Source organism: Nerophis lumbriciformis, linkage group LG39, assembly GCF_033978685.3.
Source record: "Nerophis lumbriciformis linkage group LG39, RoL_Nlum_v2.1, whole genome shotgun sequence".
Classification (NCBI taxonomy): domain Eukaryota; kingdom Metazoa; phylum Chordata; class Actinopteri; order Syngnathiformes; family Syngnathidae; genus Nerophis; species Nerophis lumbriciformis.
Window position 1 is genome coordinate 23602501 of NC_084586.2, and position 65000 is coordinate 23667500.

The 65000-nt window shown below is 41.0% G+C and overlaps 1 protein-coding gene across 2 annotated transcripts; it reads left to right on the top strand.

The window, feature by feature from the left end:
• The first annotated feature begins 17900 nt into the window (after positions 1–17900).
• On the top strand, positions 17901–53295 carry dusp3a (dual specificity phosphatase 3a). 2 transcript variants are annotated; one of them, XR_009811792.2, is made up of 4 exons: positions 17901–18187; positions 37395–37627; positions 43982–44492; positions 52719–53295. XR_009811792.2 is itself a non-coding variant. In XM_061932143.2 (4 exons), the coding sequence occupies exons 1-4, from the start codon at positions 18012–18014 to the stop codon at positions 52725–52727; spliced, it is 624 nt and encodes a 207-aa protein (XP_061788127.1). In that variant the 5' UTR covers positions 17901–18011; the 3' UTR covers positions 52728–53295. The 2 variants fall into 2 exon arrangements, 1 of the variants encoding a protein (XP_061788127.1); XM_061932143.2 differs by having other exon boundaries at positions 43982–44187.
• The last annotated feature ends 11705 nt before the right edge of the window (positions 53296–65000 follow it).

Genomic DNA, 65000 nt, shown 5'->3' on the forward strand with positions numbered 1-65000 from the left:
CAGACAGGAAGTATATTTTATTTTCATGATTTTAAAAAAAATTTTTTTTAGTTTTAACATATATATATATATATATATATATATATATATATATATATATATATATATATATATATATATATATATATATATATATATATATATATATATATATAAATAGTTACCTTAGCCGAGCAGCAATATTTCCTCACTGTCAGTGAATGGGTGAGGTGAGGTGAGACGGTTGTTCAGTAAGAAAAGTGAAAAAGGAACACAAGAGTCAGTTGCCTGGCAGTCGACGCTCGGGGCAAACTTGACAACAAGAAGTCCCCTGATGACTGGAGACTGCAGTGCAGCAGGCGAGCAGCAATAAGCAGCAGCACCGCCAGTGGGGGGGGGGGCAGGGTTGAAGTGGGCGGGATTGGGGGGGGCGGGGTTTGGTGGTAGCGGGGGGTGTATATTGTAGCCCGGAAGAGTTAGTGCTGCAAGGGGTTCTGGGTATTTGTTCTGTTGTGTTTATGTTGTGTTACGGTGTGGATGTTCTCCCAAAATGTGTTTGTCATTCTTGTTTGGTGTGGATTCACAGCGTGGCGCATATTTGTAACAGTGTTAAACTTGTTTATACGGCCACCCTCAGTGTGACCTGTATCAGAATCAGAATCAGAATCAGATCCAGCTTTATTGTCATTACGCAAGGTAACGAGATTGAGGCCATTCCATAGAGTGCGATGTGTGCATGCTAGAAAAACAATGTGCAAATATATAAAAATATAAAAAATGTAGAAGTGCAATGAATATGGTGTGAAATGAATATATACATGAAAAAAACAAAAACAAAAACAGGGTGGTTGGTGGAATGGGTTATTGCACCGAAGAGAAGGCAGTTATGAGGGACAATGGGGCAGTCCGTTCAGGATGGTTATGGCCCTGGGGAAGAAGCTGTTCTTTAGCCTGTTTGTTTTGGTTTTAATGCACCTGTAGCGCTTCCCAGAGGGCAGCAGGTGGAACAGGTCAGAGCCAGGGTGGGTGCTGTCCTTGATGATGGCACTGGCTCTGTTGAGGCAGCGGGAGGTGTAGATGTCCGTCAGAGAGGGGAGAGGGCGGCCGATGATCTTCTGAGCCGTCTTGACCACTCTTTGCAGCCTCTCCCTGTCTGCTGCAGTGCAGCTGCCGTACCATACCGTAATACAGTAGGTCAGCAGGCTCTCGATGGACGAGCGGTAGAAGGTCAGCAGCAGGTCAGGCTTCAGGTTGTACTTCCCGAGGACTCTCAGGAAGTGTAGCCGCTGCTGAGCCTTCTTGACGATTGATGTGGTGTTGACTGTCCAGGAGAAGTCATTAGAGATGTGGACTCCAAGGTACCTGAAGGTGTGGACCCTCTCTACACGCTCGTATGGCTGTTGACCAAGTATGCCTTGCATTCACTTTTGTGTGTCTGCAGAAGTTTCATACAACATGTGACTGGGCCGGCACGCTGTTCGTATGGTGGAACAGCGGACGCGTCGACAGGTTGTAGACGACGCTAAAGGCGGTGCCTTCACGGCACGCCCTCAATATTGTTGTCCGGGGGAAAATCGGGAGAAATTCGGGAGAATGGTTGCCCGGGAGATTTTCGGGAGGGGCACTGAAATTCGGGAGTCTCCCGGAAAAAACGGGATCGTTGGCAAATATGCTGTCACTTCATTTAATGTGGTCCGTCACCTCATTAATGTGGCTCGCTATATCATCCAAATGGTCTGCCACTTCATTTAAGGTGGTGGGCCACCTCATTTAAAGTGGTCCGTCACCTCATTAAAGTGGCCAGCCATGTCATTCAATGAGGTGTGACACCTTCGAGGTGGATGGTCAAGAGGCCAGAGTAAGTGATGTCAATCTGTGGTTGTTTTCACATCAAATACTTTCACAAAGGCGGGGATCCCATTATTAAGTTTGCCCAAGTTGATGTTTGACGTGAGTGGCATTTGAAGTTTGGCTTGAAAGATGTTCCTAGATGCAGTTATGTCCCGCTGGTGTTAGAGCGGCCTGGCACGTGTCCTCCAGTGGGCAATGAGGGCACAGCAGGAGTCACAACACACATCAGCCTGCTGCTTTTCACCCCAGAAGTAGGTTGCCTCCTCTAATCTGCCCGGTAACAGCCCGTTCTCTTCCACTCGTGCACTAGCATTTGTGCACGTTTGCATGTGCACGTTTGCACGTGCACGTTTGCATGTGCACGACAGAGAGTGGGCAGAGGAGGAGGCGGAGGCGGAGGCGGAGGCGGAAGCCGGCGCTAAAAGCTTGGACAAAAGCTAAAGATAGCCCAGCGCTCGCAGGCTCTTCTTGTCAAGGTTGCACAAACTCAACACTAGCAGGTCCTGACAAGATGGAGGATGTATTCCATGCTCCTCAAAGCATCTTTCCTCTTCTTGCCCTTTTCTAGCAACACTTCTAGCTCCGCCCCTTTTGCTAGTTCCACTGTAGAAAGTTGCTGCAGGTCAGCTTCATTTTTCTACCTGTTCAACATCAATTAATCAATAGTTCCACATCTCATTTCTAACATTTCCTGAAAGTTTCCTCAAAGTGTGCCTTTAACATCTTTAGCTATCTATGGCAGAATGAATGACATGGAGTGAACCCTCTGGTCAGTCATCCTTAATAAGTTCTTCTACATCTAACTTCAAACATTTCCTGAAAGTTTCCTCAAAATGTGCCTTTAACTTCTTGAGCCATCTATAGCGGAATGAAATACATGGAGTGAACCCTCTTGTCAGTCGTCCTTAATCAGTTGTTTCACATCACATTCTGGACATTTCCTGAAAGTTTCCTCAAGGTGTGTCTTTAACGCTTTGAGCTATCTATAGCAGAATGAAATACATGGAGTGAACCCTCTTGTCAGTCATCGTCCTCAATCAGTTGTTTCATATCACAGTTCGAACATTTCCTGAAAGTTTCCTCTAAATGTGCCTTAAACTTTTTTAGCTATCTGTGGCAGAATGAAATACATGGAGTGAACCCTCTTGTCAGTCATCATCCTTAATCAGTTGTTTCATATCACATTTTGGACACATCCTGAAAGTTTCCTCAAAATATGCCTTTAACTTTTTGAGCTAGGTGTAGCAGAATGAAATAAACAGAGTGAACCCTCTTGTCAGTCATTCTCAATCTGTAGTTCCACATCCCATTTCGGCCATTTCTTGAAAGTTTCCTCAAAGTGTGCCTTTAACATCTTTAACTATCTATGGCAGAATGAAATACATGGAGTGAACCCTCTTGTCAGTCATCCTTAATAAGTTGTTCTACATCTAACTTCAAACATTTCCTGAAAGTTTCCTCAAAATGTGCCTTTAACTTCTTGAGCCATCTATAGCGGAATGGAATACATGGAGTGAACCCTCTTGTCAGTCATCATCCTTAATCAGTTGTTTCATATCACATTCTGGACATTTCCTGAAAGTTTCCTCAAGGTGTGTCTTTAACGCTTTGAGCTATCTATAGCAGAATGAAATACATGGAGTGAACCCTCTTGTCAGTCATCGTCCTCAATCAGTTGTTTCAAATCACAGTTCGAACATTTCCTGAAAGTTTCCTCAAAATGTGCCTTAAACTTTTTTAGCTATCTGTGGCAGAATGAAATACATGGAGTGAACCCTCTTGTCAGTCATCATCCTTAATCAGTTGTTTCATATCACATTTTGGACATATCCTGAAAGTTTCCTCAAAATATGCCTTTAACGTTTTGAGCTAGGTGTAGCAGAATGAAATAAACAGAGTGAACCCTCTTGTCAGTCATTCTCAATCTGTAGTTCCACATCCCATTTCGGACATTTCTTGAAAGTTTCCTCAAAGTGTGCCTTTAACTTCCTAAGCCATCTATAGCAGAATGAAATAAATGGAGTGAACCCTCTTGACAGTCATCCTAAATCAGGTGTTCAACATCCCCTTTTCAGACATTTCCTGAACGTTTCCTCAAAGTGTGCCTTTAACTTTTTGAGCTATGTATGGCAAAATGAAATGAATAGAGTGAACCCTCTTGTCAGTCATCATCCTCAATCAGTTGTTCAACATCCCATTTTCAAACATTTCCTGAAAGCCTCCTCAAAATGGGCCTTTAACTTTTTGAACTATGTATGGCGGAATGAAATGAATGGAGTGAACCCTCTTGTCAGTCTCATTCTCAATATGTAGTTCCACATCCCATTTTGGACATTTCTTGAAAGTTTCTTCAAAAATGTGCCTTTAACTTCTCAGAATCAGAATAGTTTTTATTGCCATCGTTTGAGAACGGGTTCACAAACTAGGAACTTGACTCGGTGCACGATATGTAATGAAATGAAAGAAGTGAACCCTCTTGTCAGCGATCCTAAATCAGTTGTTCCACATCCAATTTTGAACATTTCTTGAAAGTTTTCTCAAAGTGTACCTTTACCTTTTTGAGCTACCTGAATGAAACACATGGAGTGAACCCTCTTGTCAGTCATCCTTAATCAGTTGTTCAACATCCCATTTTCAAACATTTCCTGAGAGAATCCTCAAAATGTGTCTTTACCTTTTTGAACTATGTACAAACCCCGTTTCCATATGAGTTGGGAAATTGTGTTAGATGCTCATCAAACACTTATTTGGAACATCCCACAGGTGTGCAGGCTAATTGGGAACAGGTGGGTGCCATGATTGGGTATAAAAGTAGATTCCATGAAATGCTCAGTCATTCACAAACAAGGATGGGGCGAGGGTCACCACTTTGTCAACAAATGCCTGAGCAAATTGTTGAACAGTTTAAGAACAACCTTTCTCAACCAGCTATTGCAAGGAATTTAGGGATTTCACCATCTACGGTCTGTAATATCATCAAAGGGTTCAGAGAATGTGGAGAAATCACTGCACGTAAGCAGCTAAGCCCGTGACCTTCCATCCCTCAGGCTGTACTGCATGAAAAAGCCACATCAGTGTGTAAAGGATATCACCACATGGGCTCAGGAACACTTCAGAAACCCACTGTCACTAAATACAGTTGGTCGCTACATCTGTAAGTGCAAGTTAAAGCTCTACTGTGCAAAGCCAAAGCCATTTATCAACAACACCCAGAAACGCCTCCGGCTTCTCTGGGCCCGAGATCATCTAAGATGGACTCATGCAAAGTGGAAAAGTGTTCTGTGGTCTGACGAGTCCACATTTCAAATTGTTTTTGGAAATATTCGACATCGCAAAGTGTAAAAGTCAGCATGTGTGATGGTATGGGGGTGTATTAGTGCCCAAGACATGGGTAACTTACACATCTGTGAAGGCACCATTAATGCTGAAAGGTACATACAGCTTTTGGAGCAACATATGTTGCCATCCAAGCAACGTTATCGTGGACGCCCCTGCTTATTTCAGCAAGACAATGCCAAGCCACATTCAGCACGTGTTACAACAGCGTGGCTTCAGAAAAAAAAAGAGTGGAGGTACTTTCCTGGCCCGCCTGCAGTCCAGACCTGTCTCCCATCGAAAATGTGTGGCGCATTATGAAGCGTAAAATACGACAGCGGAGACCCCGGACTGTTGAACGACTGAAGCTCTACATAAAACAAGAATGGGAAAGAATTCCACTTTCAGAGCTTCAACAATTAGTTTCCTCAGTTCCCAATCGTTTACTGAGTGTTGTTAAAAGGAAAGGCCATGTAACACAGTGGTGAACATGCCCTTTCCCCATACTTGCCAACCCTCCCGAATTTTCCGGGAGATTCCCGAAATTCAGCGCCTCTCCCGAAAACCTCCCGGGACAAATATTCTCCTGAAAATCTCCCGATTTTCAGCCGGAGCTGGAGGCCACGCCCCCTCCAGCTCCATGCGGACCTGAGTGAGGACAGCCTTTTTTCATGACGGGAGGACAACAGGGTGACAAGAACTAAATCATCCAGACTGGAGATAAATTGTATTATTATGTTTATCTTACCTAAAAATAAATATATATATTAATTAAAAAAAACAAAAAAACATTTTTACTATATTTTGCTAAAAACATCAAAATTAATTGTATTTTTATTTTTATTTTTTCTGACTCCTTATTACATCCAGCCATATAATTATACATTAAAATAAACATATTTGAAATAATTAATTTTAAATGATCATAATAATTAATTTAAAATGACCATATTTAATTATTAAAATAATTGCTTGTTTATCAACAACTTTAGCATTTTATTCATTACATTTTGAAGCTCAAGAAGCCAAGTTATGTTATATTCCTTAAGATTTATTTATGCAAGTTTGAAGTATCAATTATCTAAACACAGTTTTCTTTGCATATTTTCAGGATGTAGATATATATATATATATATATATATATATATATATATATATATATATATATATATATATATATGAAATACTTGACTTGGTGAATTCAGTCAATATACTCCTCCCCTCTTAACCACGCCCCTCCCCCCAACCTCCCGTCTCAAGGTTGGCAAGTATGCCTTTCCCAACTTCTTTGTCACGTGTTGCAGCCATGAAATTCTAAGTTAATTATTATTTGCAAAAAAAAATAAAGTTTATGAGTTTGAACATCAAATATGTTGTCTTTGTAGCATATTCAACTGAATATGGCTTGAAAAGGATTTGCAAATCATTGTATTCCGTTTATATTTACATCTAACACAATTTCCCAACTCATATGGAAACAGGGTGTCATGTCTGTGTAATCATGTTTTGTTTGAAGTCATGTTTTGTTTAGTTTCTGGCTTTTCACTCCCTTGTCTTGTTTGCATGATTACCCATTAGTTTCACCTGTTCCACGTTTGGACTCATTGTGCACTCTTGATTGTCACCATAGCAACCCATTAGTTTTCACCTGTCACGTCACGCACCTGTTTCACGTCTTGAGTCACGCACCTGTTTTCGTTAATCATGTCTGTAGTATTTAAGTTCATTGTTTTTCAGTTTGTCTTTCTGACGACCTCACCACATTTATGCTCTGTCCATTCCTCTAAGATCCTGCTTCATGTCCCTTGTCAAAGTAAGTTTTTGTTCCATGTTTATAGTCTTTTTGTTTTTCATAGTTTGTTCTCCGCCACTGTGCGTGCTTTTCATTTGTATTTTTTGCTATAGTCTTTTGTGTTTATAGTCAAGTTTTGTACTTCCGCCCTTGTGCGCGCTTTTCGTTTATGCCTTTTTTTGATAGTTTAAATAAATCATGTACCTTCATTCCCGTCTCGCCCGTGCCAACTTTCCGCTGCATCCCGGAAAAGCAAACACCCAAGATCAAGTCCTGACACAGGGTTTGTATAACGGAATGAAATGACCGGAGTGAACCCCCTGTCATTTCTGCACTTGAGGACGGCGAGTGGCCCGTTCGACGCTGCTTGCAGCTTGAATTTGATTTGTCCTTACAGGTCACGTGATAAGTCTGCTCAAACACCTGAGGGGGGTCCACGTCCTCTCTGAACTGCAGGGTGAATGTGAGCGACCACCCAAGAAGACACAATCAAGACAAACTCTCAACAACGCCTGAACACAAACATTAGCATTAGCATTAGCACACAGCTCATTGTCACCTTAATTAATGAAGAATCTTTGACTTCCCTCAATGTGAGGCGTCACACAGATGGTTGTATCCATCACCTTGTGGAGAAAAGTCCATTGTTGCAGACCTTGGCACCGGAGACAAATCACTCGTGCTTACAAAAGCTGAAGATGGAGCGTGCTGCGCATGAAAGGAGTGCAGATTGATTGAGACTTTCTGTTGTTATAACAAAAAAATGGAGGGCTGAAAGGCGCCTCGTGCACACTGTGTTGTTGTGCACCAGGCGCTCAGTCACAGCACATGCAGAGACCATCTGGAGAAGTCCAAAAGTGCTGAGGGGGATAAATCTGTGGAGGAAAACGGCAAAGAGAAGTTTTAATCCTAAAACAAATAAAGGTTAGTGAGTGCAGAATCTGCATGACAAAGCCTTGGAGCTGCAATATCTGTCTTATGTTCATGTGGTCTTGCTGTCATTCATGCCTTGGAGCTGCCATATCTGTCTTATGTTCATGTGGTCTTGCTGTCATTCATGCCTTGGAGCTGCCATATCTGTCGTATGTTCATGTGGTCTTGCTGTCATTCATGTCTTGGAGCTTAACAAGTGGCTGGCTAGCTTCTGTAGACAACAGGGACTAACGTTTATTGATAATTGGCCCTCTTTCTGGGGCAAACCAGGCTTGCTGATGAGAGACGGCCTTCACCCTAACCAGGAAGGCGCCATCATCCTGTCTAAAAACATAGACTACTGTTTAAGTCACACTTGACTAACTACACTAGAGCAAGCCCGGTCACAGGAAATTACAGAGCCTGCTAGTCCGGGTGAGGAGTCAGTTAAGCTAGAACTAGCCAGCACCAGGCTGGATAATTCCTGTACGCATAGCAATTTTCTTAGAATAACACACAACTCACATAATGTGTTTTCTGTTGTGACTGTGCCAGAGGTAGATATGCATTCTACTGAGGTGGCAAATCATGATGCGTTCAGTCGATCGCAGCATCAAGCAAACAATCTGAAAATTCCCGTCGTATCAATTCCTAGATATGGTCGAAACTATTTAAAGTGCACTACGTATAATAAACGCAACATTATTAATATTTCTACTACGGATAATTTAAACAAAAACTCGTCAAAACAGCCCAATACTTATAATATGGGCTTTTTAAACATAAGATCATTGTCTCCCAAAACGTTATTAGTTAATGAGGTCATTAGAGACAACAATCTTAACGTCATTGGTCTTAGCGAAACCTGGCTCAAACCAGACCATTTTTTTGCGCTAAATGAGGCATCTCCTCCTAACTATACGAATGCGCATATTGCCCGTCCCCTTAAAAGGGGTGGGGGGGTCGCACTAATATACAATGAAAACTTTAACCTTACCCCTAACCTAAATAATAAATACAAATCGTTTGAGGTGCTTACTATGAGGTCTGTCGCACCGCTGCCTCTCTACTTGGCTGTTATCTACCGCCCCCCAGGGCCCTACTCGGACTTTATCAGTGAATTCTCAGAGTTCGTTGCTGATCTAGTGACGCACGCAGACAATATAATCATAACGGGGGACTTTAATATTATGTTGGATCCACTATGGACTGGACTCTCACAATATCATGTCAGACCCACTCGACATCCATTGCTTTCGGTCTCCCCTAGGGGGGGGGGGGGGGGGGGGGGGGGGTTACCCACATATGCGGTCCTCTCCAAGGTTTCTCATAGTCATTCACATCGACGTCCCACTGGGGTGAGTTTTTCCTTGCCCTTATGTGGGCTTTGTACCGAGGATGTGGTTGTGGCTTGTGCAGCCCTTTGAGACACTTGTGATTTAGGGCTATATAAATAAACATTGATTGATTGATTGATTGAGCTGTGATATCTGTCTTATGTTCATGTGGTCTTGCTGTCATTCATGCCTTGGAGCTGCCATATCTGTCTTATGTTCATGTGGTCTTGCTGTCATGAATATGGTCTTGCTGTCATTCATGCCTTGGAGCTGCGATATCTGTCTTATGTTCATGTGGTCTTGCTGTCATTCATGCCTTGGAGCTGCAATATCTGTCTTATGTTCATGTGGTCTTGCTGTCATGAATATGGTCTTGGTGTCATGAATATGGTCTTGGTGTCATGAATGCAGCTTTGGACGGACAATGGCTGCAAGACATGAATGCTTGTTAGATAAATGGACGGCATCCTTTCACGGCGCCATAAAAGCATCTTTCCAGCCTCTGGGAAGAACTTCTCTGGCTTTTAAAGGATGACGTTGGACAAAAAGGGTCCGGGACCAAGCATAAATCCAAGGTCTTCTCTGAAAAGCCTGGGCTAATAAAGCTAATCAAATTGTCTTTCAATTAAAGTGAGGCAGTTTGAGATAAGGCCAGACGGCCCCAGACTCCACGTGGGTGTTTCCCCAATTAAGAGCAGATCAGATACCGAGGCCATCACATTGGGGTGAAGTCCCCCGCCTGTCAGTGCAAGCTGATTTGCAGGCGGACTCAGGTGGTCCCGGTCCAATTAGGTGGTCCTGCATGCGGGCTGTCAATAGAAAGGCCATTAAATGGATGCTAAGTCCTCTCCTGAGCCAGATGGGACGTGGGATGTCACACACTTTGCTTGATCACTGTTGCATTTTATCTTGCACATTTAGTGGAACTGATTGAGTTGATTGTGATGCTAAAAAGCTGGCAGCTGCCGCGGCTTCTTCTAATCTCTCTCATTTGACTGATGGCTCAGTCCGCTGTCACGTGAGATCTGCTGTTGCCATGGTGTCGCATCTCCTCATATTTCCATGGAGACACAACAAAAAAATGATGACATGGCGAACTACAAACTGGTCAAACTACATTAGTTGGGATGGCTTTAGTGAGAGAAACCATGGCGACACAACTTTATGCACATCTTCAGCATGAACATGCGTTGAATTAGCGTCATTCTTCAATGATTGTTTCCCTCCAGGATATCAATGACTAAATGTGCCACCTTATTGTAATGTCCCTTTACTAGTTAGGGTTACATTGCTGGAATAATCAGGAATAATGCTTATTTCATGACACGCGTCACTGCTGTGAATCACTGGACACGTGGCGCCCTCTTGTGGTTGGCTTTATGTAAGACATGGGAACACTAGCATTACGTTTGATTGATTGATTGATTGCAACTTTTATTAGTAGATTGCACAGTACAGTACATATTCCCTACAATTGACCACTAAATGGTAACACCCCAATAAGTTTTTACACTTCTTTAAGTCCACGTTAATCAATTCATGATACAAATATATACTATCATCATAATACAGTCATCACACAAGTTCATCATCAGGGTATATACATTGAATTATTTACATTATTTACAATCCGGGGAGGTGGGATGTGGTGGGGGGAGGGTGTTAGTCAAGGATTGAAGTTGCCTGGAGGTGTTGTTTTAGTGCGGTTTTGAAGGAGGATAGAGATGCCCTTTCTTTTATACCTGTTGGGAGTGCATTCCATATTGAGTTAAGACATACTTGCCAACCCTCCCGAATTTTCCCGGGAGACTCCCGGAATTCAGCGCCTCACCGGACTAATATTCTCCCGAAAATCTCCCGATTTTCAGCCGGAGCTGAAGGCCACGCCCCCTCCAGCTCCATGCGGACCTGAGTGAGGACAGCCTTTTTTCACTACGGGAGGACAACAGGGTGACAAGAACTAAATCATCCAGACTAGACATAAATTGTATTATTATGTTTATCTTACCTAAAAATAAATATATTTATTAATTAAAAAAAAAAAAAAAAAACGAAATAAATTTGTACTATATTTTGCTAAAAACATCACAATTAATTGTATTTTTAATTGTATTTTTTCTGACTCCTTATTACATCCAGCCATAGAATTATACATTGAAATAAACATATTTGAAATCATTAATTTTAAATTATCATAACAATTCATTTAAAATGACCATATTTAATTATTAAAATAATTGCTTGTTTATCAACAACTTTACCATTTTATTCATTACAATTTGAAGCTCTCAGAAGCCAAGTTATCTTATATTCATGTTATATTTATGCAAGTTTGAAGTATCAATTATCTAAACACAGATTTGTTTGCATATTTTCAGGATGTATATATATATATATATATATATATATATATATATATATATATATATATATATATATATATATATATATATATATATATATATATATATATATATATATATATACATATATATGTCTTAATAAGGTTATCCAAAAAATAGTGCTCGATACCGTAGTAGAGCGCAATATATGTATGTGTGGGAAAAAAAATCACAAGACTATTTCATCTCTACAGGCCTGTTTCATGAGGGGTTCCCTCAATCATCAGGAGATTTTATTTTTTTTATTTTTTTATTTTTATTTTTTCTCTCCTGATGATTGAGGGAACCCCTCATGAAACAGGCCTGTAGAGATGAAGTAGTCTTGTGATTTTTTTCCCACACATACACACACATATATATATATATATATATATATATATATATATATATATATATATATATATATATATATATATATATATATATATTTCCCACACATACATATATATATATATATATATATATATATATATATATATATATATATATATATATATATATATATATATATATATAAATAAATAAATAAATGGGTTGTACTTGTATAGCGCTTTTCTACCTTCAAGGTACTCAAAGCGCTTTGACACTACTTCCACATTTACCCATTCACACACACATTCACACACTGATGGAGGGAGCTGCCATGCAAGGCGCTAACCAGCAGCCATCAGGAGCAAGGGTGAAGTGTCTTGCTCAGGACACAACATATATATATATATATATATATACATATATATATATATATATTTCCCACACATACATATATATATATATATATATATATATATATATATATATATATATATATATATATATATATATATATATATATATACATATATATATGTATGTGTGGGAAAAAAATCACAAGACTACTTCATCTCTACAGGCCTGTTTCATGAGGGGTTCCCTCAATCATCAGGAGAGAAAAAATAAAAATTAAAAAATTAAAAAAAATAAAAATTAAAAAAATAAAATCTCCTGATGATTGAGGGAACCCCTCTATATATATATATATATACATATATATATATATATATATATATATATATATATATATATATATATATATATATATATATATATATACATACATATATATATATATATATATATATATATATACATACATATATATATATATATATATATATATATATATATATATATATATATATATATATATATATATATATATATATATATATATATATATGTATATATGTATGTATGAAATACTTGGTGAATTCTAGCTGTCAATATACTCCTCCCCTCTTAACCAGGCCCCCAACCACGCCCCGCCCCAACAACCCCGACCACGCCCCCACTCCCCACCCCCCCACCTCCCGATATCAGAGGTCTCAAGGTTGGCAAGTATGAGTTAAGACCTTTGTTAGATGGGAATCTGGGTTTAACGTGGTTAGTGGAGCTCCCCCTGGTGTTGTTGTCATTTACGTTAAGGAAGTAGTTTGACACGTACTTCGGTATCAGGGAGGTGTAGCGGATTTTATAGACCAGGCTCAGTGCAAGTTGTTTGACTCTGTCCTCCACCCTGAGCCAGCCCACTTTGGAGAAGTGAGTAGGAGTGAGGTGTGATCTGGTGTGGTTGGTATAGAAGTAATCTGACTAGCTTGTTCTGGGATGTTTGGAGTTTAGATTTGAGGGTTTTGGAGGTGCTAGGGTACCAGTAATCCTCACTCGGAAGGTGACAAGATTGTGAAGGTACAAATAAATGTGTCAGGTTTTGTTTCTGTTACTTACAGAACACCATTCCTACCGTCAAGCATGGTGGTGGTAGTATTATGCTCTGGGCCTGCTTTGGTTAACCAAAAGCACCTTATTGCAGGTAAACTTGCCAAGGGACATGTAAGCAAATATTAACATTGCTGTATGTATACTTTTCACCCTCACATTTTCAGTAGAGCCATAATAAATTCATAAAAGAAGCAAACTTCATGAATGTTTTTTGTGACCAACAAACTTCTTCATGTGAGCAACAAGTATGTGCTCCAATCACTACATCACCATGACCATGAATTGATTAACGTGGACTCTGACTTAATCAAGTTGACAAACTTATTGGGGTGTTACCATTTAGTGGTCAATTGTAGGGAATATGTACTGTACTGTGCAATCTACTAATAAAAGTCTCAATCAATCAATCACAAAAAAATAAGAGTTGTAGAAATGATTGTAAACTCAAGACAGCCATGACATGATGTTCTTTACAAGTGTATGTACACTTTTGACCAGGACTGTAACAGTAAATAATTAACATATGTTACACCATACTTGCCAACCCTCCCGGATTTTCCGGGAGACTCCCGAAATTCAGCGCCTCTCCCGAAAACCTCCCGGGACAAATTTTCTCCCGAAAATCTCCCGAAATTCAGGCGGAGCTGGAGGCCACGCCCCCTCCAGCTCCATGCGGACCTGAGTGACGTGTTGACAGCCTGTTCTCACGTCCGCTTTCCCACCATATAAACAGCTAATGATGGAGGGCGAGTTCTTGGTTTCTTATGTGTGTTTATTGTTAGGCAGTTTCATTAACGTCCTCCCAGCGCGGTAACAACACACAACAACAGCAGTCAAGTTTTCGTCTACCGTAAAGCAGTTGGTCTGCCGTAAACAGCAATGTTGTGACACTTTTAAACAGGACAATACTGCCATCTACTGTACATGCATATGTGACCCACCCATAATGTGTCACATTTTTGTGTTGATTTATTTATTTTATTTTGTGGTTTGAATTCGTTTTTGGAGCTGTCATTCCACATTTATCAGTATTCACATTGGTCAGTAGGGGGCAGTAGGGCGTTTCTTCCCAATTGAATGCTATCACCTGCAGACCGGAAGTGTCTTGTCATTCTGATGAGCGCGACCAGTCTGTCGCGCTCATCACTATTATGTTAGATCCACTACGGACTGGACTCTCACTTTTATGTTAGATCCACTACGGACTGGAATCTCACTATAATGTTAGATCCACTATGGACTGGACTCTCACTATTATGTTAGATCCCCTATGGACTGGACTCTCACTATTATGTTAGATCCACTATGGACTGGACTCTCACTATTATGTTAGATCCACTATGGACTGGACTCTCACACTATAATGTTAGATCCACTATGGACTGGACTCTCACTATTATGTTAGATCCACTATGGACTGGACTCTCACACTATTATGTTAAATCCACTATGGACTGGACTCTCACACTATTATGTTAGATCCACTATGGACTGGACTCTCACTATTATGTTAGATCCACTATGGACTGGACTCTCACACTATAATGTTAGATCCACTATGGACTGGACTCTCACTATTATGTTAGATCCACTATGGACTGGACTCTCACTATTATGTTAGATCCACTATGGACTGGACTCTCACACTATTATGTTAGATCCACTATGGACTGGAATCTCACTATTATGTTAGATCCACTATGGACTGGAATCTCATTATTATGTTAGATCCACTATGGATTGGACTCTCACACTATTATGTTAGATCCACTATGGACTGGACTCTCACACTATTATGTTAGATCCACTATGGACTGGACTCTCACTATTATGTTAGATCCACTATGTACTGGACTCTCACACTATTATGTTAGATCCACTATGGACTGGACTCTCACACTATTAACTAAATCCACTATAGACTGGAGTCTCACTATTATGTTAGATCCACTATGGACTGGACTCTCACACTATTATGTTAGATCCACTATGGACTGGACTCTCACTATTATGTTAGATCCACTATGGACTGGACTCTCACACTATTATGTTAGATCCACTATGGACTGGACTCTCACACTATTAACTAAATCCACTATGGACTGGAATCTCACTATTATGTTGGATCCACTATGGACTGGACTCTCACTATTATATTAGATCCACTATGGACTGGATTCTCACATTATTATGTTAGATCCACTATGGATTGGACTCTCACACTATTATGTTAGATTTACAATGGACTGGACTCTCACTATTATGTTAGATCCACTATGGACTGGACTCTCACTATTATGTTAGACCCACTATGGACTGGACTCTCACTATTATGTTAGATCCACTATGGACTGGAATCTCACTATTATGTTGGATCCACTATGGACTGGACTCTCACTATTATGTTAGATCCACTATGGACTGGAATCTCACTATTATGTTGGATCCACTATGGACTGGACTTTCACAATATTATGTCAGACCCACTCGATGTCCATTGCATTCAGTCTCTCCTAGAGGGGGGGGGGTCACCCACATTTGCGGTCCTCTCCAAGGTTTCTCATAGTCATTCACATCGACGTCCCATTGGCGTTGTGAGTTTTTCCTTGCCCTTATGTCATACTTGCCAACCTTGAGACCTCCGATTCCGGGGGGTGGGGTGGGGCGTGGTCGGGGGTGTGGTTGGGGCAGGGGGCGTGGTTGGGGGCGTGGTTAAGAGGGGAGGAGTATACTTACAGCTAGATTTCACCAACTCTAGTATTTCATATATATTTCATATATATACAGTGTTGGGACTAACGCGTTACAAAGTAACACCGTTAGTTTCGGTGGTAACTAGTAATCTAACGCGTTATTTTTTATATTCAGTAACTCAGTTATTGTTACTACATGATGCGTTACTGCGCTATTTCATGTTATTTTTTATGTAGTATCGGCTAGAAACAGAAGATCTGAGTGTGTTTTATTGCAGCGCTGCGTGGAAAAGAAGAGGCGTGCTTTGTGTGGGTGGGGACGCAGGGGCTCCCATAAAGTAACTAGTAACTGTAACTAGTTACTGGTTTTCAGTAACTATATATATATATATATATATATATATATATATATATATATATATATATATATATATATATATATATATATATATATATATATATATATATATATATATATATATATATATATATATATATATATATATATATATATATATGTATGTTTGAAATACTTGACTTTCAGTGAATTCTAGCTATATATATATATATATATATATATATATATATATATATATATATATATATATATATATATATATATATATATATTTATTTTATTATACATATAAATAAAAGAAATACTTGAATTTCAGTGTTCCGGAGGCTATCCAGTAGATGGCAGTATTGTCCTGTTTAAGAGTGTCACAACATTGCTGTTTACGGCAGACGAACTGCTTTACGGTAGACGAAAACGTGACTGCTGTTGTTGTGTGTTGTTACCGCGCTGGGAGGACGTTAATGAAACTGCCTAACAATAAACCCACATAAGAAACCAAGAACTCGCCCTCGATCATTCTACAGTTATAACGTGATTGGGCAGGCACGCTGTTTATATCGTGGGAAAGCGGACATGAAAACAGGCTGTCCCCACTCAGGTCCGCATGGAGCTGGAGGGGGCGTGGCCTCCAGCTCCGGCTGAATTCCGGGAGATTTTCGGGAGAAAATTTCTTCCGGGAGGTTTTCGGGAGAGGCGCTGAATTCCGGGAGTCTCCCGGAAAATCCGGGAGGGTTGGCAAGTATGCCTTATGTGGGCTCTGTACCGAGGATGTCGTTGTGGCTTGTGCAGCCCTTTGAGACACTTGTGATTTAGGGCTATATAAATAAACATTGATTGATTGATGATTGAATTAATGAATTTGACTATGAATTTAAATATTCTAAATTTTTTTTAACGTAAAGACTTAAAATCATCATTTTCCCCAGGCCATTTAAGGCGAAACTAAAAGTGACGTCATCTCACCCCGCTCACAGCATAGGGGGGGGGGGGAAATGGCGACACCCAGAGGAGGAGGGAGTTACTACATGTATTCGTGTTCGCAAGGAGGAGTTGACGTATCCCCCTACATTCACTAAATACGTCGACTTCCTGTTGCTTCAATAGTTTATTATGTAGGTTTTCATCACTCCCGTAGACCTTACCAGGCAGGGACAAGAACCAAGACCAGGATCTGGGCTTTTGTGTTCGCCGGTGGGGCGTGTCACTCACTGTCTGCTGGGAGCAACACTCAGCTAAGCTAGCGGCTGCAATCACGTAAAAAGAGGAAGTTTAATGTCAAAATAAATGCAATGAATAGCTGTTTTAAGGGATTTCAAACGCTCTGCCCTGGTAATAAAAAAAGTTTAGTGTTATAAATTGTTGTGTATTTTATTCAACGCTTTAGTTACACTGCACACGGTTTATCTGTATTCAATCAATTCTCGCTAGGCTTTTATTTTGAAGGTTTCACGAGGAAACCAGCCGCGCGATTTCATGTAACTTGATGTAATTCGCCAGACACCTTTGTAGACCAAGACAGCGGAGCGCTCACGACTCACGTGCGCGGACAAGTATGGTCGTCAAGAGAAGTGTTAGCTCCTGACCAACATCACTCCGACGTCCATCATCACACCGACCATGAAGAAGCACCACAGTCCCACCAAGCGGCAGAAAGACGCGCCAGCGGCGGCGTGTGTGGGCGGCGAGGTGAGCGTCCAGCAACTCAACGAGCTGCTGTCCAACGGCAGCGGCTTCTACAGCCTCCCCACGCAGCACTTCAACCACGTCTTCCCCAACATCTACATCGGCAACGCGTGAGTCTTACATTTATATCTATTATTATTATTATTATTATTATTATTATTATTATTACTACTTGTGACGCTGACAGGTAGTCGGACATGTCCCACTTCCGCCCTCCTCTACTTCCGGCTCGCGCCATTTTTGTTGTTGTTGTTGTTGTTGTTTAAAGCAGTGGTCTCCACAGAACTTTCCTCCACAAGGTCTTATCTTTGTCCATGTGATGTCACATGAAACAACTTATCTTTGTCCATGTGATGTCACATGAAACAAAAATGGCGCTGTTTGGCCACAATACCCTTAACGTTAAAGGCCTACTGAAATGCGATTTTCTTATTTAAACGGGGATAGCAGGTCCATTCTGTGTGTCATACTCAGAGGTGGGTAGTAACGCGCTACATTTACTCCGTTACATCTACTTGAGTAACTTTTGGGATAAATTGTACTTCTAAGAGTAGTTTTAATGCAACATACTTTTACTTTTACTTGAGTATATTTATAGAGAAGAAACGCTACTTTTACTCCGCTACTTTTATCTACATTCAGCTCGCTACTCGCTACTAATTTGTATCGATCTGTTAATGCACGCTTTGTTTGTTTTGGTCTGTCAGACAGACCTTCATAGTGCCTGCGTTTCAACAAATACAGTCACTGGTGACGTTCACTCCGTTCCACCAATCAGATGCAGTCACTGGTGACGTTGGACCAATCAAACAGAGCCAGGAATCACATGACCTGACTTAAACAAGTTGAAAAACTTATTGGGGTGTTACCATTTAGTGGTCAATTGTACGGAATATGTACTGTACTGTGCAATCTACTAATAAAAGTTCCAATCAATCAATCAAAAGTGTGAAGGAAAAAAGACACTTTTTTTTATTTCAAACGTACATCCCGTCACAAGCCTAAAGACTGACTGCACAGTTCCTGTCTTCACAATAAAAGTGCCGCTCCATCGCGCCTGCGCTTTCAAAATAAGAGTCTCCGAAAGCCTGCGCAAACAAGCTAGCAAGCTACGGAGTTTGCCGCCAATGTATTTCTTGTAAAGTGTATAAAAACGAATATGGAAGCTGGACATATAAGATGCCAAAAACCAACCACTTTCATGTGGTATTAGACAGAAAGGAGGAACTTTTTTTCTCCTCCATTTGAAAACGTGGACGTTTGTCATCACTACTGTCTGATTACAATCAATGCAAGTCATCAGAATCAGGTAATACACCAACTTATATTCTTGCCTTCATGAAAGAAAGGAATCTATATGTGTTAAACATGCTTGTATATTCATTAAAACACTATTAACATGTAAACAAAAACGACAAAAAAAATAAATATAAATTATATACTGTATATATCAATGTATGTATATATATATGTGTGTGTATATATATATATATATATATATATATATATGTGTATATATGTGTGTGTGTATATATATATATATATATATATATATATATATATATATATATATATATATATATATATATATATATATATATGATATGTGTGTGTATGTTACTCATCAGTTACTCAGTACTTGAGTAGTTTTTTTACAACATACTTTTTACTTTTACTCAAGTAAATATTTGGGTGACTACTCCTTACTTTTACTTGAGTAATAAATCTCTAAAGTAACAGTACTCTTACTTGAGTACAATTTCTGGCTACTCTACCCACCTCTGGTCATACTTGATCATTTCGCGATATTGCCATATTTTTGCTGAAAGGATTTAGTAGAGAACATCGACGATAAAGTTCGCAACTTTTGGTCGCTGATAAAAAAAGCCTTGCCTGTAGCGGAAGTAGCAGACGAGTAGCGTGACGCAGGCCCGGCCCTAACCAATCTGGCGCCCTAGGCAAGATTTTAGGTGGCGCCCCCCCACATCGGCAGTGAAGTGTATATACTCACAAGAACCCGAATAGCTTTGTCTTTGACCTTTTTTTTTTTTTTTTTTACTTACAACTATACCTAATATATAAAGGGGTGGAAAAGTGACGATTACCTGCAGGGCAAACATTAGCTAACCAGAAGGCAATAACAATGTAAACAAAAAACACCTGCTTAAAAGATCTAATACAAACATTTCTATGCACGTACAACACTTAGAACTTTTAGCATATCAGTATGTGGAATTAAATGATGGAATGGATTAAGTAAAGAAGTTAAAAATTGTACTGATATGATCCAGTTTAAGAGGTTGTTCAAAATAATAGTGCTTACAGAGTACAAAGAAGAAGAATTATGAGAAATACATTCAACCTTATTGAAAACAAGATATTCTTCATCTCAGTATGTTAGTAATGACTGAATTAATTAATTCATTACATATTACAAAACTGTTGTATACTAATTCATAGATGTTATTTTATTATATAAAAAGGTCAGTAAATGATTCTATATATTTGTAAACGCTTTGAAGTGGGAAAGGGGTAGGATTAAATAAGCTTTGCTTCTTCCTACTCCTTTTCGGGCATGATGTCAAATGAAATGATATGAAATTGTGTGATGTATTATGATGTAAGTGTGTTCATGTTCCAAATAAACTAAAGAAAGAAAGAAATGTCCCTGAGGAATGTAAGGTGGGAGTACTGTAATTACCTAACGTTACATTATTATTTTCCATAACAATTTAGCCCCCTCCACAATATTAACCCAACGTTAAAACAGAACTAGCTATTTATTGATTAGCAATTGCCGAATCATGTAACATTAGCTTAATGCTAAAAAGCCAGGTTACTATCACATTCTGTAACAGACAAATAATTTCATGTAGGCTAACGTTACCTACCTGCTACCTCTGTCTTTTTCTCGTTTGTCCTCCTCTTCTTTTCTCTTTTTTCTTCCCTGGGCACCTGACAGTTTTGGCATCTTGTGTTGATTTTTTGATGTGGTGACGTCCAAAAAGAGTCATGATACGGGAAGGGAGGGGGCGCACCGTGCGGGGGGAGGAGGGGGGGGGTAATGTTGTAACAAATAATAATTCTATTAAATAGGCTTTACTTTGCATTTTAATTAACGTGGGATTATTTTTTGTATTTAGAAATAATAGTAACAACTTTTTTTTTTTTTTTTTCTTTTTTTTTTTTTTTCTCCAACATTTGGCACTGGCGCCCCCTGATGGACGGCGCCCTTAGCATTTGCCTATACGGCCTATGCCACGGGCCGGCCCTGGCGTGACGTCACAGGTTGTGGAGCTCCTCACATCCGCACATTGTTTACAATCATGGCCACCAGCAGCGAGAGCGATTCGGACCGAGAAAGCGACGATTACCCCATTAATTTGAGCGAGGATGAAAGATTTGTGGATGAGGAAAGTGAGAGTGACGGACTAGAGCAGTGTTTTTCAACCTTTTTTGAGCCAAGGCACATTTTTTGCGTTGAAAGAATGCGGAGGCACACCACCAGCAGAAATCATCAAAAAACAAAAGTCAGTTGACAGTAAAAAGTCGTTGTCGCAAATGTTGGATATGACTTTAAAGCATAACCAAGCATGCATCACTATAGCTCTTGTCTCAAAGTAGGTGTACTGTCACCACCTGTCACATCACACCCTGACTTATTTTGACTTTTTGGCTGTTTTCCTGTGTGTAGTGTTTTACTTCTTGTCTTGCGCTCCTATTTTGGTGGCTTTTTCTCTTATTTTGGTATTTTCCTGTAGCAGTTTCATGTAGGGATGTCCGATAATGGCTTTTTGCCGATATCCGATATTCCGATATTGTCCAACTCTTAATTACCGATACCGATATCAACCGATACCGATATCAACCGATACTGATATATACACTCATGGAATTAACACATTATTATGCCTAATTTGGACAACCAGGTATGGTGAAGATAGGGTCATTTAAAAAAAAATAAAAAAATTAAATAAGATAAATAAATTAAAAACATTTTCTTGAATAAAAAACAAAGTAAAACAATATAAAAACAGTTACATAGAAACTAGTAATGAATGAAAATGAGTCAAATTAACTGTTAAAGGTTAGTACTATTAGCATACCTGCCAACTACTCCGGTTTTCCCGTAATTAGTACGGTTTTCATCAACCTATTCCGGGTTACGGTTGCAGTGATAAAAAATACGGTTTTTCATTAATTAAAAAAACTTTTTTTTTTAAAAGTTTTGTTCACGAAATCAACAATGACAATCGACACTGCTTCCCGTAACTTCCTATCGAGCCATTCCGAATGCCATGCGCGAGGCTATTTATAGCACCGCTGCCAAGCACGAGGCACCAGTTGCCATTGTTTCCAAACGAGCGAACGATCATGGAATCAGCCGGAGAAAAATCGCAAATGAGTCTTAAACCGAAAAGAAAACTGCAGTCATTCCGTGAAGAATATTCAAAAGCCTATCCGGGAATAATTATCTGTTCCAAAAAGGGTGAAAACTACGCGAATTGCACCTTGTGCAGACAAGATTTTTCGATCGGACACGGAGGAATTAGCGATGTAAAAGACCACGTTGGGACAAAAAAACACAAGTCTAATGCCGTTGCTAGCGATACAAGTGGAAAACTTTCAACGTTTTTCGTGTTTATACTATTTATGCTTTCAAGTCCAAGTTGAAGAAATCTTGTTAAATGTTGACAGCATAACTACCAAAATACAGAAGTATGTCCTTAATATTTTTGCAGTGCTATTTCTGTTGAAAAGTTCAAATGATTACATTAGAGATGTGATGTGCCACTTTTCAAGTGTCTGATGGCTTAAATTAATTTTCATAAATTTTTCATATTTTGAATTCTTTTGAAAGGCTTACAAAAAAACTACATTTGAATTGTAATTCCATGCTATTGACAGGACTATTAATTTTAATGAAGTTAGCTTACCATGTTTACAGTATGATAATTGTGATAGAAATGTGAATTTTAGGCACAGAATATTTTTTACAATTGAACAATGCAGTAGATTATACAAGCTTGGACAGAAAGTTAATAATGACACCAATTTTTTATTTTATGGAATTGTTTAGTACTGTTTTACCATTTGTTTACTGAGAAAAGTGTTTATACTTTCAATGAACAAATTGAAGTCTTGTGAAAGGTTGACAGGATAACTGGCATTAACTGTCAAAATAATTTCAAACTATTGAAGTTAGCTTACAGAATAAACATGTCAATCAACCCATATGATTTTTGCTGTAATATTTTTGTTTTGAAAAGTCACTGTGACTGATAGAAAAGTGATGGTTTTAGCAACATTTTAACCTGTCTGAATGCAATCAATCATTTTGCGGCCCCTGGACCCTGGCTACTAGGTTTTTCTGATTTCAAAAGTTGGCAGGTATGCAAAGTCATTGGGGTTCAACATTTGAGGTGTGACCCATTTGTTTATATTCACCCGATGTTAGCAAGTTTGGTATTGTTGGAAAGCTGAGCATGCTAACCGTTAATGTGTGTCAAGTGCCAAAATATATGACTCCAAAGTTGTTCAACTGTGAAATTGGTTAAAAAAAGTTGGCATGCTTATGTTACCATGTAAGATTGTTAATGTTAGCATCGTAACAGTTAGCATCTGCCAAGTACCAACTTATATGTGTTTTTGGCTGTAAAGTTGGCTAAAAAGGTTAGCATGCTAGAAGTTAACTTTAGCATGCTAACACTTAGCACGTGTGAAGTCTTAAGTCATATGACTCTGAGCTGCCAGGCTGCAAAATTGGCCAAAAAAAGGGTTAGGGTTAGGGTTAACCCTAACCCTAACAGTATGAGTCAAGTACCAAATGATATGACTCTAACGTTCAGCTGCAAAATTGGCTAAAAAAAAAAAAAAAAGTTAGCATGCTAATGTTTGTAATGCTGCCTGAGGCTGAGCCAATCAGTGGCCACGATACTGAACAGCACAGTCTGATTGTTGTGGCCTGGTCTAGTGGCCAGTACTACTGTAGTACTACTGTAGTACTTGTCATTTTACTTCATTTTTGTGCTTGAAAATGCTCCATTTAGGGAAAAACTAATCATATAGAATGTTTTGTTACTGGTAACATAAAGCTAGTGTTGTGTTCAAATAGTTTAGCACGGGGTTGTCCAAGGGCCGCATAACGAAAGGTATTGCATGCGGGGGGGCCAATTTGATATTTGCTATATAAAGTCAGTGTGTCTCAACGTTTGAGGTGTGACCCATTTGTTTATATTTACCCGATATTAAACAGTTTGGTATTGTTGGAAAGCTTGTTGAAAACGGTGTCTGGCAGTAAAACGGATGATCAAACAAAACAGAAGTCATGGTCATGGACCCACTAGCTGCGCAAGCTAGATCTCCAATCAGCTAAACCAGGGATGTCGAAAGTGCGGCCCGGGGGCCATTTGCGGCCCGCAGGTAATTTTTTAACGGCCCCACGGCACATTCTAAAAATACGATAAAAAAAACAAACAAACATAAAAAGTAGTATAAAAGAGTAAACAGGTGACAATAAAATGTTGCTATGTTGACTCTAATAACACTAAGATGTCATGCAGGCTGTTTCTTTCTTTAAAACATAATAATGAATCAAAAACAATGTTATTATGAATTATTGACCTATTCAAGGCTCCAATTAGGTCACATTAAATATTCCACTTTGAGATATTTTTGGGGGAAAATGTTGCATATTTTGTGTTTGCCATATAAAAAACTATGTTTTTTTTTTTATTTTTTAAAGAAGGGCCTAAAATGAACAAACAAGGAACATAATAAACAACAATACAAGTTATAATTGACGGATAGATCTGAAGTTGATCTTGAGACTATTGTGTTAACAGTTTAAAAAAAAAATTACGATTTATTTTTTAACACTTTACTGAGCAGGACCCTTTTGGATCCCCAATAATTTTAGTGGGACTTTTTTTTTTTAAGTGTCATTGCTCAAAAAATAATAATACATTAAAATCAATGTTGTTATGAGTTATGTTATGAGCTCCAATTATTATATAATCTGAAATGTTCCACTTTAAAATTTTATTGGGGGAAAATATTTCATATTTTGTGTTTTTTCCATAAAAAAATGGGTTTTCTTTGACAAAAAGGGCATACAACTTAAATCTAAAAAAACCCAAAAACGTTATATTGACAGATATACCTAATATTGATCTAGATATTTAAACTTTGAATAATAATAATAATAATGATAATAAATAATGGCATTTTTTTATTTTTTTGAACCTAAACCCTTTGGAGTCCCTGGTATAAAGCCTGAGTGGAGGCCTAAATGTATATTTTATATATATATATTGTATTGGTTTTTAAAATGTAAAATATCAAAATGGCCCCCGCTTGCTTTGATTTTTCAGTGTGCGGCCCGCAGTGGAAAAAGTTTGGACACTCCTGAGCTAAACAGACTCAATAACTCCACGGTGACGTTTTGGTGAATTTACTGCGGATTTTGTGAAAGTGAAACAATACAAAAAGAATGTCATTGTAAGCTAATAAAACTAACACAGACACTTGTAATGTGTTAGCATATTAGCTAATGCTAACAACGCTCGCTTGATTACATTCCGATAGCACGTACAAATATGCATGAAAACACTCCTACACAGACCGTTCAGTAAGTAAGAATTGCTTTAGTTATATTGTAAAACTTACAGACATTGCTTGGAGTGATGATTGAAGAATGCTTACTAGTAAAAACGCTATGGACGGCGAGAAGACGGTTTGAAAGCACTAAATGGAAGGACACTGCAGCACTCGTCCAAAAGATAGCGCCATAGCACAAACAACAAAACACCTTTTCAGTTTATTTGCTTGTTTTAACAAAAAAATTATATATATATATTTGCAATATGACTATCAGCAAAGAAAAATCTACAAACTAGACACACCGTTTTATAAGACACAAGGTTCAAAGTGCAGGAAAAAAAATATCAGCTTATAGTCCAGCGATGTGTACTACATCTGTGTTTAGAAGGTTGTGTGGCTATGTTGGTACAGCATAAGTGCAGCAAGAGCCAGAGCCAGAGCATCAATCTGTCTGGCACCTTCCCATCAATGTGTCCACTCTCAAGGCATTGACTTCTCAGACTTCCCCATCAATGTGTCCACTCTGAAGGCATTGACATCTCAGACTTCCCCATCACTCAACCCTGGGCTAGGTTCTAAGAAGCGCCTGCTTTACGAGTCCTTGGCTGCTTCCTCTCCTTCTAATTTACTTGTCAGATCCCAAGCAGAACATGAAACATGGTGTAGACCAGGAGTGTCCAAAGTCACAAATTCTGAAGACAAAATCCAAACAATCCGGGTCAGAACCTCGCACAAAAGAACTTTAACATGCAATTTTTTGGGAGAAATGGAATGTGAATGCGGAAATCTGCAAGTGGAATTTAAACGCTAACATTGGAATGCTAGCAGTTAGAATGTGTCAAGTATCAAGTCATATGACTATGAAGCATATGCATGTACAATTAGCTAAAAAAGTTAGCATGCTATCAGCTAACGTGTGTCAAGTACCAAGATGTATGACTCATAAGGTGTTCGGCTGTAAAATTGGCTAAAACACTTAGCATGCTAATGTTACCATGTAAGATTGTTAATGTTAGCATCGTAACAGTTAGCATCTGTCAAGTACCAAGTTATATGACTAAGAGGTTGGCTAAAAAGGTTAGCATGTTAACTTTAGCATGCTAACACTTAGCACGTGTGAAGTCTTAAGTCATATGACTGAGCTGCCCATTTGATCTTTTTTATTTTGTAAAAAAAATAGTGAAAAGAGACATTATTTGGAAAGGCAACACTTAGTGTCAGCTTTGTGTTGTAATATTAGTTAGTAGACAGGTGTCCAAAGTGTTGTAATATTAGTTAGTAAGGAGGTGTCCAAAGTGTTGTAATATTAGTTAGTTAGCAGAGAGGTGTCCAAAATGGGGCCAGGGGGACATTTTTTTTTTAGACCAAAGCTCCAGTTTTGTTGTTGGGAAAAAACAACAGTAAAAATGCAAGAATAAAAATAGCGAAAAGGCATAATATAATGGGAACAAAGTGACATTTTGATACTACTAATAATAATTAAATGTGTCACTTATAACTAGGGATGATGTTCGAAACCGTTTCTCCCGGTTGTTCGATAAGAAAAGAACCGATTCCATGGACTCGAATCCCTTTTTGAGAACCGGTTCCCGTTATCGAGGCCACTATAGTAAAGAAAAAGAGTTGGCTCTTTATTCGAATCCCTGGGAACGAATCCCGTCCCACAGGAAATGCCCTGTGGCACGTCTCAGGAAATGACGTAGCTCAGTCATTAGGCGGCAGATACAGAAAGCAGCAACAACAATTGACCGGAAAAAACGCCTCAAAGCATGGCTTCATTTTACAAAACAATACGACGAGTAAACAGCTATCTGCAATTATTGCCAGGCTTCGCTGTCATGTAAGGGAGGAAGTACAACAAGCATGTTGAAACATGTTCAGGCTGCTCATAACCTGAAGGTTAGAGAAAGGTGTCGTGGAGAAGCAGCGACGAAGCACGCCTCTCTTCAACCTGCAGCGCCAATACCAGTGAGTAACTAACGTTAACTGTTGCCGGTTAATTTCCATATCTGCTCACTCGTAGCCTTTAGGCTAAAATAAGGTTACTTCTTATGTCAATCCAGGATTGCAGTAATGTTAGCTAGACTAACGTTACCTAAGCATAGTCAGTGGCTAACGGTAACATTAACGTTAGCCTTTTTGTATGTGTCTGATAACGTTAACGTTATCTTGTAGCCTACACCAGTGGTCCCCAACCACCGGGCCGCGGCCCGGTACCGGTCCGTGGATCGATTGGTACCGGGCCGCACAAGAAATACATTTTTTATTTTTTTTATTTTTTATTTTTATTTTTTTTATTAAATCAACATAACAACACAAGATACACTTACAATTAAAGCTGCAAGCAGCGTTGGTCGGGCCCGCATATTTGGCAGGTGCTAGTCCTAAGTGTCCCAATACTTTTGTCCAGTTTTAGTCCGAAGTGTCCCAATACTTTTGTCAAGTTGTAGTCCTAAGTGTCCCAATACTTTTGTTCAGAGGAGATAATGTTTGAAGAAAGGTGACCGTTTAAAAAAAAAAAATTGTTTTGAAGGGGGAATTGCAAACTTCCTGTGGATTTTTGCTGAAGGATGTCAATGAATGAAATGTAGGTCTAAGTGAGACCTACATAGAGGTTTTTGTTTCATGTCTCTCCGACCTTCCCAGTGGGAGTTACAGGCAGTTGTGTCATTTTTTTCTTCAGAGGAGCAGTTTTTTCTGCGTTTTATTCCAAAATTGCGGTAGAGCGCAATTTTGAGATTTGGGGTTAGGTTCTTTTATTAGATCGCAATTTTTGCCAGTCCTGATGTGTGTGTTCAGTTTGGTGAGTTTTGAAGCATGTTAAGGGGGTCAAATTACAGCTCAAAGAGGCAAAAGTGACTGTTTTTAGTACATTTTTGTCTTAAAGGGGGAATGGCCAACTTCCTGTTGATTTTTGCCCGGGGATGTACCATTATGAAATCTAGGTCTAAGTCAGACCTACACAGAGGTTTTTGTTTCATGTCTCTCCGACCTTCTTAGTGGGAGTTACAGGCAGTCTAGTTTTTTTTTCCCCTAGGGGGCGCTAGAGCGCAATTGTGAGTTTTGTGGTTCGTTTTTTTTTATTAAAAGGCAATTTTCGCAGGTCCTGATGTGTGGGTCAAATATGGTGAGTTTTGAAGCATGTTAAGTGGGTCAAATTGCAGCTCAAAGTGGCGGCGGAAGAAAAAAGAATAATAATAATAATAATAAAACGTTACAAATTCAATAGGTCCTTATGTCCCATTGCAAAAGGACTCCCGTTGGGATTCCTTTTACAATGGGCCATGCGGGCCCTAATTAGTGCACCAACACCAAAAACTTCCCTCCCCCATTTACACTCATTCACACAAAAGGGTTGTTTCTTTCTGGTTCCTACATTATATATCAATATATATCAATACAGTCTGCAGGGATACAGTCCATAAGCACACATGATTGTATTTTTTTATGACCAAAAAAAAAAAAAAAAATAGCATACCATGGGTAACAACAGTCAATATTTATTTATTTTATTTTATTTTTTTTAGGGGGGTAACAACAGTCAATATTTATTTATTTTTTTTGATTTTATTTTTTTCTTATAAAATAAAAGTGAGCTTTTGTTAAACCAAATATTGTGTTTTTGTTCCATATACAACAACCTATCTGGATTTGATAAGAGAATCGATAAGGAATCGGTTCGATAAGAGGATTCGATAATAGGCTCGAACTCGATAATTTCTTATCAAACATCATCCCTACTTAAAACACAAAGTTGACACCAAGTTTTGATGTTGTTTTTCAAAATAAAATATAACATACTTGGACTTTTACATTTTGTAATACATTTTCAATAGGGATGTAAAAAAAAAAGCGATTTTTGAATGGTTTGCGATTCTTATTTATAAAGATTCTTAATCAATTAAAACAATTCTAACATTTTTTTTTTGATATGTCCTGTCCAGCCAAATGATATAGTTGATGTAGATCAGGGGTGCTCATTACGTCGATCGCGATCTACCGGTCGATCTCGGAGGGTGTGTCAGTCGATCACCAGCCAGGCATTAAAAAAATAGTCCTAAAAATGAGCGATCATAAATCTTCACTATGACGTCACTTTCGTCACTTGATTGACATTCACGGCACCCGAGGGTTTTCTGAGATGACGCTGGCTGCTGCCAGCTCATTAAAATTACCGACAGGAAGGCGAGAAACACTTTATTTCAACAGACTCTGGCGTCAAAACTCCAAAGACCGACTGCACAGTTGCACAATAAAAGCTCTGCTTCATCCTGCCTGCGCTACCAAAATAAGAGTCTCAGAAAGCTGGCGTGCACAAGCTAGCAAGCTACGGAGTTTGCCGACAATGTATTTCTTGTAAAGTGTATACAAAGGAGTACGGAAGCTGGACAAATAAGATGCCAAAAACCAACCACTTTCATGTGGTATTGGACAGAAAGGAGGACTTTTTTTCTCCTCCATTCGAAAATGCGGACGTTATCAGCAACACTGTCTGATTCCAATCAATGCAAGTCATCAGAATCAGGTAATACACCAACTTATATTCTTGTCTTCATGAGGGACGGCGTGGCGCAGTGGTAGAGTGGCCGTGCGCGACCCGAGGGTCCCAGGTTCAATCCCCACCTAGTACCAACCTCGTCATGTCCGTTGTGTCCTGAGCAAGACACTTCACCCTTGCTCCTGATGGGTGCTGGCTAGCGCCTTGCATGGCAGCTCCCTCCATCAGTGTGTGAATGTGTGTGTGAATGGGTAAATGTGGAAGTAGTGTCAAAGCGCTTTGAGTACCTTGAAGGTAGAAAAGCGCTATACAAGTACAACCCATTTATCATTTAAAGAAAGGAATCTATATGTGTTAAACATGCTTGTATTATCTTTAAACACCTTTAACTTGTTAACAATATTAACTATATGTGTTAAACATGCTTGTATTATCTTTAACCACCTTTAAGTTGTTAACAATATTAACTACCGTATTTTCCGCACTATAAGGCGCACCTAAAAACCACAAATTTTCTCAAAAGCTGACAGTGCGCCTTATTACCCGGTGCGCTTTATATATGGATTAATATTAAGATTCATTTTCATAAAGTTTAGGTCTCGCAACTACGGTAAACAGCCGCCATCTTTTTTCCCCGTAGAAGCGGAAGCGCTTCTTCTTCTACGCAAGCAACCGCCAAGGTAAGCACCCGCCCCCATAGAAGAGGAAGCGCTTCTTCTTCTACTGTAAGCAACCACCCGCTCCCGTAGAAGAAGAAGAAGCGCGCGGATATTACGTTTCATTTCCTTTGTGTGTTTACATCTGTAAAGACCACAAAATGGCTCCTACTAAGCGACAGGTTTCCGGTTCATGAAAAGACGCAATCTCTCCATCCGCACACGGACTACTATTTCACAGCAACTGCCTAAAGACTTTCAAGAAAAGCTGGCTACTTTCCGTGCATATTGTAAAAACAAGATAGCTGAAAAAAAGATCCGGCCAGAGAACATTATCAACATGGACGAGGTTCCACTGACTTTTGATATTCCCGTGAACCGCACTGTGGATACAACGGGAGCACGTACGGTGAATATTCGCACCACAGGGAATGAGAAGTCATCCTTCACTGTGGTTCTAGCTTGCCATGCTAATGGCCAGAAACTTCCACCCATGGTGATATTCAAAAGGAAGACCTTGCCAAAAGAGACCTTTCCAGCCGGCGTCATCATAAAAGCTAACTCGAAGGGATAGATGGATGAAGAAAAGATGAGCGAGTGGTTAAGGGAAGTTTACGCGAAGAGGCCGGGTGGCTTTTTTCACGCAGCTCCGTCCATGTTGATATACGACTCCATGCGCGCCCACATCACGCTGGTTTTTAATATATTATTAAAGTTTGACTGACCTATCTGACTGTTTTTTTGACATTCCCTTTAGCGCAGTTAGATGCGGCTTATAACACGGGGCGGCTTATAGGTGGACAAAGTTTTGAAATATGCCGTTCATTGAAGGCGCGGCTTATAACCCAGGGCGGCTTATGGTGCGGAAAATACGGTATATGTGTTAAACATGCTTGTATTATCTTTAACCACCTTTAAGTTGTTAACAATATTAACTATATGTGTTAAAAATGCTTGTATTATCTTTAACCACCTTTAAGTTAACAATATTAACTATATGTGTTAAAAATGCTTGTACTATCTTTAACCACCTTTAAGTTGTTAACAATATTAACTATATGTGTTAAACATGCTTGTTTTATCTTTAACCACCTTTAAGTTGTTACAATATTAACTATATGTATTAAACATGCTTGTATTATTTTTAACCACCTTTAACTTGTTAACAATATTAACTATATGTGTTAAGTTAAACACCTTTAACTTGTTAACAATATTAACTATATGTGTTAAACATGCTTGTATTATCTTTAAACACCTTTAACTTGTTAACAATATTAACTATATGTGTTAAGTTAAACACCTTTAACTTGTTAACAATATTAACTATATGTGTTAAACATGCTTGTATTATCATTAAACACCTTTAACTTGTTAACAATATTAACTATATGTATTAAACATACTTGTATTATCATTAAACACCTTTAATGTATTAACAATATTAACTATATGTGTTAAACATGCTTGCATTATCATTAAACACCTTTAACTTGTTAACAAAAACATATATTTCATAAATAAGTAAATATAAATGATATATATGAATGAGGTAGATCCCCACGACTTGATCAATTGAAAAGTAGCTCGCCTGCAGAAAAAGTGTGAGCACCCCTGATGTAGATGATCTATATCTGCTGTACACTGTAAGTGTGTGGCACTTCACTTCTTGCCTTATTTCTATTTGACTATTTATTTATATTTATGTTTGGGTAGTATTTTATTCAACAAAACCAGTTTTCTTTTAAGTAATATAGACATGTATCTTTCTTTATGGAGGAATGTAGTCGATCAGAAAATTGATTCTGAATCGATTCGTTACCCCACCAATCAAATCGAATCAAAGATTCACAGCTTTAATTTTCAACTTTTTTCTGTTTACATTACGTCTTTTGTCTCTTGTTTTATTACGTTTTTACTGTTTTTTCCTTACATGCCGCAGGCTACATAAACTTGAGAATTGTTGTTATGTACTTGAACCTCGCTGGGAGGAGTTTGCTGCAGGTGAGAGGTAAGCAGGTAGCATGACCTTCACCATGTCATCAGTCTGCAGTTGGAGTAGAGGAGGCTTAGCTCCATCTTTTGGCTGCGGTGGCTGGGAGGGATGCCATGCGTGCACTTTAGCACTCTGGCCGCTACAACACAAAGAAGTGTGTAAACAGCACTCATTAACGCTGGGCGTGTGGCAGGAAGGTGGTGTTCTGTGTTGCCCTGACAGCGCCAGGTGTTATTGATCGCCTGCCACCACCTCCTTGTGCTTACTGCCGCCTGACTGCTGCCCTAATTGGATGCAAGCAGATGTAGTGTGTGCTGGCCTCTCATACAGAGGACCTGCGCCAAGGTGCTGCAGTCCTTCAACAATTCTCCCAGGAATGAAACCTTCTCATTTGTATACCGAGTAGGGATGAACATTTCTTATCATGGTTATCGTTATTATGGCGGTCATTTTAAATGTGCTTAAAACTACTTATACTGAAATCTTTTAACCAAATTGTATTTTTTTTTAAAAACCCAACACAAATTGTATACATGTACCTTGAGTAGAAAGTTGAATGTGCATATGAAAGCAATATAAACAAAGTAATATCAAATAAGAACATAAATAAAATTAAAGCTGCAAGCAGCATTGGTCGGGCCCGCGTATTTGGCAGGTGCTAGTCCTAAATGTCCCAATACTTTTGTCCAGTGATAGTCATAAGTGTCCCAATACTTTTGTCTACTTTTAGTCTGAAGTGTCCCAAGACTTTTGTCTAGTGTACCTACCTTGTCTGCATTGTGTGGGCACGTTGGTGCTTCCTGCTTTTAAGCAGCCATCTTAAAAAAACAGCAGCGCAGCAGCATCAGCGCAGCGGGTCTTTGAAGGGTCATAAAATCAAAACCGGAGCAGTTAGAAAAAAAAGCGCTTCTGTCATTGTAATCACAAGGGTTCAATCTCTCTCCTGTGTTAGTTTGAAGGCGAAACGACAAACGCGCTCAGAGGAGTTCGTTTTTGAAGGAAGGTGACCGGTGTTTACAAAAAATTTGTTTTGAAGGGGGAATAGCAAACTTCCTGTTGATTTTTGCTGGGGGTTGTCAATTTATGAAATGTAGGTCTAAGTGAGACCTACATAGAGGTTTTTGTTTCATGTCTCTCCGACCTTCCCAGTGGGAGTTACAGGCAGTTTTGTCAATTTTTTCTTCCGAGGAGCAGTTTTTTGTGAGTTTTATTAAAAAATTGCGGTAGAGCGCATTTTTGAGATTTGGGGTTAGGTTTTTTTATTAGATCGCAATTTCTGCCAGTCCTGATGTGTGCGTTCAGTTTGGTGAGTTTTGAAGCATGTTAAGGGGGTCAAATTACAGCTCAAAGAGGCAAAAGTGACTGTTTTTAGTACTTTTTTGTCTTGAAGGGGGAATTGCCAACTTCCTGTTGATTTTAGCCCGAGAATATACTATTATGAAATCTAGGTCTAAGTCAGACCTACATAGAGGTTTTGTTTCATGTCTCTCCGACCTTCCTAGTGGGAGTTACAGGCAGTCTAGTTTTTCTTTTTCCTAGGGGGCGCTAGAGCGCAATTTTGAGTTTTGGGGTTCGGTTTTTTTATCAAAAGGCAATTTTCGCAGGTCCTGATGTGTGGGTCAAATATGGTGAGTTTTGAAGCATGTTAAGTGGGTCAAATTACATTTTAATGTGGCGGCGGAAGAATAAAGAATAAAACCTTACAAATTCAATAGGTCCTTATGTCCCATTGCATAAGGACTCCCTGTGGGAGTCCTTATGCAATGGGCCATGCGGGCCCTAAAAATAAAAAAGTGAACAATTTGCCAGATGGCACCCTATGGACTGCACTTTGTCCATATAGATACAAATAGTGTTCATGTATGAGGTCTAGTCTTACACATAGGACTGCAGCATTATGGGCAAAATAATCATTAAGATAATTTTTATCAATATTGAAATCAGGATTATTAATCATGATTATTCATTATGTTTGGTAAAACTGTTTGGGTTTGAACGCAACACCATCATGTCATTTGTATATATATATATATATATATATTAGGGATGTCCCGATCCAGGTTTTTGCACTTCCGATCCGATACCGATACTGACCGATACCGATACTGACCGATAATGGTCCGAGCATGTATTAAAGTTTAAAGTTATTTAGCCTACTTAGTTGTCAGAATCATGTTGAAAAGGCTTTTAGTACTCTTGATAACAACTAGCCAGCTGAATTAGGGGAGTCTGAATAATACACAATGGTTGGTAACAAGAAACTGACCTGTTTATTCAAGGATAAACACAAAATAGACTAAATTATACATGACAAACAGAAATGGCATCATTGAACTAGGGCTGGGCGATATGGCCTTTTTTTAATATTGCGATATTTTAAGGCCATATTGCGATACACGATATATATCTCCATATTTTGCCTTAGCCTTGAATGAACACTTGATGCATATAATCACAGCAGTATGATGATTCTATGTGTTTTGATTGATTGATTGAGACTTTTATTAGTAGGTTGCACAGTGAAGTACATATTCCGTACAATTGACCACTAAATGGTAACACCCCAATAAGTTTTTCCAGGGGTCCACTTAAATTGATTCATGATACAGATATATACTATCAGATATATACTATCATCATAATACAGTCATCACACAAGATAATCACATTGAATTATTGACATTATTTATAATCCAGGGTGTGGAGGGGGGCGCCGGATGTAAGTGTCAAAAAGACAACTAAAAGAGTTTGATATGAGAATAAATCTAAAGTTAAAATATAGGGTAGAAATGCACCCATTTGCAGGAAATGTAGTCTTGATTTTCAAAATTTTCTTTCAAGGCTTGCATGTCTACATTAAAACATTCTTCTTCATACTGCTTTAATATATGCTACTTTTAAACTTTCATGCAGAGAAGGAAATCGCAACTAAAAAAAAAACACTATTTTTTTTCATACGGTGTTGATGTGGAAATGTTTGCCTCGGCATTTTGATGGTGTGGACGTGTGGCACCGAATGGAGATAAGCGTCTCGACAGACGTCACAATATTTGAACAATGATGACGAAAACTGTTTTCTCTGTCGTGTCCGTGTGTCGAAAATTGTAATGCCCTTATTTTTTTATTTGATTTTGTACGTGGCATAGATTTGCCGTGCGCAGAGGACGCTTCAGCAGGCGCGCACCTTAGCGGCTGCGCTAGCATCACAGCTAAAGTTAGCCATGCTGCTACCTCGCTCTCTGCTGGGAGAGGACATATACGTATGTGATGTATGACGTGACAGTATGTGATGTGTGTATGAAGGTGTGCTTGCTGTCTGTGAGAGGGAGACACAGGAAAGAGTGAGAAGAGCCTGTCGTGTAATGCCAGCAGCTAAAAGCAACTGCGTTAGAATCCACAGACCTGTGGATGTGTTGAAGGTGTGCTGGAAAATGCGGAACGGAGCTTAGGGAACAGCAGAAAAGTGGAATGTATTATTTAAATCGGTGCGTTGGAAAACACGGACCGGAGTTTTTTTTAAACTGGATCTGGATTGGCATTTTCCCATGCCTTGCCGATACGCATTTTTTTGCGAATATCGGCGGCCGATCTGATCCAAATATCGGATCGGGACATCCCCAATATATATACAGTATATATATATATATATATATATATATATATATATATATATATATATAATATCTCATAAAAATACGTATATGCGCACTAATTGACCGAAAGAGCACGCACTTGGCGCGATGATGTCATGTTATCATGGAAAAATGCATCTTTAGACAATATGATTTGCCTGAGCGGCTAGGAGACCCCGAGAGTAACAAGCGCTTGCCTTGTTGTCTTTCCATTAAGAACAATTAACTAGTTTTTAGTATAAGTTTGCTGCTTTCAAGAAATGTAATGCATATCATTATGTCAAGATAATGGCACTAGCACTCCATCAGAGTGTGAATGTGTGTGTGAATGGGTAAATGTGGAAGTAGTGTCAAAGCGCTTTGAGTACCTTGAAGGTAGAAAAGCGCTATACAAGTACAACCCATTTACTTCATTTAAGAATATTTTTCAACATATTGAGCAAAAAAGGTCTCATTTTTTTGTTCTACCAAGAAAAGTGCACTTGTTATTAGTGAGAATATACTTATTTGAAGCTATTTTTGGGTTCATTGAGGTTAGCTCATTTGACTTGTTTTGGAAAATCTTGACAAGCCAAATGTTCTTGTTCTATTGGCAGATCATTTTGCTTAGTTCAAATAAAATACCCCTCATTTTTGTTTCTTGTTTTTGAACACTGACTTTTTGCAGTGCAAATGATTAATGATGGATGGATGGATGAAGAAGTTCTATGGCCTAGTTGCCAAAGTATAAAAGGAAGACAACAGCAGATATTGTTCCACAGTCAGGCAGCAGAATGTTATGAAAGATGCAGCACATATATCACTTTCACATAACTTGTGCTGACTCTCTCTTTTTATCACTGCAGCTTCTTCTCTCCATCAATCAGCCCCTCCTGGGCTCTTCCACATGCCTTCCAAAGCACTTGTCTGCTAACGTGTGCCCCCCCCCTGCAGGTTCGTGGCCCAGAATGCAATGCGTCTGCAGAAACTGGGCGTGACCCACGTGCTCAACACGGCCGAGGGCACCTCCTTCATGCACGTCAACACCAGCGCCGACTTCTACGCCGGCACGGGCATCACCTACCACGGCATCAAGGCCAACGACACGGAGCACTTTGACCTCAGTGCCTTCTTTGAGGAGGGGGCCGACTTCATCGACAAGGCGCTCGCACACAACAACGGCAAAGGTGAGCACACGTGACACCCAATCCATACCTATAACAAATGCCTTGGTGGGAAGAAAGGTGATGTACGGAAGCAAGGTTGGTTGCATGAACAAAACACTCGCTCTCTGGTAAGCAGGAAGTGATAACTGATCAGTGGGAGGGACACGCTGACAACCAATCAGCTGACAGTATCAACTATAAAGTTTGGTTGAGTCTTTGCATGGCGTGAGAAGAGAAAGTCAAAATGAAGGAATTGTGGTTAAAAGAGGAAAAGTCACCTGGACAGTAGGGCTGCAACTAATGATTAGTCAACCATTATATTTAATGATTAGTCAACCATTGTATTAATGATTAGTCAACCATTATATTAAGGATTAGTCGATTAAAGTGTACACATATTTAATGGCTATTATTTTTCCAATCCACTTCTAAATGCAGCTTAAGTTATTTTAGGCGTGTGCTTATGTCAGGTTCAAACACCGAACTATCTATTAAACAGGACAAGAAGCAAGGAATCAAACAGAGACAGGATTCAATTTAGCTCACGAGAAGAGCGTGTGGACCTGCGCCCTCGTACAGTGTCACCCCACGCATTTATTTGGGCATTCCCTGATTACATAGCTGCAGCTGCTTCTAATGGGAGGGGTCTCATTATGCAGAAGCTGCACTGGGTCATAAACAGTTGCAACAAAAGGTGCTTGGAGCGGTGTCAGGTTTGCCCCCTCTCTGATCCTAGGTTTCGGGTCCTGATAAGGCCCTTCCCGAGGCTGTCCAGATCTGAGAAACCGACACCTCTACGGCGCATTCCACCGCACACAGTGGAGATTTACAAGCTGTCCGCCTTTTGCTTGATAAGATCAAAGACAGCTTGGTGAGCACAAATGGATAGTAACCACAGGCCGCAGGGCAACCAAGTTGTGTGATAAATTATATACATTTATTCTGACAGCTTACTAGCAACAGAGATGACTAATTCAATTCATAAAAAATTTATTTATACTGTAACTGTGCTGCACATTCAACTGTTACAATAATTCAAATGACTCATAAAATGTTGTCCATTTAAAAGAAAGGAAAGGCAAAGTGCTAAAAAAACCAAACAATTAACCTTGTTTATGTATTAAAAAAAACAGTTAAAATAGCAGCAAAGAAAACAAACAAAACACAAAATCTAATTTCCTCTAAAATAAAAACATTTTGCGATGTTTAAAAATCTGCACACTGATATATTGATGAACTCTTGGCAGTTTTAGCACTCTAATAGACTCAATGTGTAGAATGATATCTTTTATTCATTCTTAAATTGTTGGCTATTTAATAGCTTGTATGTTTCATCTTATGATACCTCCGCATTGGAGGCATCCCGCCAACTCCCGCCGGGACGTAAAATCCAACGATGCCAGATGCCATGTAACGATACCTTAGTTGTGCTCGACGTCACGCCCGGTTGCCGACTCCAGCGTCACTCCAGCGGCACTGAGAGCAGAGTAAGCTTAACTAACTCTAGTTAATGTTACAATTTTCAATGCCAACTAAGAAATTGACTCAAAAAACGCTCCAACGTAAGTAAAGTAAGGCTCCACTTTTCCAAAAATGCGCTAGCTTGATGCTAATATACTTTGGCTTTACTATTGACATGCTACTCATTAGTATTAGCAGTTTTACATGGCGATTTCAACACCTCCAAAATTGTTCATGAAAACGGCAAGTAAGATGCACGTTACAATTTAACAGCTTGTGTGTAATAACTACAATATTTTACAATAGCAATACTTTTAGGGCGTAACAAAAACATAAAAACTTACCTTAGACTATACATTACCGCCATCTAACGTCAGCTGTAATTGAACCCAATGTCATGGTTGATAATACAAACCCCGTTTCCATATGAGTTGGGAAATTGTGTTGGATGTAAATATAAACGGAATACAATGATTTGCAAATCCTTTTCAAGCCATATTCAGTTGAATATGCTACAAAGACAACATATTTGATGTTCAAACTGATAAACATTTGTTTTTTTTTTGCAAATAATCATTAGCTTTAGAATTTGATGCCAGCAACACGTGACAAAGAAGTTGGGAAAGGTGGCAATAAATACTGATAAAGTTGAGGAATGCTCATCAAACACTTATTTGGAACATCCCACAGGTGTGCAGGCTAATTGGGAACAGGTGGGTGCCATGATTGGGTATAAAAGTAGATTCCATGAAATGCTCAGTCATTCACAAACAAGGACGGGGCGAGAGTCACCACTTTGTCAACAAATGCGTGAGCAAATTGTTGAACAGTTTAAGAAAAACCTTTCTCAACCGGCTATTGCAAGGAATTTAGGGATTTCACCATCTACGCTCCGTAATATCATCAAAGGGTTCAGAGAATGTGGAGAAATCACTGCACGTAAGCAGCTAAGCCCGTGACCTTCCATCCCTCAGGCTGTACTGCATCAACAAGCGACATAAGTGTGTAAAGGATATCACCACATGGACTCAGGAACACTTCAGAAACCCACTGTCAGTAACTACAGTTGGTCACTACATCTGTAAGTGCAAGTTAAAACTCTCCTATGCAAGGCGAAAACCGTTTATCAACAACACCCAGAAACGCCGTCGGCTTCGCTGGGTCTGAGCTCATCTAAGATGGGCTGATACAAAGTGGAAAAGTGTTCTCTGGTCTGACGAGTCCACATTTCAATTTATTTTTGGAAACTGTGGACGTTGTGTCCTCCGGACCAAAGAGGAAAAGAACCATGTGGATTGTTATAGGTGCAAAGTGTAAAAGGCAGCATGTGTGATGGTATGGGGGTGTATTAGTGGCCAAGACATGGGTAACTTACACATCTGTGAAGGCACCATTAATGCTGAAAGGTACATACAGCTTTTGGAGCAACATATGTTGCCATCCAAGCAACGTTACCATGGACGCCCCTGCTTATTTCAGCAAGACAATGCCAAGCCACGTGTTACATCAATGTGGCTTCATAGTAAAAGAGTGTGGGTACTAGACTGGCCTGCCTGTAGTCCAGACCTGTCTCCCATTGAAAATGTGTGGCGCATTATGAAGCCTAAAATAGCACAAGGGAGACCCCCGGACTGTTGAACAACTTAAGCTGTACATCAAGCAAGAATGGGAAAGAATTCCACCTGAGAAGCTTCAAAAATGTGTCTCCTCAGTTCCCAAACGTTTACTGAGTGTTGTTAAAAGGAAAGGCCATGTAACACAGTGGTGAACATGCCCTTTCCCAACTACTTTGGCACGTGTTGCAGCCATGAAATTCTAAGTTAATAATAAAGTTTATGGGTTTGAACATCAAATATGTTGTCTTTGTAGCATATTCAACTGAATATGGCTTGAAAATGTTTTGCAAATCATTGTATTGTGTTTATATTTACATCTAACACAATTTCCCAACTCATATGGAAACAGGGTTTGTAATAATATGATAAAACAACTGGACAGCAATTATCATAAATGTTTCCAAAAATGGAGAATTTATGATCAAAAACAAAGAATATTAAGACATACAAAAGTACAACAAAAGTGGTCCTTGTTAACGTATTGGTTAATATGTGAAGGACACCATCCCTAATTTCAGTGTTTCATAAAAAGTTAGTTTTTCTTTTAATAAAAAAGGCTAATTGTGATGTTTTGGTGGCCAAGCTCCGATGAAGTTGACTTGAATTGATTTCCACGAGGGTGTTGGCTCCTACCTCCAGTTGAGTTGGTAAGTTGCGGCATGGAAGTGAGTGTATCAACGTCACTGACCAGACGTTGCTTTAACCCGGATGACAATCTAATTCTGACTCTCCCCAGAGTCCTGCTCCATATTCCGCTGTGGGACCGCACACACGGCTGCACTTGTAGCTTCCTTAAACAACTTTTGTACCACGTATGACATCCAGGCTGTAAGATCCACATAAAGGCCAGGTTACCATGACATCAGGAGCCAAGCAGTGTGCTGCCGCAGTGGCAGCTTTTGCATTATTGGCACATTTTGTGGCCGTCGTTTGCAAGCAAAAGGTTGGAGGTCAAGGATTTTAATGAGGAGCTGCAGTGGAGATGCTAGAAGCTCCTCTTTTACACACACACATATCCCACAGAGTAGATGCCGCACTGCGAAAGACGCATTTTCCCAACTGCACAGGGTGGCAGGTCCAACTTGTGTACTCTCATTGAAGCCGCTGTGAGGAAAGATTGGTGAAACTTGCGATAAAGAAGATTAGGATACACTCCTGGTAACCTGGGAAGCCATATTGGTGCTCAACGCTACCGATTGTCGGTACTTTTGTGTGTGTCAATAAATATTACCCTATTTTCCCGACCATAGAGCGTCACACACACAATTTTAGATTATTAGTTGCACCGGGCTATAAATTGCAGATATATACGTTGTGAAAGATTCTGCAAATGACAACGACACACCTTTTCAGTGTCTGTTGTAAAAGACTTGTTGAATACAAAACATTACGGTTGTACAGTTTTATAAGCAGCAGGGTTCAAAGCGTAGGAAAAAAGTAGTGGCTTATAGAGCGGAATTTACGGTAATTCATGTATTTATTATATTTACAGAAAGGCATTAAAACAGGAAGTAGATTTTCAAACCGCAACACCCGCAGTGAGGGAATTCTCCCACTTGGCGCCATAGCACTAACACTAACAATATCCTGCCTTTTCCGTGTCTCTGCTTAGGTTGAATGAAAACTATCCAACACATTGAAGACAAATCCATAAATTAGCCTCACTGTTTTATAATCCGCAGGGTTCAAATATATAGTCAGGAATAGTTGTTTTTGATGATCAGATCTCATTAAAATGATCTGATCAAATCAAATCAAATCAACTTTATTTATAAAGCACATTTAAAATTTACCACAGGGGTAGCCAAAGTGCTGTACAATGAACAGGTTAAAAGATAAAACGAGTACCGAGCAAACACAACACAACACAAACAGAACACGATAAAAAATAAATAATTAGAATAGAATAAATAAAAACATAAAAACAGGTTCACAGCAGGTGTATTATGGGGCGCCATTGCAGGATGGATATCACTCAGTGTTAAAAGCCATGGAATAAAAGTATGTTTTTAAGAGAGATTTAAAAACAGGAAGAGAGGAGGCTTGTCTAACACTCAGGGGTAGGTCGTTCCAGAGCTTGGGAGCAGCAACGGCGAAAGCTCTGTCACCTCTAAGCTTCAGCCTTGTGTCAGGGACCGTCAACAGCAGCTGATCGGCTGATCTTAAGGATCGGGTGGGGCAGTAAGGCTGAAGGAGGTCGGAGAGATAGGTTGGCGCGAGGTTGTTTAGACATTTAAAAACAAATAAAAGGAGTTTAAAATTGATTCGGTAACGCACAGGGAGCCAGTGAAGGGACGCTAAAATAGGGGTGATAACTGCTGTCCAATTGTTTCTTTATCACATTTCTAACTAAGTCTCAAGCGTAACAATAAGTTGCAAGTCCAGGACGTCAGATGGCAGTAGTGTATAGTTTATGCTGCCTTGGCTTGTCAGTTCAGTCTGTTGCGCCCCAAAAAGTGTCAATACTGTACGTGTTGTAGCTTTTACGCACCAGCTGTTTGATTGTAACGTGCATCTTAGTTGTAGTTTTTATGAAGACATTTGGAGGTTCAAACACGATGACATCTATTAAACAGACAAGAAGCAAGGAATTAAACAGAGACAGGATTCAATTTAGCTCCATGAGGAGAGCGCGTACACCTGTACTCTTGTACAGTGTCGTCCCACGCGCTGACGAAAGGATCGCACCCCTCGTCTTTTATTTGGACTTTCCCTGATTACATGGCAACAGCTATTTCTAGGGGCACGGGGGTTGTAAACAGCCGTTGCGCACGGTCACAAAACAGTTCAAAGAAATGATGCCTGTAGCTTGCGTCAGGTCCTGCTTCCTCTCCGCTTTGTAGATCTCGGGTCAAGACAAGATCTTCCTGTGGCTCACAATAGATCGAAGAAACCGACACCTTCGTGTCGCTTCCCATCGTACACAGTGGAGTTTTACAAGCCTTTTGCTTGATAAGATCAAGGGCAGCTTTTGTCTGCTCGCTGAGAACTTATGGGAACAGGACGTTTCGTGATAACTTACATACAATTATTCTGACATTGTAAAACTGCTAATGCTAATCACTAGCATGTCAATAGCAAAGCCAATGTGTATTTACTTCAAGCTGGCTGTTTTTTGGAAAAGCAGAGCCTTACTTTTCATAAGAGCGGAGAGTTGGGGCGTGACGCCACCTGCAACCCAGGTACTGTAACACGGCACCCTTGGATTTGACGTGATTGGGTCGCTGCCAAAGAAGTACTAGATCTGAGGAAGGTGCAGACCCAGAAGGGTGTGTGTGTGTGTGTGTGTGTCCTGCAGGCAAGGTGTACGTCCACTGCAGAGAAGGCTACAGCCGCTCGCCCACCATGGTGGTGGCTTACCTCATGCTGCGCCACAAGATGGACGCCCGGCAAGCGGTGGCCACCGTGCGACTGAAGCGGGAGATCGGCCCCAACGACGGCTTCCTCCGCCTGCTGTGCCAACTCAACCAGAAGCTGGCCAAGGAGGGCCGGCTGGACGGCGAGGTGGGCAAACTAAAGACCAAATAAAAAGCTCCCATCATGTCCGCAGACCAGCACCCCGGCTTTTCTCATCGCACGCCCTCTGATGCCATCAGTCCTCCCACAGAGCCAAACTACTTCTAGCATTCCGTCTAGTTGACAAGTTCACTTTCCCAACTGAAAAGACGACAGCACAATCATTCCCAGAGATTCCACTGCCGCCACGCCACCACAGTCAGCTCCACGCCACAAGTCCAAATCTACTTTTGTTGGCTCGCTCGCACACTTCAGGAGATCCACAAGGTCAACTTTACACATCTCCAGTACAGGTCAGGGGTGTCCAAACTTTTTACACTGAAAAATTAAATCATTTTGGGCCATTTTGTTATTTTCATTTTCAAACCCCATGTAATATATTGATTTTATAACTCCCCTCAAGTTCATGGAAATGTTAAAAATGAGTCATTATTTATATATTTATTATTATTTAATGCTTACATTTCTAGATCAACTTTAACTTTACCTGTAACTTTGTTAAAAAACATAGTCATATGGTTTGTGCCCTTTTTGTCAATGTAGACTAGAGATGCGCGGATAGGCAATTATTTCATCCGCAACCGCATCAGAAAGTCGTCAACCATCCGCCATCCACCCGATCTAACATTTAATCAGAACCGCACCCGCCCGTTGTTATATATCTAATATAGACGATGCAAGGCATTAGTGAGGTTATAAAGCTTTTGCCTGTTAAAGAAAGGAGACTGATCCAATGCAGAACAGACATTCGCGTGCCACGCTGTCACGGCCCAGACGCACACCAGTGCGCAATCATATGGGAGCCGCGCTGAGCGCATCTCCAAGCGCGTCTCGCTGCCGGCGACGGCCGGGTATATGGGCCCGACGCTCCAGCGCCATCCATTTTCAGGGCTAGTTGATTCGGCAGGTGGGTTGTTACACACTCCTTAGCGGGTTCCGACTTCCATGGCCACCGTCCTGCTGTCTATATCAACCAGGGTGAGCCCCACCACTTTCGTGAGCGCACTGCGCGCGGAGTGACCCCTGTTACGCGCCCCCGGCAACAGGGGTGGCGGGCAGGTAAGCTGCGCGGGCGGAGCGCGCGGAGTGACCCCTGTTACGAGCCCCCGGCCACGGGGGTGGCGGGCAGGTAAGCTGCTTACCTGCTGCGCGTAACGCGGCGAAGGCGGACGAGGCGGGGTGTCGGTGCGGTGGGCGCGGTGGTGACCCTGGACGTGCGTCGGGCCCTTCTCGCGGATCGCCTCAGCTACGGCTCCCGGTGGGGCCCTCTCGGGGGAAGGGGCCTCGGTCCCGGACCCCGGCGAGGTGTCCCTCCTCTGCTCCGTAAAAGTGTCCATCTCTTTTCTTTTTTTTTCTTCTGTTGTGGCATATGCTGCAGGTGCCTGCTCGTTTTTCGTATGTGGGTAACAACATTTAACTATGTATATATATTTACCAATTGGTTTAACTGCCACCCGCCTGAATCTATTTAAAATCTATTTTTTTTTTATTTCAACCGCCCGACCCCGACCTGCGGATAAAATCTAATTTTTTTTAAATTTCATCCGCCCGATCCGCGGATAATCCGCGGACTCCGCGGTTGTGCCCGCAAACCGCGCATCTCTAATGTAGACCCAGTTTTGTTATAGCAAAAACTAGGGGTGTAACGGTACACAAACATTTCGCTTCGGTACGTACCTCGGTTTAGAGGTCACGGTTCGGTTCATTTTCGGTACAGTAAGAAAACAACAAAATATACATTTTTGGGTTATTTACCAAATTTGCAAAATCTTCCACCAAAAATATTTTTCTTAGTGTAATATTTGATGTGAAGTAATGGGAACCTTGGATAGGTCAATAATTCATAATAACATTGATTTTGATTCAATATTATGTTTTGAGCAATGACAGTTTGAAAGAAAAAAAAACAGCTTTGTTTTATTAGTCAACATTACAACGTTTTCTAAATGACATTTAACCTTTAAGCTTTTTTATTTCACTTTTGTTATGCTTTTGTTTATTTGAATAGTATTTTTAGAATGCGCCGTGGGCCTTTAAAACATTAGCTGTGGGCCACAAATGGCCTCCGGGGCACACTTTTGACACCCCTGCTATAGATAATAAAAAATTAAATGTGATAAATCTATGGATAAAAAGCAGATGCGCGTTTATCATAACTCTCTCTCTCTCTCTCTGTCTCTGCCCCTCCCTCACCAATGCTGCTGTTTGTTTTGTTTTTAACCCCTTCTTAGCCCTGAACGTACATTGAAAATACACGCAACCCTAACTCAAAATGCCGGACATTTGAGGCATTTAAGAAACTCCGCAAAAGAGGACATGTCCGGTGAAAAGAGGACGTATGGTCAGTCTATCCTAGCCCGTTAGCTGCTAGCATGCCGTGTGTTGTGCCTCGGTGTGCATTGTTTACACAACGTACGTTACGCTACTTAATATGTCCGTGTGGAAACTCGTTTGGTACACTTCCGAACTGAACCCCCGTACCGAAACGGTTCACTACAAATACACTTACCGTTACACCCCTAGCAAAAACACAAAATGTGCAATATTTTCTCCCAAAAAGTGGAATATTTGATGTGAACTAATTGCCGCCTTAAACAGGTCAATCATTCATAACAACATTGATCTAAATAAAAACAACAAAAAAAGGATCCCTAGTCATAACAGTGTAAAAAAAAAAAAAAGTAATGCGTTTTTTTTCTTTCAGCTCTTAAAGCTCCACTTTACAACTTTCACTTTTGGTTGATTTGCCAGAAGAAGACCACATTTCCCATGATGCCTAGCGCATATAGAGCCACACTGACAGGATGTAGTATTCTGCCTCCAGTGGCTGATATTAAAAAGCAGACATTGGATTGTTCTACAAACAAGAATGTACCGGGGCAGATGCAGGTCCCAAGCAAAGAAAGACCGGCGGGAGAGTTTTTTTTCTAAGGAAGTAGTAGTGAAACTATCACGCTGGTGCCTGTTTATTGCTACCACGCACATTTCCGATTGCTAACATTAACATCATTTTGATTTGAGGATGGAAAGTCACTTACTAGTCCAGCAGGATCATCAGCATCGCTGTGAAATTCCTGCTCTCTCAGCTCAGGCCTGCCAGTGAAAGCCGGGGCAATGTTGATCCTGACTGTAAGCTCCGTTTTTCTTTTTGGTGTCCTCAGACAAAACTTTTCCTTTCTTTGGTTGTTTTGGAGTTTCGGCCATGAGAGCAGTAATTCCACGTAGGCGTTCTTCCTTAGGCCATGACACAACCAGTTGTGTCATCTCAAAAGTTATAAAAATATGTTGAAAAAAGTCACTTAGTGCAGCTTTAAGTCTCTAATTCAGCTTCAGAGTTATCCATCGATTTTTAAAATTGATTTAAATATTTCATTTAAAAAACAACTTTATATTCTATATTGGAATGTTTGATGTGAAGTAATTGGAGCCTTGACTATTTTCAATAATTCATAACAACATTGATTTTGATTTGTTATTATTTTTTGAGCAATGACAGTTTTAAAGAAAAAAAAAAAGCTTTATCATCAGAGTCAACATGGCAACTTTTTCTCGTTACATTTCACCTTTTTTGCTTTTTCATTCCACTTTTTCATGTTTTATTTAAACATTTTTAGAATGTGTGGCGGGCCGGTAAAAACTAGCTGCCCCTGGTGCACACTTTACCTTCAACACTAGATCCACTTCACATATATCTGTCCATTAGAACCAGTTATTCAGATATACTGTATTTGTCCAATAGAACCAGTTATTCAGATATATATATTAGAACCAGTTATTCAGATATATCTGTCCATTAGAACCAGTTATTCACATATATCTGTCCATTAGAACCAGTTATTCACATATATCTGTCCATTAGAACCAGTTATTCAGATATATGTGTCCATTAGAACCAGTTATTCAGATATATCTGTCCATTAGAACCAGTTATTCAGATATATCTGTCCATTAGAACCAGTTATTCACATATATCTGTCCATTAGAACCAGTTATTCAGATATATCTGTCCATTAGAACCAGTTATTCAGATATATCTGTCCATTAGAACCAGTTATTCAGATATATCTGTCCATTAGAACCAGTTATTCAGATACATCTGTCCATTAGAACCAGTTATTCAGATATATCTGTCCATTAGAACCAGTTATTCAGATATATCTGTCCATTAGAACCAGTTATTCAGATATATTTGTCCATTAGAACCAGTATACAGTATTCACATACATCTGTCCATTAGAACCGGTTATTCAGATATATCTGTCCATTAGAACCAGTATTCAGTATTCACATACATCTGTCCATTAGAAGTTGTTATTCTTCAGGCCCGAGCAGCAGAGCTGCTTATTTATTATTGTTATTATTATTTAGATGCCTTTTTGAAGCCCTTAACGTCTATGAAAACTCTTATCAGGGTCGGTGAAAATGTTTATAATTTGCGGGTGCCGAAAATGACATTTCAAAATTGGCACTCTAATATTTTTCTTTGTTTTATGCTCTTTTTGTTTTTTTCAATGAACATTTTTTTATATGGCAAACACACAAAATATGCACTATTTTCCTAATGAATGAATTGGAGCCATGAATAGGCCAACAGTATTTGTAGAAAACTTTGGACGCCCCTGCAAAGATGAACTAGTTGACCTGTAGTGACGTGTAAAACCTCAACCAGAAGGGATTACCCAGTCAGTAAGTCCACTGCCAGGTGTCTCCATCCAGTACCAGTACCAGTACCAGTACCAGTACCAGTACCAGAACCTCCTTGTGTGTGTGCAGTGAAACATTGCAATATACTCCACCATATATAGTCACTATTTATTCTCTCTATATATGAATATATACATATTTACTGTTGACATATGAATGTATGAGCAAGGTGTCTGTAACGTGTCGTCCGTGTGTCTTATATTCTCCAACCATCACATGACTTATATGACTACATGTGATGTGCATGTCACTAAACCATATTTGTGCGTTGACGTTCAGGCACAGGTGGCAGTCTGGCTTGTTGTCAGCAGGGTGCCCCACTAGGGGGCGCTCTCACATCCGTCCAAATCGCTCGGCTTGTTTGGTAGACGGCCAGCTAAATGTGTTGCAGCAGTTCAGACCCGACTAATGGCTGCCAGATGCCTTGGCTGAGGTGTAGCCATGCGTGGGGAGGTCAAGTGGAGCTGCAGGGAGAATACTACCATGTTGGGGTGGGGCGCACCGTGTCCTTTGGCCAACCCCCGTTGTTTGTTGGAACACACTCATGGTGACCCAGAGACCACACAAAGTTAGATGGACTAACACAGTGGTACCTCGCTTCGTCTTAGCCTTTTCTTCCAACAGCTCCGAAAAACCTTAGAAACAATGTATTCATCACTTCCAAAAACCCCCACATTTGATTTAGACCAAACATTTCCACTACAGTTGCACTCAAATACTAACACTGAATTAGTCATCTACCACATTCATTCATTGTGTCCAACCTCCTTACAGTTTAGAATAGAATGGACTTTATTGTCATTATATTTGCATATAACGAGATTAAGGACTCCAACTTATGGTGCGGTAGTGGGAACAAATATGGGGTAAAAATAAATTAAATTATAGGTAATAAAGAAAAAACTAACAATTGAAATAAACAGACTACTAATTAATAAAAATAATAAGCAATCCTGTACAATATACAAAACACTATAGAAACACAAAATACTGTACAATATACAGAACAAGACAAGAGTACCGGAGTAAATAACAATCAGTGTCGGACGTATGGCACTCGAAGGGTAATATTGCACAGTAGGGTATTAGGGTAGGATATTGGGAAAGAAGCTGTCTCTGAGTCTGTTTGTTCTGGCTCTGATGCATCTATAGCGCCTGCCCCATGGTAGCAGGTGGAACAGGTGGAAGCCAGGGTGTGTGCTGTCCTTGGTGATGCTTTTTGCTCTGTTGAGGCAGCGGGAGTTGTATAAAAAATCCTTCAGGGAGGGGAGGGGGCAGCCGATGATTTTTTGTGCAGACTTTATGACCCTCTGAATCGCCTGTTTGTCTGCTTCAGTGCAGCTGGCGTACCACACTGTTATGCAGTACGTCAGCGGGCTCTCGACAGCCGAGCGATGGAAGGTCACCATCAGAGTAAGTTCATCTTAAAGATGATTTTGTTATCTAACACACAAACCTCAGGCGTAGGTCAGGCTGATTTCAATAATGCATACTAGTCAAATTTCTGCAAAAGAGGAGACTGATAAAAACTGATGGAGAATAGATTTACATGCTAAAATTGATGAATTCTAACTAATTAGTCATCAATAATAATGATGTATTTCTTCAGTAAAGTGTCGATAAAATTAAAGTGCAAAATAAAGTACAGCATCACCACTTTAGTCATCATTTCTGCGCTTAAAAACATCTCTGACTTTAGCGCCAGACTTCTTCTGTTTGTTTTGATATTCTCATTACTGCCACAAGTGGTGGGAAAGTGTATTACAACCGCTGAGAAACACATTTTCAGCTGGTTAAGAAACATTTCATTTATAGAATATCATTAGTTTTACATGCAGAAAACAATATACTGTACATGTGTCATGTATACATGAAAGACTCTAGTTGGCGAAGAGGGGAAGGAAGAGCCTCATTTTTGTATTTTGACATGACTTTTTCTATTAGTGTTTCTCACTATCTTTATCAAAGTGCTGGCACTCGCAACATTATTTGGCCCTATGGTGGATTATTTTGCAGTGGAAAATAGAATCCTACAAAAACGAGGTTCCACTGTACCCCAAATTGAAAACAGTCTTAATGCAAAAGAGGAGCAGGATACATTTTAATCTCTTTAAGGAGCTGTTTGCAACCTTTACTTGGATGTCTACAGCTACGGTAATCATAGCTATTTGGCTAGTTTTAGCTACAAAGGTTATGTATGGCAACAAAGTGCCATCCAGTGAGTAGGGCTGGGCCATATCCTTGAAAACTCTATCAGCATATACCTGCTTTAATTTGCTCAATATCCATAAATATTGGTATTTTGGGTTAGGGTTGTCCCAATACCAGTATTTAGATACTTTTCAAAAATAAAGGGGATCAAATGCATTTTTGACTTAATTTTTACTAAAAATCTTACAACACATTAAACATATTCTTCTAAGCCTTCTTTTCAGTGCGTCGGGGGAGTGACATGTTCTCAAATGATTGGCCTCACGTGGGCCGGACATGGACGCACAAAGGGCCGGATGTGGCCCGCGGGCTGTTGAATGCCCAGGTCTGATCTAGGATAAAGTTAGAATAGCTAAAAAAGATTTACTGATATTGCATTAAATGCTTCATCATTTATGTTTGCCACTCTTGGTCTGTGCTTTAAGACAAATAAAATCATCAGTAAACACTCAAATCAATACCATAGCTAAAAAGTACACAAATTGTAGCAAGTTGTTAGAGAGTTCAGTCATTGGACTTGTATGAGTCTGCGCTACGTGGGCGGTTTGGACCGTGCTAACGTTTGCCGTCAAGCTGTGGCTACACAGCAGGGGAGCTAACTACATAAGCTTTAAACCCACTGTGCAGGTCTCCATCATTGTTATTCAAATGTTTAGCTCAGTTTGAATTAAAGTGTCAGATTCAAACACTGATGACATCTATTAAACAAGACAAAAAGCAAAGAATCAAACAGAGACAGAATTAAATTTGCACTCAATTTTGAGGAGAGACGCGGCCACTGTACTCTCTGCACAGTCTTGCACCGCGTTCTGCCAAAAGATTGCACTCCTTCTTTATTTGAATTTCTCCCCCCACCTGACCACAGCTGCTTCCAGAGGGAAGTGGGTCGTAAACAGCGTTGCCTTTGGTTACCGAACAGTTCAAAAGAAGAGGTCGTAAAATAGTTCAAAAAGTGTTCGTAAATTACTTCGAAAAGAGTTTGTCTGGAAATTGGGCAGATCCTGCCATCGGTCCGCTTTGAAGTCACAGTGGAGTTTTACGAGCCTTCCTCCTGGTAGGCCCCGAAGACAGTTCCCGTCCGCCTGCCAGGAACTCAATGTAATACAAAGCTTTAGAAACAATTATTACATAAAGATTGTACTACTTTAATCATACCACTTTGGCCAGGTACCGTTGTCAATTCATTAGTACTGCCATACTTTATTAGTAGCGCTTCTAGTCGGTATGTATATACATATATACCTACGTATAAAATGCAAATGTTGTGTTCCAGCACTATTGGCAACATAAGCTAGTGTTGTTGTTGTATTTCTGGGTCACTTTGAGCAAGTTCCACACTTCATTCATGTCCTGTTATGTGTTTATTTTCTCCCACTCACAAGTCAACACTGCCACCTGCTGTCTGCTCAATGTATTGCCTTGTACGCCTTCTGCTTGGTGGAAACGTGACCCTAACGGCTTGTCGTAACGGCGACGCCGAGGTATTGTTGCGAAACCTTGAATGTGAAAAGTGTATCTTGTCCTATAACCTGCACTGAAATGGTGAATTGCTGCATTTATGGCTCCATGTCCTGTAAATATAACGTTTGATGAACTTCTCGCAGGGACGATAGGGAAAGTTTGATGATTGGTGACGTGCTTTCTTTTTGGCGCCGTTGGACGAGGCGCCCCCGTCTTAATTGTAGGCGCTGGTTTCCAGCAGGGAGGATTGGGAACGCTTCACATTTTCAAGTTAAGTCGTAAGTTTGTTCATTTGACTCCCAAATAACTTCTTTTTGGAGTACAAATGTGACGTCCCCTGTGGCCTAATTTGGACTCCAAGACTGCTTTGTTTGACAAGTGATACTCCACACTCATCTGGCTCACCTTTTTTTTCCCTCCACCCGAGACTTTTCCCTCAAAGCACCAACAACATGGCCTTGGAGGCAGACGCCATCTTGTCCCACTGGTTTTCTAAGAGTCCACTGCCTGTCTTTGTGCTCCTGGACTGACCACCACGCTGCATATTTGACCACACGGCAGCCCACCACAAGCCTTACAAGGTGTGTTGTTCGCTTTTGTCTGTTTCACCTCACCACAGGAAGGCAAGGCTTTGTTGAAGTGCACTTGATTTAACACTGCAATCTTCTTTTTCTTATATTGGACTTTCAACTTTCTTCAAAATAAACGGCTGAGTTATCACTCGGGCTTTCTACTCATTTCAAATGTGTCCATCAGGGGGTCCAAACTTTCTGACTATATCTCTACTAATATCATGGATATATTTATTATAGTTGTATATTAATAGTATGTATTGTTTACTTCTGTGACGACCTCTTTAAAGTTTTGTAATCAATCAGAAATATCAAGCAGCTAAAAGTCAAACATGGGTAAGTGTGGAAATAGGGGTTGCCTTTTTCCCATCATGCCTTGCATTTAGATTTTTTTTTTATGGTGATGGGATTCACCATAAAAAAAAAAATTAATTTATGATCATAAATGAATCTTTCAGCACGTACACAATGTTGACATATATAATTCCATCCATCCATCCATCTTCTTCCGCTTATCCAAGGTCGGGTCGCGGGGGCAGCAGCCTAAGCAGGGAAGCCCAGACTTCCCTCTCCCCAGCCACTTGGTCCAGCTCCTCCCGGGGGACCCCGAGGCGTTCCCAGGCCAGCCGGGAGACATAGTCTTCCCAACGTGTCCTGGGTCTTCCCCGTGGCCTCCTACCGGTCGGACGTGCCCTAAACACCTCCCGAGGGAGGCGATCGGGTGGCATCCTGACCAGATGCCCGAACCACCTCATCTGGCTCCTCTCCATGTGGAGGAGCAGCGGCTTTACTTTGAGCTCCCCCCGGATGACAGAGCTTCTCACCTTATCTCTAAGGGAGAGCCCCGCCACCCGGCGGAGGAAACTCATTTGGGCCGCTTGTACCCGTGATCTTGTCCTTTCGGTCATAACCCAAAGCTCATGACCATAGGTGAGGATGGGAACGTAGATCGACCGGTAAATTGAGAGCTTTGCCTTCCGGCTCAGCTCCTTCTTCACCACAACGGATCGATACAGCGTCCGCATTACTGAAGACGCCGCACCGATCCGCCTGTCCATCTCACGATCCACTCTTCCCTCACTCGTGAACAAGACTCCGAGGTACTTGAACTCCTCCACTTGGGGCAGGGTCTCCTCCCCAACCCGAAGATGGCATTCCACCCTTTTCCAGGCGAGAACCATGGACTCGGACTTGGAGGTGCTGATTCTCATCCCAGTCGCTTCACACTCGGCTGCGAACCGATCCAGCGAGAGCTGAAGATCCTGGCCAGATGAAGCCATCAGGACCACATCATGTTTAAAAAGCAGAGACCTAATCCTGCAGCCACCAAACCAGATCCCCTCAACGCCTTGACTGCGCCTAGAAATTCTGTCCATAAAAGTTCAGAACAGAATGGGTGACAAAGGGCAGCCTTGGCGGAGTCCAACCCTCACTGGAAACGTGTCCGACTTACTGCCGGCAATGCGGACCAAGCTCTGACACTGATCATACAGGGAGCGGACCGCCAAAATCAGACAGTCCGATACCCCATACTCTCTGAGCACTCCCCACAGGACTTCCCGAGGGACACGGTCGAATGCCTTCTCCAAGTCCACAAAACACATGTAGACTGGTTGGACAAACTCCCATGCACCCTCAAGGACCCTGCCGAGAGTATAGAGCTGGTCCACAGTTCCACGACCAGGACGAAAACCACACTGTTCCTCCTGAATCCGAGGTTCGACTATCCGGCGTAGCCTCCTCTCCAGTACACCTGAATAGACCTTACCGGGAAGGCTGAGGAGTGTGATCCCACGATAGTTAGAACACACCCTTCGGTTCCCCTTCTTAAAGAGAGGAACCACCACCCCGGTCTGCCAATCCAGAGGTACCGCCCCCGATGTCCACGCGATGCTGCAGAGTCTTGTCAACCAAGACAGCCCCACAGCATCCAGAGCCTTAAGGAACTCCGGGCGGATCTCATCTACCCCCGGGGCCTTGCCACCGAGGAGCTTTTTAACTACCTCGGCAACCTCAGCCCCAGAAATAGAAGAGCCCACCACAGATTCCCCAGGCACTGCTTCCTCATAGGAAGACGTGTTGGTGGGATTGAGGAGGTCTTCGAAGTATTCCCTCCACCGATCCACAACATCCGCAGTCGAGGTCAGCAGAACACCATCCTCACCATACACGGTGTTGATAGTGCACTGCTTCCCCTTCCTGAGGCGGCGGATGGTGGTCCAGAATCGCTTCGAAGCCGTCCGGAAGTCGTTTTCCATGGCTTCCCAGAACTCCTCCCATGTCCGAGTTTTTGCCTCCGCAACCGCTGAAGCCGCACACCGCTTGGCCTGTCGGTACTTGTCCGCTGCCTCAGGAGTCCTATGAGCCAAAAGAACCCGATAGGACTCCTTCTTCAGCTTGACGGCATCCCTCACCGCCGGTGTCCACCAACGGGTTCTAGGATTACCGCCACGACAGGCCCCAACTACCTTGCGGCCACAGCTCCAATCAGCTGCCTCATATACAATATATAATTATATTTTGATAAACAATCATAAATGAGTCTTTCAGCACATACACAATGTTGACATCTATAGTTATATTTTAATAAACAATCATAAATGAATCTTTCAGCACGTACACAATGTTGACATCTATAGTTATATTTTGATATAGATTGATATGATTGGCCTAGTGGTTAGGTTGTGAGTTCAAACCCCGGCCAAGTCATACCAAAGACTATAAAAATGGGAGCCATTACTTCCCTGCTTAGCACTCAGCATCAAGGCTTAGAATTGGGGGTTAAATCACCAAAAATGATTTCCGGGCGCGGCCGCCGCTGCTGCTCACTGCTCCCCTCACCTCCCAGGGGGTGATCAAGGGGATGGGTCAAATGCAGAGGACTGTGTGTGACTATCATTGGTACTTTAACTTTTTTAAATGTAACTTTAACTTGATAAAGATGGGAAAAACATGCTACTCATAAACGGTGTGTGCAACAACAACAACAACAACAACAACAAACATGGCTGTAGACACAAAGTTAAATCGTGAAATGCAACCTTACCCTTACAAAAATGATACATATTTATCCGTGAGAGTGTTGATACCAACGTCCTTGACCCAGACACACACACAGAAGTGGTAGACCTCCATGATGGTCCAGGTTTCATCAGTTTTGTGGTGTAGAATGACGTCTGGAGCACACCAACGTATAATCCTTGATATCACTCCACTACTGGTGGAGTGAATTAATCTAGTTGGATTTTCTTGCTGGTATCTGCTTTTTTCAGGAAGATTTCAGCCTCTTTTGTCCTCAGATAGTTGGCTTGGTTGACCACCACTTCCGGGAAGAGGCCACATGTCGGAATAGCAGCAATACCCTGCTATGTTTTGGGGCTCCTGAGTGGAATAAGTGGCAGGGCAGTTTCTAGGACCCTGAAAGAATATTGGTGTGGGCTCCTCTACCCCTGTGTGGCAGTATGTTGTCATCACCTTTCCCCCTCTAGTGACCATACCTTGTCCACAAGGTAGGAAGCATGCACGGCGGTCACCCACAAGGTGGAGCCAAACCTCTGCTGAAGTCTCCTGGAGGCACATGAGCCAGGTCCATCAACAATCCAGGCTGGGGAGTGATTGTTATTGTAAAAGCCAGCTGGGACATTGTGACACTCTGCAGAGTTACGGTCTTCACCTTACCTTTCCGTGCGCGGTCATTGTTACCCCGCAGCTGTGCGCTCCCCCAGGGGGCCTCAAATCAAACTAAAGTCTACTTTCTGTTGCTTTTGCAGCTCATTAATGCTTTTAAAGGAGCATGCTGCCTGGGTGTGTACCTGCCAGGTACCGAGAGGAAGTAAGAATGTGAGTTATTGCTCCCTCAATGCAGCTTTCTGCTATGATGAAGTGACATTGCTTCCACACATGTTTACCACCTCACCTCTGAGCTAGCAGCACCTGTGAGTAACACCATGTTTATGGAGGACGTCTAATCAGTCGCACGTATTTCTTATTTTTATTTCAATCAAGTCATCAGTCACGGTCGGTCTTGTCACGACTGCTGGGTCAGAGGTCATGGAATCATAGGAAGTGAAGGGGAGTTACGCTGCTGGGTCAGAGGTCATGGAATCATAGGAAGTGAGGGGAGGTACGCTGCTGGGTCAGAGGTCATGGAATCATAGGAAGTGAGGTGGAAGCACATCTGCTCAGTGCAGGTTTGTCAGGAAATATGAAGAAGAAGAGGATTGTCAGATCCACTTCCAAGTGGTTCCGCCCATGGTGTCCACGGTTTCCTCTGCGTGATGTCTTTGGTCTGCATGTGGATGTTGGGAGGACACAGAAACAAAACCAAAACCACAGCATCGCACCCGACACATGTTTCATTTATGGACCTTCTCAGTCTGTGAGCAGCGTATCCTCAGACTTAGTCACACTTATTATCCTCAGACTTAGTCACACTTAGTATCCTCAGACTTAGTCACACTTAGTATCCTCAGGCTTAGTCACACTTAGTATCCTCAGACTTATTCACACTTAGTATCCTCAGACTTAGTCACACTTAGTATCCTCAGACTTAGTCACACTTAATATCCTCAGACTTAGTCACACTTAATATCCTCAGACTTAGTCACACTTAGTATCCTCAGACTTAGTCACACTTGGTATCCTCAGACTTAGTCACACTTGGTGTCCTCAGACTTAGTCACACTTAGTATCCTCAGACTTAGTCACACTTAATATCCTCAGACTTAGTCACACTTAATATCCTCAGACTTAGTCACACTTGGTATCCTCAGACTTGGTCACACTTAGTATCCTCAGACTTAGTCACACTTAATATCCTCAGACTTAGTCACACTTGGTATCCTCAGACTTGGTCACACTTAGTATACTCAGACTTAGTCACACTTGGTATCCTCAGACTTAGTCACACTCGGTGTCCTCAGACTTAGTCACACTCGGTGTCCTCAGACTTAGTCACACTCGGTGTCCTCAGACTTGGTCACACTCAGTGTCCTCAAACTTAGTCACACTCGGTGTCCTCAGACTTAGTCACACTTATTATCCTCAGACTTAGTCACACTTGGTATCCTCAGACTTAGTCACACTTATTATCCTCAGACTTAGTCACACTTGGTGTCCTCAGACTTAGTCACACTTAGTATTCTCAGACTTCGTCACACTTAGTATCCTAAGGCTTAGTCACACTTGGTATCCTTAGACTTACCGTCACAGTTAGTATCCTCAGACTTAGTCACACTTGGTGTCCTCAGACTTAGTCACACTTGGTATCCTCAGACTTAGTCACATTTAGTATCCTCAGACTTAGTCACACTTGGTATCCTCAGACTTAGTCACACTTGGTGTCCTCAGACTTAGTCACACTTATTATCCTCAGACTTAGTCACACTTGGTATCCTCAGACTTAGTCACACTTGGTGTCCTCAGACTTAGTCACACTTGGTATCCTCAGACTTAGTCACACTTAGTAACCTCAGACTTAGTCACACTTAGTATCCTCAGACTTAGTCACACTTAGTATCCTCAGGCTTAGTCACACTTAGTATCCTCAGACTTACCGTCAAACTTAGTATCTTCAGACTTAGTCACACTTAGTATCCTCAGACTTAGTCACACTTAGTATCCTCAGGCTTAGTCACACTTAGTATCCTCAGACTTATTCACACTTAGTATCCTCAGACTTAGTCACACGGTGTCCTCAGACTTGGTCACACTTAGTATTCTCAGACTTAGTCACACTTAGTATCCTCAGGCTTAGTCACACTTAGTATCCTCAGACTTAGTCACACTTAGTATCCTCAGACTTAGTCACACTTAGTATCTTCAGACTTAGTCACACTTAGTATCGTCAGACTTAGTCACACTTAGTATCCTCAGGCTTAGTCACACTTAGTATCCTCAGACTTACCGTCAAACTTAGTATCTTCAGACTTAGTCACACTTAGTATCCTCAGACTTAGTCACACTTAGTATCCTCAGACTTAGTCACACTTAGTATCCTCAGACTTAGTCACACTTAGTATCTTCAGACTTAGTCACACTTAGTATCGTCAGACTTAGTCACACTTAGTATCCTCAGACGTAGTCACACTTGGTATCCTCAGGCTTAGTCACACTTAGTATCCTCAGACTTACCGTCAAACTTAGTATCTTCAGACTTAGTCACACTTAGTATCCTCAGACTTAGTCACACTTAGTATCCTCAGGCTTAGTCACACTTAGTATCCTCAGACTTATTCACACTTAGTATCCTCAGACTTAGTCACACGGTGTCCTCAGACTTGGTCACACTTAGTATTCTCAGACTTAGTCACACTTAGTATCCTCAGGCTTAGTCACACTTAGTATCCTCAGACTTAGTCACACTTAGTAACCTCAGACTTAGTCACACTTAGTATCCTCAGACTTAGTCACACTTAGTATCCTCAGGCTTAGTCACACTTAGTATCCTCAGACTTACCGTCAAACTTAGTATCTTCAGACTTAGTCACACTTAGTATCCTCAGACTTAGTCACACTTAGTATCCTCAGGCTTAGTCACACTTAGTATCCTCAGACTTAGTCACACTTAGTATCCTCAGACTTAGTCACACTTAGTATCCTCAGGCTTAGTCACACTTAGTATCCTCAGACTTATTCACACTTAGTATCCTCAGACTTGGTCACACTTAGTATCCTCAGACTTGGTCACACTTAGTGTCCTCAGACTTAGTCACACTTAGTATCCTCAGACTTAGTCACACTTAGTATCATCAGACTTAGTCACACTTAGTATCCTCAGGCTTAGTCACACTTAGTATCCTCAGACTTAGTCACACTTAGTATCTTCAGACTTAATCACACTTAGTATCCTCAGGCTTAGTCACACTTAGTATCTTCAGACTTAGTCACATTTAGTATCCTCAGACTTAGTCACACTTAGTATCCTCAGGCTTAGTCACACTTAGTATCCTCAGGCTTAGTCACACTTAGTATCCTCAGACTTAGTCACACTTAGTATCTTCAGACTTAATCACACTTAGTATCCTCAGGCTTAGTCACACTTAGTATCCTCAGACTTAGTCACACTTAGTATCCTCAGACTTAGTCACACTTAGTATCTTCAGACTTAATCACACTTAGTATCCTCAGGCTTAGTCACACTTAGTATCTTCAGACTTAGTCACACTTAGTATCCTCAGACTTAGTCACACTTAGTATCCTCAGACTTGGTCACACTTAGTATCCTCAGGCTTAGTCACACTTAGTATCCTCAGGCTTAGTCACACTTAGTATCTTCAGACTTAATCACACTTAGTATCCTCAGGCTTAGTCACACTTAGTATCCTCAGACTTAGTCACACTTAGTATCCTCAGACTTAGTCACACTTAGTATCTTCAGACTTAATCACACTTAGTATCCTCAGGCTTAGTCACACTTAGTATCTTCAGACTTAGTCACACTTAGTATCCTCAGACTTAGTCACACTTAGTATCCTCAGACTTGGTCACACTTAGTATCCTCAGACTTAGTCACACTTAGTATCTTCAGACTTAGTCATACTTAACTGTAACTGTAACTCTTTGATACTTGTTTATAATGACAAATGTGATGTTTAGCACTGCACTATTATTACCTATGTCTATATTGTGTGCTTAGTAGGGTTGTGCGGTACACCAGTACTAGTATAGTACCGCCATACTAATTAATACTTTTCCGTACTATACCGCCTCTAAAAAGTACCGGTCCACCGCCCCCCCGTCGTCATCACGTGGTGACATTGCTGGTTTTAGGAGCATGTTGGGCAGCGCACACACACAGAGTACTTACAAGCAGACACAGTGTGTAGACAGAAAAGGCATTTTGGTATAAAAAATCAAGATAAAGGTGAAGTTCTAACACTGAAACACATTCAGGAAGAGCTGCTTTAAGACATGGCTAACATCCATCCACAGTGTTTTAGCTACTTCTAAATCACTAATACTGGTCTCCATGGCGACAAATAAAACAAGTTAGCATTTAATTGTCCAATTCTTGTTGAAATCCTTTGCTTTTTGATCTGACAAAAAACTTTTAAAACAACAAATGCATGAAAAAAATGGAAAGTTTTGCTGCAACTTTCTGAAGAACAATGAGGACTTTGGGCAAAAAGAGGCTGAGGTCAGCAGCATGAAGAGGGTCTCTGAAGGACGTGACTGCAGTGTCTCTGCGGGCTGGGGTGACTCTGGCTTGTGTCCATGCGCGGTGGAGGTGCAGAGAGCAAGGTCTCTGTCAAAGGTAAGTGCACCCTGGGTGGTCCATGACCAGGTTCTGCTTGTCATTATCCTGGCTCGGATGAAGACCGCATTGTTCTCACCTTCTTGTGGTGACTTCTTCAAGGAAAAGGGCACAGTTGCACGTAGACCTTGGCGTCACTACTCAATTAGCACCTCTCACATTCCAGCTAAGATCTGGAACCAATGTGAGAGCAGCTGAGCATCCGTCAAACAAACCATCTTCCAAAAATGCAACCAGATCTCAAATCCATCATCCATCTTCTTCCACTTATCCCAGGTGGGCTGGCGGGGGCAGCAGCCTAAGCAGAGAAGTTCAGACGTCCCTCTCCCCAGCCACTTGGTCCAGCTCCTCCAGTGGGATCTGGAGGCGTTCCCAGGCCAGCTGTTTCCTAAACGTGTTCCGGGTCTTCCTTGTGGTCTCCTACCAGTCGGACGTGCCCTAAACAGCTGCTCGGGAAGGTGTTCAGGGGGCGTCCTGACCAGATGCACAAACCACCGCATCTGGATCCTCTCCATGTGAAAGATCTTCTCACCCTATCTCTAAGGGAGAGCCGTGATCTTGTCCTTCAGTCATAACCCAAAGATCATGACCATAGGTGAGGATGGGAACGTAGATCCACCAGTAAATTGAGAGCTTTGCCTTCCGGCTCAGCTCCTTCTTCACCACGACGGACCAATACAGCGTCCGCATTACTGAAGACGCCGCACCGATCTGCCTGTCGATCTCACCGTCCACTCTTCCCTCACTTGTGAACAAGACTACGAGGCACTTGAACTCCTCCACTTGGGGAAAGATCTGGTCCGCAACCAGGAGTTGGCACTCCGCCCTTTTCCGAGCGAGAACCATGGACTCGGATTTGGAAGTTGTGGTACTGTTGGACAGTAATGAAAAAGGTGTTCGGGGGGCGTCCTGACCAGATGCACAAACCACCGCATCTCGATTCTCTCCATGTGAAAGATCTTCTCACCCTATCTTTAAGGGAGAGCCGTGATATTGTCCTTCAGTCATAACCCAAAGATCATGACCATAGGTGAGGATGGGAACGTAGATCCACCGGTAAATTGAGAGCTTTGCCTTCCGGCTCAGCTCCTTCTTCACCACAACGGACCAATACAGCGTCCGCATTACTGAAGACGCCGCACCGATCTGCCTGTCGATCTCACCATCCACTCTTCCCTCACTCGTGAACAAGACTACGAGGCACTTGAACTCCTCCACTTGGGGAAAGATCTGGTCCGCAACCAGGAGTTGGCACTCCGCCCTTTTCCGGGCGAGAACCATGGACTCGGATTTGGAAGTTGTGGTACTGTTGGACAGTAATGGAAAAGTTTGGTCTACAAAACCTTCATCTACAAGACTCCCAGGTACTTGAACTCCTCCACTTGGGGAAAGATCTGGTCCGCAACCAGGAGTTGGCACTCCGCCCTTTTCCGGGCGAGAACCATGGACTCGGATTTGGAAGTTGTGGTACTGTTGGACAGTAATGGAAAAGTTTGGTCTACAAAACCTTCATCTACAAGACTCCCAGGTACTTGAACTCCTCCACTTGGGGCAAGATTTCGCCCTCAACCCGGACTCGGCCCTCCACCCTTTTCCGGACTTGGAGGCGCTGATTCCATTTTCAAATGTTTTTGCAAATAAATATAGCGGAATCCCAGGTTTATCATCACATCAAGTAAATGAAGGGTTCTGGAAGGTTCTGGTTTAAGCAGTCTGGGTAAGATAGGTCACATGCAGCCTTGGCTATGGACTGGACTGGACTCTCACAGTATTAACTGGTCTTCTCCAAGGTTTCTGGTCGTTCTCATTGGGTAGAGTTTTTTTCTGGTCCTGTTGTGGGATCTGGGCCGAGGATGTGGTTGTTGTTTGTGCAGCCCTTTGAGACATTTGTGATTAAGGACTATTTAAGTCAACTTTGATTGATTCTGGGTATTATAGATCTTTGTTCCACTTTTAGTCACTAGTTTTTAAACTTTTGGACCGGTTACTCATTAGGACAGGGACCAGTAAGTAAGACAAGACCTGGGGCCTCATGTATTTAGACTGCTAAATCTGAGGCCTTTATTTTGTTACGTAATGCTATCTTGTTTCATCTTAATTGTCAACACGATACCATGTTAGCCTTTTAGCCATTTTTGTAGGCGTCCACTTCAAACTCGGAATTTGTAACTTGTCGTTCTCTCGTTAGCATACTGCCGTGTTAAGCTAAAACGTTAGCATGCTCGCTTTTTAGCTAATTCTACAGGGATATTTGTTCTTTGACGCTATTTCATTAGCATGCTAACTGTTAACATGCTAGCATGCTCACGTGAAAGAGCTTTTACGAGAGTCACTCCAAGCATTCCTCCTATTATTTGATCGGATATCTTTGAAGTGGAAGCAGAAATGTCTCGTCTTCCCACAAAGTCCACGTACAACGTCCAGAAAGTCTGGCCTAAGACCAAACATGTGCCAACAATGTGGCCAGCATGTGACCGTGATGAAAGAATCCAGAAGGTTCCAAATGCAGATTGTTAGTGACGTTGTGTTTGTTTAGTGAGATGAGAATCAAACACAAAAACTGGCAGCTCTTCAGTCCGCTTCACGTCCTCATCCTGAAACGTCATGACCTCGGTCCACATGATAGTGATGAAACATGACCTCGGTCCACATGATAGTGATGAAACATGACCTCGGTCCACATGATAGTGATGAAAATGTCTCTTGCACTTCCAACAACATGGCTTAACCTCATGGGATGCTAACAACACTGGATGCTAACACCATTAGCTGATGGTAGAACAACTTACACCCGGGGTTTCAGAACACGGAAGACCAATGCTAACTTGAAATAATAATTATTATAAACATCATTAATATTGCTACTACGGATAATTTCAACAAAAACTCCTCAAAACAGCCCACTACCTATAATATGGGCTTTTTAAACATAAGATCATTGTCTCCCAAAATGTTATTAGTTAATGAGGTCATTAGAGACAACAATCTTAACGTCATTGGTCTCAGCGAAACCTGGCTCAAACCAGACAATTTTTTTGCGCTGAACGAGGCATCTCCTCCTAACTATACGAATGCACATATTGCCCGTCCCCTTAAAAGGAGTGGAGGGGTCGCACTAATATACAATGAAAAATTTAACCTTACCCCTAACCTAAATAATAAATATAAATCGTTTGAGGTGCTTACTATGAGGTCTGTCACACCGCTGCCACTCTACTTGGCTGTTATCTACCGCCCCCCAGGGCCCTACTCGGACTTTATCAGTGAATTGTCAGAGTTCGTTGCTGATCTAGTGACGCACGCAGACAATATAATCATAATGGGGGACTTTAATATCCATATGAATACACCATCAGACCCTCCGTGCGTGGCTCTCCAGACTATAATTGATAGCTGTGGTCTTACACAAATAATAAATTAACACACGCATCGCAACAGTAATACGATAGATCTAGTGCTGGTCAGGGGTGTCACCACCTCCAAAGTTTTGATACTCCAGTATACTAAAGTAATGTCCGATCATTACCTTATAAAATTCAAAGTTCTGACTCATTGTCAACAAGCTAATAATAATAATAACTGATATAGCAGCCGCAACA

Bases quoted from the DNA above. Each gene is read 5' to 3' on its own strand.
- dusp3a (XM_061932143.2), top strand. From the start codon at position 18,012: ATGAAGAAGCACCACAGTCCCACCAAGCGGCAGAAAGACGCGCCAGCG. The intron at 18,188-37,394 runs GTGAGTCTTACA...CCCCCCCTGCAG, and splicing joins AACATCTACATCGGCAACGC to GTTCGTGGCCCAGAATGCAA. The intron at 37,628-43,981 runs GTGAGCACACGT...TGTGTCCTGCAG, and splicing joins CGCACACAACAACGGCAAAG to GCAAGGTGTACGTCCACTGC.